General features: G+C 42.8%; 1 protein-coding gene across 8 annotated transcripts; it reads right to left on the bottom strand.

The window, feature by feature from the left end:
* Positions 1-16,970: 16,970 nt before the first annotated feature.
* Positions 16,971-48,010, bottom strand: elavl2 (ELAV like neuron-specific RNA binding protein 2; the record flags this gene model as incomplete). 8 transcript variants are annotated; one of them, XM_080023467.1, is made up of 7 exons in its annotated part: positions 16,971-17,301; positions 21,366-21,404; positions 23,361-23,586; positions 29,836-29,989; positions 35,815-35,918; positions 44,334-44,577; positions 47,924-48,010. In XM_080023467.1, the coding sequence occupies 7 exons, from the start codon at positions 47,993-47,995 to the stop codon at positions 16,971-16,973; spliced, it is 1,170 nt and encodes a 389-aa protein (XP_079879593.1). The 8 variants fall into 8 exon arrangements, with proteins under 8 accessions (XP_079879593.1, XP_079879589.1, XP_079879587.1 ...); XM_080023463.1 differs by having other exon boundaries at positions 16,971-17,298; positions 44,334-44,574; positions 47,924-47,995; XM_080023461.1 differs by having other exon boundaries at positions 44,334-44,574; positions 47,924-47,995.
* Between the last annotated feature and the right edge of the window lie 24,079 nt (positions 48,011-72,089).

Raw genomic sequence — 72,089 nt, forward strand, 5'->3', positions numbered from 1 at the left:
TCACAGGAGAAGAACTACACCTCCACCTCCACCCCCGTCTCCTTCCCTTGCTTCACCCTTCATGGGCCAATTGATGTGATTTGATTTGGGATTTCAAATATTATTACAGCTCCTCCAGATCAATCCACGGAAAATACCTTTGAAATCACATCATTCACACATAAAGTTCTACCTGATTATGGAAAAAAATGAAAATAAACAAACCTAAAAATGACAAATAAGGCTAAAATTGGTTAAAAAATTTAGCATAAAACCTTAATGAACCCCTGTTCATTTTTATGTTAATCAGAAATAATTTGAGTAGTTGCATGTATATAAAAAAAAAATTGGAGAAAAGTTAACTGGAGTTAACTTTAAAATATATTTTAATGATTTGAGTTAATTCAGAGTACGTTTAGTGTTCTTATTTTTAGCTTTATTATAGATTATAATTTATTTTTTGGTTGCTGTATGTTATATTTTTCCCTTCATGTTACTTAGCTTATATTCGATACATAAACAATATTTTCTATATTATTACATTTTTTATTGTTGCCTATTTTCGATGTGAGCGATATCTATAGTACCACAAATACACTAATAGTGGCGCACCTCAATTTCCCTCCAGGGATGAATAGCGTATCGTTTACCCATCCATTCATCCATCTATCTATTCAGCCAACCATCCATCACCTTCGATGTTAGTTGGGTGTAACTTCCCATCCACCCATCCATCTTTTTATTTCTAGCCATCCCTATATCTATCTGTCGATCAAGAGTGAGATCTATAGTAGTATAGTAATTAGTACTGCAATTACCTTAATAGTCACGCACCTCAATTTCCGTCCGGGATGAATAATTTGTCTAAGCTTTCCATCTACATATTTATCTCTCCATCCAACAACATAATTCACAGGATCTGATCTATAAATCCCTTGTGCTGGAAACAATTTCTGAATCTGCACAGTAACCAAACAACTTCACCAGAATGGTAAAACGCACTCACCGTATTTCTGGTAGAGCTTTCCCGTCTCCTTTTAATGTCAGGCAATAACAATGTTTTGTTTTGTTCCTCTGACAGCTTTAGAAACAATGTACTGAGGTGTAAAAAAAAAACAAAAAAACAAAGCAATGGTTGAAGTTTCTTTCCTCTCTGTGGGGAAAACAGGTGATTTAGTCAAGTCGCCTCCTTGTTAGAATTCATCTCTTTTTCCGCTCCCTTCAGAGGGACTTCCAAGCTCTGCATTTGGAATATTTTCATTATATTGATGTTTTTGTGATGACCGCATACATTCATATTATTGTATTTAATATACCTTCTCTGGGTCCTCTATTAAAGTTGCAATCCATAAAAATCATCTGCGTTGGGTGGACACCCAGAATTCCATTCAACACCGCGTTCTATCTGAGAAAAGGTGGCGGACCCTGCCACCTTCCACAAACATGGCAGCACTTTAAGTTCCCCCTCTGATTATAATACAGTAACACAGTACTGTATTGTAATACAGGTATTGCATATATAATCCAATCAGAATTGTACCTTAAAGTGGTAATCCGCAAGATTCTTTTGTTTAAGGAAAACATCCCATAGTTGATGGGTTTTTAGCTGAAAACAGCCATTCAATGGATTTAATGTTACTCTGGATGTGCTCCTCTATAAACTACCCATTGGAAGATAACCTGCCCGTTTCCTACATTTCAAAGGCCTCGATTGTTTTTGTTTTTTTTTTATAAACAAAATAATCTCACAGATTACCGCTTTAAATCTAATTTCATAATCCATCAATCGCCACCAAAAGAGCTCTCCATGTTTATTTGCATTTTTTTAAGTAGTGAAGTTAACATAGATGTTTGTATGTTCTGCATATTTGGTTATTTACTTTTTTTTTGGCCATTTTCTTTGGACATTTGACTAAAATATCAATATAATAAAAATATTCCAAATAAAAAAATACACTCAGAACTGCCAAATGTTCAAATATTATTTGAACATTTGGCAGTTGTTAGTGTATTTTTTATACTGATTGTTCAGCGATGCACCAACCTTCACCACAACAAATTCCTCATATGAAAACGTATTCGGCCCAATAAACAGATTGCGATACCGAACCGTTAATAACAAACTGCTTGATTTTGGGGATTTTTTTCTTTCCTCCTCACACGGAACAAAAAATATAATATTGGGGACAAACATGTTTCCTGGAAAAAAAAAAAAAAAAAAAAAGCCTCCCGTCGAGTTGAAAAGAAGCTCTTCACCCAGACAGCACAACCCCAATGTGTCACATTCTGGGCGGTTTCCCTGCCATCCCAAAACGCTCACGCTGAGCGGAAACTAGGCTGCGATGTGCTCAACATGTCACCACGGCGACGGCAAACGCGGGAAAGCTGAAGACACGTTCAGAGGACGGTCGTTTTGGGGTTTTTTTAAGCCAGGACCTGATAATTAGATGAAATTATTACGGCTCTGGGCGTGGAACGTTTAGGGCTCGAGATATAAACGTCCTTTTCCACAACAGGAAGCTGTATCAGTATAACAGCATTAAAATATATATGTACACCCTTTGCAGCTTCCCGTTTTAAGACTCTTACGTTAGCAACATTCTGATCTTCCCATTTTTGATGATTGAACTGTGCGTTCCAACTCTAACCCTTGAATCGGCTTTCAGCTCCAGGAAGTTGCGCCGCTTCCGACTGGAAACCCCGTATTCCCGCGAGTGCTTTTGAAATAACGGTAACATCACATTTTATTTCAAACTAATTTCCCTAATCGTACAGCCAGAGCGTAATGTGGGCTACAGCAGGTTGCCAGTGGGAAGCAACGCAACTTCCTGTTTCTAGTCCCTCACGTTAGCATGGATGTAGCCAAAATAGTTGACAAAAGTTGCACTAGTCAGTGAAACCCTGACCAACGGTATAAAAGGCATGGGTTGTGGCCATTTTCTTCTCTTCGGCATAACATCAGTCAGCTCTTTTGGCTACATCGGCGCAAGCGTCAGACTAGAAACAGGAAGTTGCGTCTTAAGAGTCTTTTAAACGTTTGCCCCATTGGATTGCATTGAAGAGAAGCTGCAGCAGAGTGGTAAGGCCCTCAGCCGTGGAGCGCTCAGCGCGGCCGATGCCGTGAACGGTTACAAATGACGGCAACTAACATTTAAATAAGAACAACAAAAGGAAAAAAAAAACCCGGGGCCGGGGAAAAAAAATTGCGAGCCCAACAATGCGCTTATTGTGACGAAGTTATTATTTTGGGAGGAAAATGATGTCGGCGCGCGACGGTAATTGTAAAGTCATTCAGCGCGAAGGCTTCTCCTCCTTATCTCCTGCCTCCACCGCCTTTTTCTTTTTTAATTTGGTCATTACCCGGTGAATCCCAAACCGCCGGAACGGAAGACCCTCGACGCCGCCTCCAACACTAGCGCCCGCGTGTCTTTATTCGGGGGGTTTGGATCCCACGTCTCCATTGTGTCTCCGTCTCTTACACTTTTTCAGCGTTTAACGGGGAAACAAAAAGGCGAGGGAGCTCCGCCCGAGGCGGCCCCACAACCCAGCAGCCGTCGGAGAGAACATTTGTAATTTGAAAAAAAAAAAAAAAAAAAAAAAGTCAGATTGACCAATATTTAATCTTTGCTTTTACAGACTTTGCCGTACGAAAAACACAAAAGCCGAGTTTGCACAATGTCTTTCGGTTCGTAAGTATTATTTGACGACCCCGGGTATTTTCTACTTCATCGAGCCCCTTTATTATTTTATATCTTATATTCATATTATATTTATTAAAATATACTTTTGTCCCCCCCCCCATTGTCCTCTACAAGTTTCTTTTTTTTTTTTTTTACTACCACTAACTACTACTAACATTGTTTTCATGCCAGCTTCTGTGACACTGCAACTTCCCTCTGCAGACAAATCTATATCCACCCACCCCTCTATCCACCTATCTAGCATCCCACTATGTATCCACCTATCCATCATCCCTCTTTTTTCATTCATCTGTCAGTTGTTCCACCTATCCACCCCTCTATCCATCCCTCCACCCACCCCTCTATCCAGCCACCTATCTGGCATCCCACTATGTATCCACCTATCCATCAATCCTTCTTTCCATTCATCTGTCAGTCATTCCACCTATCCACCCCTCTATCCATCCATCCACCTAGCTAGCTATCTACACAGAGGGATTTCTTTCCACCTGCCGATCCATCCCTCTTTGCACCCATACATCCCTCTCATCCACCTATCGATCTCCCATCATATCCATCCGTCATCTTAACAAAGAGGAGGAGGAGTTGTCAAACTGAATGGGTTGCTCCAGTACAGGAAGTCACAGCGGTGAGGTCTGACCCAGTATCTCTCTCCACCCCCTCCCTCCCTCCCTCCATCTTTCCACGCTACGCTTCCCCCAGCAGGCCGGCTGCAGGGTCTGGGGGATGTTGTATTAATTAAGTCGCCTCGCTGCGCTGAATGGCCCCGCTCCAGGTCTCGCCGTCCGGCGATGCGCCAAGATGGCAGCGCTTGGTAAACAACTCCAGATTCACCGCCGTACCGCCGTCGCCAGCCCTCACGGCCGACTCCAACGGGGAAGACAAAGGAAGCAGGAGAGACCCTGATCTCCTCCCTCCCGCCTTCGCTGTACATTTCTTCGCCGACTGACCTTTTGTGTCGTAATTAAGCGGCGTGATCAGCGAACGGCGGTGATGTTTGTTTTCGTGTAAATATTAGCGAGCAACGTTTTGGCGTGGTTGAAATGGCCCGGGCCTTCGGCAAAATAGCGATTGCAGGAAATTACATTTTTCTGTTTAATCATGTTTATTACTGAATTTCCTCAAATAGTGGCCATGGCCTTTTTTTTTTTTTAACCTCAGCTGCAGAGGGTACCAGGCCTTTATTGGAAGCAGGCTTATATCCGAGGCAGGCTTTTACATTTGATTCCCTCTGTTTAATAAGTATATTTATATATTAGTATACATTTTATAACAAATTCAGTCGGGGTGCCGTGCCATGCAAACACATCTGGTGAACAAAGAACAAACAAAGCTAGTAGCCGACCTAAAAGTCTCACGTGTAGCTGACAGGGGAATTACAGTTTTCCAAGTTTGCCTCGAACACACTACTTCCTGCTTGGAGCACTGGGGAGAGCACGCTCAGATCGGGGCATTTGCCACAAGAAGCGATCGCTGATCTGCAAGGCAGCAATAGGAAATGGAGTAAGTTAAATACATCTACCATAAAAACTTTTTATTGGCTTTGTTTGGAACAACGCCACAGCTCTGATCAGTTTTCCGCCGGTCTGTATTTGAGGCTTTTTTTTGTTCATGAACACCACAACCACTGCTTAAGACGGGGAATGAGAAAGTGTCGTTTCACTCAATTTGAGAACGGAGGAAAATTTATAAATCTAGAATAAAAAAAACATTTTATTTGCTATCTTTGGGGAAAAAGAGGTTTCTGATCTGAGCTGCGGAGCGCGATGCTCGGCCTAATGGCATGGTCCACTTTAGGGGTGTCTGAAATCGTATTAAAGGATCCTTCCACGCATGAATATGGGATATTGTAATGTTTACGATTACAGGTAATGAAATATAAATGTTTCGACTTCCTTTCCCCCGGATCGCATCAATAAACTTAACCCCTTAGAGCCCAAATAAAGAAAGTGAGCTCAGAGCTCTGCGAATACATAAATCTAATGGGATAAACAAGGCCCAGCAATTGAGACCCACGGAGTTCTGTGTGGGCTCTACAGCAGTGTTTCTCAAGTGGGGGAACTCGTACCCCTAGAGGTACTGCACGAGGTATAAAAAAAGAAAAAATATTGGTTATATATAATGTTTATAAAAGCATTCAGTACGACGCACATACAGTACAATGTAAATTTCTTTTCATCTTCGAGAGGGTACATTACTAAAAAAAGGCGGCCGCCAAAATGTATTTGAATTAAAAAAAACACATTCATTTCACAAAATACATTTATACTTTGAAATATGAGGAAAATATTTCTTCTCATCTTAATATTTGTGACCAACCACAGCAAAACCCCCTATCTCGCGCATTTCTAAAATCGCCAGGAGCAGCCAAATAAGCTAAAACCTTTCTAGAAGGAACATAAGATTTTTCCAGATTTGTGTTCCTTTGTGTTTTTTTTAAATCTCTCAACGTATTTTCAAAACCAGTTTGATTTATAAATAGTAGAAAAATGTTAAACCGTGGAGTTAAACATTCCCGTTAGATTACATGGGGAAACAGTTCACTTAAAGAGATTGTGAACAGCGCGCTGATACCGGCGTTATACCAGATTTGGAGAACATTTCAAACAGCGGATTTCAACCTGAATGTGACGATGAAACAGAATATTTCAAGAACCACCGGAGGAGACTGACGACACGACGTTGAAGTTAATGACTTCCGTTGAGGTTGGTGATGCAGATTATGAACAAGTAGTAATGCACAAGATTCTCAAGTTTATCTTTAAATGCAGCCAGGGGCGAAAATAAAATGTAAAGAGGCCCCAAACAGCTCTCAGGGTGTAGCTGGGGTAGGGTTGGGGTTAGCCCACATAACTCCAACAACTTAAGATATTTGGCATCCACACATTTATGTATTAAATGACACACCAAGGCTGATAAAGAGACTCATATTATTGATACTCTACATTTTGTTGTGTTATCCGCACTTTTAAACTCCTAAATAATTCCACCTTTATAAAACATGTATATTATTACTGTTAAATAAAAGCCTTTTTAAAAACAAAAGATATTGTGTGTCATTGACGCTGCTCAACATCCCCTCAAAAAACAAGAACAATGCAGAGATTGCCCCATTCAGCAGGGTGTCAAGCCCCCATTCAGCAGGGTGGCAAGTAGTTATGTGGAAGTAGCAGAGTGGCTTTGTTGGTCCTCCAAACCATTTGCAAGTGTGGGGGGAAAACTTTGAAGGCGATTATCTCAGAATCAAAGTTTGCCACACCCTTGTCATGAACAACTCATAGCTTTAAAAATATTTGGTTGATTTGCACAAGTGTCACCTCGTTTTTAAGCTCCGATTCTTCACTTCCAAATGATGCAAAAAAATAAAGTCAAAAGCCACCAAAAGTACCTAAAGTCTGCGGTGGGTCACATTTTTCTTTTTTCTATATTTTGGCTTTTTTTGCGTTTTCATTTTAATTCAGAAAGCCAGCTGTTGGTCTTTAGTAGAGATGTGCCTCTGCAGCGTGAGCTCACACTGAATTCCCGCTGAGTTAATCGGGTTAATCTGTGTAGATAAATAAAAAATTTAAATCTGGGGGCCTACGTAAAACACGATTACAACCCTGTCCGCAATGCAACGTCTTTCTGCGAACGGCATCTCTCCATCCTCCTCTCTACAAAGGCTATTTTCATCCCACCGCCGGAGACAAGATCCAGCGGAGAGTCAAATCAAACATTATACGCCGGCTAAATATTTTGAAGAGATTCCCATTTTACGCGGCTGCAGAGGAAACGAGAGGCGGGGGGGGTCGCGTTCCTGGAGCGCTCGGAGCTCGGGCCTCGGATTGAGAGATGAAAGGCGGCGGCTGAGCCCAGCGTCGCGAAACGCACAAACACAAAGACGCACCGAGTCCCCGGGCGCCGGAACGCACAGAGCCCATCCCGCAGCTCCAATCCATAACCGGTTCCTATAAATAGACTGACACGGCTCGGCAGATCGGCCGCGCCTGGCGTCCGTGAAGAGCGAGGGACGGGGGAGGACGGGATTCTCCTCCTCCCAATTCCACTGCGCAGGAGCGATGCCGGGGAACGGAAGGCTCCGTCGCCCGCGGCCTTGGCCTCCCTGCAGGGCCCTGGGCGTTTCTTTTTGGACGCCGACTATTCCGTGCGTTTCAGGGTCGCGTACCACTTTGTCCAGAATGAACGTCGGAGGAGGAAAGTACTCGGACCTTTCGCTCGGGTAAAAGTACAAAACGACCCTGAGGCGAGGTGACTCCGCCAGAGTTCCCGCCGGTAAGCCCTCGACGACACCATTTAAAAGTCGGCTATTTCTCGGGAAGAATTTCACTTGATGTGCTTTCGACGCCGCGGTTAACCTTCGGGACCCAGAGTCTCCACTCCGCACGACTCGCTGACGGTACTTTGAAATTATTCGGGGGTCCGAATCCACAGAGTGGATAGTGACGAGGACTCAGCCGAGGTCCCCGGCCAAACAAGATGGTCATCAGGAGAGCGTTTCAATGCATTACTGCGCGGTCGGTTCGCGTCCAGCACGCCGCCAAGGGTGAACCTTGAGCGAGGCTACGGCTACACCCACTGCATCAACCACCCGACTACTGCATCTAATTTGTTTCTAGCTCAAAGTGGCTTCTTTGCCAAAGCAAAGAAGCCACTTTGGGCTACTTTCCTGGATCCTCCCCGTTTGTCAGGTTATCGATATCAAGCCACTTCTAACCTGAGCCGAGAGCCTGTTTGTTTGACCGAGTCAACCCATGCAGCGCTGAAAACGCACGTGTTCACTCAAGCGGATGTTATGAAACCTACTGAAAAATTTATTCATAAACAAAACTGTTCTTGATGCCGTCAGCACAAAAATATTAATTTGACACCGATGGTAATTAGTGGTTTAGTTGATCAAAACATGGTTGAGTTGTCCTTTAAAAGAGGGAGATGAATAAGTGTATAAAAAATATATATCAATAAATCCATATGTAAAATAAAATATGAATTTACAACAACAAAAAGCACATTTCCTGCCATTAAATTCAGCTGCTTTTAGGGACCCAAGTTCCAATGCATTCAACGCCGTGGGGTCGCAGTTCCGGTTCTCAGAACCCAAGCTGCAGCAACGAGAAGGGATTTTCAATTCGACACCGAAAACGCCCAAATCCCGTCGGCACCTCCCATCACCGCCCGCAGAACCCTGGAACACACGGCTGGACACAGCTGGAGCCGGGGAAGCTCCACCTGCCGCGGCAGCACAACGTCACGCTTCCTTTGCCTTCCTCTTCCTGAATGGAAGAACGGAAGGAGAACAAGAGAAGAACAAGAGAACAGAAGAGGAGGTGAAAAAGGAGAGAAGAACAAAGGAAAGGAAAAAAAGAACAGAGCGGTCGACGTGGTTCTCCAACACTGACCAGACTTGTCGATAGCAATCACAGCCCTTTGTCCTTGAGACGAGGGCTGGAGTCCTCACACTCCTCCCTCCCTCCCTCCCAAAACCCATCTGCAGTGATTGCCGTGATCTCCGCTGTGACGTGCAGGCTGCAGGCTTTCCTCTCTGTTCCTTCTCTTTAGACTGTTGGCGAGAGCCGAGAAAAGACGACAGGGGATGGTGGGAGAGAGAGGGTGAGGGAGGGAGAGAGCGATGGGGAGGGAGGGCGAGAGAGGGAAGCTATGTTTTTGTCGATTGCCAATCCCGGTGCCAGCGCCGCCACGCTGGGTGGCTTGTGTTGCGTGGGGGGTGTCGAATGGGGGAAGGGGGGGGGGTTCGATAGAGAGATTCCGCCGCCGCCGCTCTGCGAAATGAGCGATGACACGCTCCCCCCCCCCAACGCGGCCTGATGTGGATTAGTCGAGGCTGTTATTCTAATCTGCGCCGCCTCATTAGGGAGCGGCTGCCAAGGCCTCGGAGGGAGCGGGGCTCGTCGCCGCGACGCCTTTCAGACTCCACTGGAAACACATGAGTTATGGAGGCCGGCTGTTGCGTTGCAAGATCAAAAACCGCCAGGCCGCACTAATTCGACAAGGCTTGCTCTGGACGTCAGAACCATAAGCGGCGGCGGAAGATTTCACTTTTTGGGCGATTCGGTTCTTTACGACTCCCGACTCACAGCCGTTCCACTTTTTACCCCCCCCACCCCCCACACATTACATCCAAATGTCTGATTTTGGTGAAACGCAAAGAGTCAGTCTCATTCAGTTTGAATTACCTCCGAGGCCTGGACCTCGATCGCTGCTCCGACTTTTATTCAATCCTCAGTGATTTTACTTATTTGAACGACTGATTGTTTTGTGTGTGTATATATACACACATACATATATACATACACACAAACAAAAAATAAAATAAATCTATGCGTCCTGGTGGCTCCACCAGGTAAGCGCACGTCCAAACGCCCGCGGCCTCTCCCCACCGCCATTTCCTGTCTCTCTCTACTGTCCTATAATAAAAATGAGAAGGGAAGGGAGAAGGGGTCCGTACGTCCACGTGGCTTCGAGTACGCGCCGCGTTAATTGAATCCCGGGACGGCGGCGGCGGAGTTCGCAAATGTTCTCCCTTTCCATCGGCGCCGCAATCGACGAGGGCCGGCCGATCGGCACTTACCCTCCTAAAGTAGACCGGTGTGAAACGTCTGAACCCGGCTGGAGCACACTTGTTGAAAGAGCCTTGTTCAGCCGCCGCTTAATGGAAGAGCCCCAACAAAGAGGAAGTGGGGGGGCGGGGGGGGCGCTTATGAATTCATCTGTGAAGCGTCGCTGACACTTTGCCGTTAAAAAGGCGACGTAAAAAAAAAAAAAAAAAAGGGCCCCACTCCACGCCGATCGACTCAAAGCCCCCTTTTTAATTTCCACACGTTCAAGAGCGTTTCAGCGGATGAAAAGGCTCCACCGCGCCGCCGAGGATCGGGACGCCGGCCGACAACGGGCGTTCGCCCCCAGACGATCTTTTGTTCTGCCGCGGCATCCTGTGGAGCGCTCGGCGCGTCACCAGACGCCCGTAGAGCTGAGGGACTTGTTCGCAGCAAAACAAATCTTTCAAATGGCTCAGGACCCGCTCCGGTAAAAGTCAATCTGGGACTCCAAGTCCACAGCCACAGCGGTGGAGACTCGGATGCACAGTGAATGTGAGCCATTTACCCAGTTCACCAAAATAAGTCATTTAAGACAGAATTGAACGGTTCTTGTCCTGCAACCAGGAGCGGGCCCCAACTCATCCGACTCTTCCTGGCGGCTCACAAAGTCCTCGCACGCTCCCCTTTCGCCGAGTGACTCGTCAAGAGCCGAACCGGGGTAAGAGTGGAACGTTGTCGTCTCGCCCTCGCTTCCGGCGAGAAAGGTGATCCGGTCGCGCCGGACACAGAGCTGCTGTCGTGCCGCGGCCGACGAGTCGGCGCAGCCTCGCAATTTTGATCTTGCAACACGACAGCGAGTTCCCCGTTACCGAAGCGTTGAAAGTCGACGTTCTCGTCACATCCATTGCCCCCATACAGCAGAATCCATAATGCTGCGTGACGTGTCTTCAAAATGGAATATACTTGCGTACAAAAGTATTGGTAATTCCCCACTACTGCTTGAGTACGAGTACATCACGTTATTATTCATAATTTGATGAACCCGCGAGGTGAACAGGCTTCACAGGAGGACTTCAAAAAGCGAATTCCTGTTGACTTTGAGTAAATAACCTGCAGAGGTCGAGGGCACTCGCAAAATAACAAATCCTCCCCCCAAATAATGTGGAATTGCACATGCGTAGTGTTTTAAAGCACCTTCTCGGAGAATCAAAAAACCGTTAAAAAAAAACAAAAAAAAAACCACGACGCCAGGGGCGCGTTCTCCCCGACTGGCCACGCCATCGACCTTTCACCCCTGCCATCTAAATGCGGTTCCTCCCCCGTGCGCGCGCTGCCGACACCTGCTCACGCTTCTGGCTCTTGAACGGGGGCGTTTGTCCGGACCTGCAGCGGAACCCCCGGCGGCGGCAGCAGCAGCATTCCGACGGCTCGAACGCGACGGAGGCAAAACATCCGGGAGGACCGCGTCAAAAAAAATAATAAATCATTTTTAAAACGAGCGGCCGAGGGAGTGTGAAGGCGATGTTTGGCCGAGCTCAAACTAAAAACATGCAGACATGACTTAAAGGGACGTTGACGCCCGTTGAACCTCATCGCCCGCATTTTATAGTCCGAGTGTAATCCCAATAACACGCTTTTTTTTTTAGTTTTTTTTTTAAGATCGTCCCCCATTTGGGGGATTGAATTTGGGAAATTCCGCGAGGAACCTTCCTCGAAAACCTTCTGTTCCGTGTTTGTTAATTATTCAAGTAACGGCGTCTCATTTCCTTTTCTGTCAGAGACGCTTCATTTGCTCTATTTTGATTTTGAAATCACGTTTGAAAAGGTGATCGCATCATCGCTTCAAAACACGCTTTAAAACGACAAGTACAAAACACAGCAAATGAAGTAACTTCGGACATAGACCAGAAGATCATTTGAGGGTATATTTCACAGATTTGTCTGAGTTTCCCAAAACCCGAAAATAGAGACTAACTTACTTGACTTCCGTCAAAGTCATTCAATATTGTTGTATTTCATATCAGTCGACCCCGTTTGAAAAGGATGAGGGGCCGTCGCTTTAGCAAATACAAAACAAGCAGAAGTAGTTTCGGGAGACAGATGTATTTACGGCAGGTTTCTCACCTGACGTTTACAAAATCCTAAAACAGACATTAAGAACTCAAAAAAAAAATAATGTGAGTTACCATGAAAACAGCCAGAGGTAAACGGAAAACGGATCTAAAAACTCAATACGAGTTTGCTGGACAGTGGGAATATGTTTAATGGTCGAGACGCCACGGGCCCTGTCGAGAATTTCCTGTCGGACAAAATAAACCACTTTTTTTGTATTTTCCGCTCCCTCGACTCACGCCGACGCCCTTTGGAACGGCCCTTTCATGAAGCGACACGCTGGCAGAGTGAGGCGGCTTCGCGGCGGGGAAACGCACTTTTCATCCGCGGAGGCCATTTCATCTTGGCCGAGGCCGCCCGTCCATTTCAAGTGGCGCATGAGATCAGGGAAATCAATACTCCATACGCCGCGTGTCCCCCGGGCACCGTCCCCTTTTGGCCCCGTCGCTGCTCTTTGTGGCGGCCGACAGCCCCCAGAAGGCGGTCGACAGACGGGGGCCGCCTTCGAGACCGGGCTTAAAGTTCTGAAGTGGAGATCCCACCACGAGGTGAGACGACGACGCACCAAGGGAAGAATCCCAAAAAGCGACGAAAACCCTATGACTCCATGATTCAATGCCGGCCCTAAGCTTCCGGCGTAGAGGGGTCTTCCCCAAGTGAAGCGTCACCCAACGTCCCCCACCGAGACCCAAAGCACGACCACAGGACTTGCAGTTCAATCAAATCCATTTATAATACTGAATTCAACACCGACCCCCATTCAACCCTTAACGTCTGACGTGGAGATCCTCCCCAAGCGGAATGAATGCTAGACCATGATTTCCCCCCATGAGGGCGCAGATCACTTCACGATTGAATGTTCGACCCAATTCAACCTTACTTCTGGTCGCCCAACATCATCCCCCCAAGGGCTAAAGGGCGACCACACAAATTGCCGTCGGAAGGACTGACTTTATAATCCAACCCAAAAACCTCTGACCCTTCCCCCCTCGGCCAATGCGGCGTTGAGGTCAGATAGACTCCCGACGATACCGTCGCCGGAGGAAAGGACCCCAAAGAACCGAGCCGCAACCGAAAGCAGCTGCCACCGAACGGAACCACGTCGCAAACCAGACCCTCCCCGGAAGCGGCTCCGGCAAGGAGAGGGAATCCCAACGAGCCAGACAGACACCTCTGAACTGAACGATCCGTAATGGAGGTTCGGCCCAGTTCAAGCTCCCGGTCCAAGAGGAATCCCGGAGAACCAAAGCCAAGACGGCCGAAACCCATCACCGTTCCCCAAATCCATCTTAAACTTCGGAAGTCAAAACCCTTCCTGAGTGTCGAGGGAATCAGCTCCCACCGGGGAGAGGGATCCCCACGGGCTAAACCGAAGGGCGTCAAAGTCACTTTCGTTCCACCCTTTCCAGTTGACACGTTCCTGCAGATTTCGGGGCATTCCCCGCGAAGACGCGAGCAGCCACGGGGGCAACGTGGCGTTAAATCCTCCGCTGCGAGGTGTTCTGCCTCTCGCTTGCCACGGGAGTGTCTCCGAAGGGCGGGGGGGGAGGGGGACCCAAGACAGAAAAATTGGATGTAACTTTGGTTTTTGTGTGATTTCAGACTGTGCTTTAGCGATCAAATGTCTCCATCTATCAGAAGTTCGCCGCTGTAATTGAGTCTTTTGAATTCTTAAAATAGACCCTGAGAGAGAAACTGTCTTTTAGTGCTTTTTAGTTTGAGAAGGCCGCTTTTTGAACAGGCCACTTTGAAGTGGATTCAAGTTAAATCCACGGAGAGAAGAACACTAAATAGAACTCTGCGGAGGCTTTTCTACGGATGATGGAATCAAAAGTTTAATACTTCCAAAACGGATGGAGGCCAAAAAGGGAAAAAAAAATGCAAATCTAAGCTAATTCCAAAGCCAACGGTGGGAAAAACGGGATCCATTCACAGAATTTGCATTGCCCTTCAACTTATTTATTGATGTACTTAACATGGGAAAAAAAAAATCCAAAGTATTCCAAAAACACAAAGTAAAGAACATGTACATCTTTTTTTTTTTTTTTTTTCTTTTTTTTCCCCTCCAATACTCTAACTAAAAGGTAGATTTTCTATTTCAAAAAACGCTGTGAACCAAAGTCAGACTGTACATCTTTCAAATAAATCAACTAACCATTCTGACACCAATAACCAAAAAAAAAAAAGGAGGTAAAAATAAAACCCAAGGGAGCGTTTTTTCAAGCCGGGGGCCGTCCAACATAGCTGTAAAGTCTCCAATCAAAACTAAACCATCATTATTTGTTATTGTGTTAAGTGGAGGTCAGGCGTGAAAAAACGCGCCCCACCCCCCCTCCCCCCTCAAGAAAACCCCCCCCCAAAAAAACAAAACATACCTCACAGCAGCAAGTATCACAGCTCAATGTTTAAACTTTTACAAGAAGAAAACAATTGAAATAATAACAGATAACAGGAAAACGAAAGCAGCTGCAAAGATAAATATAATGCATAGGACACTGCTCGTTTCGGGGGAAGCGTGACTAAATGATCTGGGTTTTTTTTTTTTGTTTTTTTTTAAATCATAGAGCGGGATGCGGTGGGAATAATCTGGGTGCACCTAAAAAGGCTCGCGGAGCCTCCGTTTAGTTTGTTTGTTTTTTTTTTGGAGAAAAGCAATATAAGCAAGATCGTCGTCAACTTTCTGCTACGGTCATGGAGCTACTACGTCCGTCCGTCGTTTCCTCCCCGGAGTGAATAAAGCAATATACACGTTCTTTTTACGATTTTTAAAGACAGGTTATATGCATTACGTATATATGAGTTTGAACGGAAACAACAAAAAACAGTAAAACAACATAATCAAATATTTTCCAAAAACTGTGGTTTTATATCCATATTTTTTTTTAAACCACATAAATATATATATCTATAATGTTTATATATAAAAAATAAAAACGAAACGAAAAACCCAATAGTTTAAATATTCATACGAAGCAAGACTATCTACAGACCAAACAACCAACATATTTGATGCACTGTAATAAAGCGAAGTCCACTGGGACCAACAGAGTAGTTTCTCCAAAAACAAATGGAAACCCAAAAAGGCAACATCAGAAAAATTAAATACTTCACATACTTCCTTAAAGGGGGGGGGGGGGGGGGGGGGAGATGCACTTTTGCAATTAAGTCCCAAAAAGAAAATTTAACGAAAAAAACGAAGTACTCCAACATAAAAAGGACTTATTTACATAGCTCCACGCTCGGGAGTATTCTTATTCCGTTTAAACTAGTTCTTCGCCAGCTCGTCCACCGTTTCCTAATTCTCTCTCATACAAAGCAGGTAAAAACCCATTACTGGTCGATTATTCGAGACTAAAATTTCAGTCGAATGATGCCTTGAGCTCCTTCTGAAGGGAATTTACTTTTGAGGAAGAACTGATTTTATTTTTTTATTTTTTTAAACCCGCCCCCCGCCCCAAAATACTGTTTTACCTTTGAGATATGTAGCACGTTTTTTTGTATTTTTATTTTTTAAATTTAGCATGCACTTTTTGTGAATGAACCGTTTGTACTTTAGTTAGGTTTTTTTTGCCCATTTCCAAATTGAACACGGGAAATGCCGGTTGGTCTGACAACCAGGGAGGAGGAGGATGGGGGGGATGGATTCTCCACAAATGAAACCAGAATTCTAAATACAAAGATCTCAAAATGTATCTTTCTATTTGTTTTTTTTCTTTCCATTTTTTTTTTTTTTTTTTTTTTAACATCATAAATCTCTCCCAGAAATTTCAGCCCCTGCAAACTTTCCGGTAAAGTTCAAAAGCTCACAAGGTGTCTCGATATGAAGATATTTCTAAAGTATCCAAGTCAAAATATTTTTGCTCCAGGTCCAGTAAAAAGTTTCTCCAAATTTTATCTTTTTATAAAAATAGATGCTTTCTAAACCCACATCAAAGAGGTTCTTAGCTCTTTGGCAAGGTACTGCTTTAAGAATTTTTTTTTTGTCCTTTTCAACGGTTAATTTTTACAATAAGCAACATCATAGCAGCCAACCAAGTAACCAACTGATAGTACAACAAACAGAACCACTTACGAAACAATATCTCAAAACCATCCAAAGGAAATACTTTTGCTAACCACGCAAGGCTTAAAAAAAAAAAAAAAAAAAACGCACCTAAGGCCAAATCAGGACACAGAAAATTACAAAATGAAGAGGTCACCACACAAAGCCTCACAAGACTCATCGTTCCAAAGCAACGAAATGACGGAGGAAAAATAACGCGCAAGTAACATTTGAGAAGAAGGTCCATCCGTAGAGACAGCGAGCGAATGCAACGTCGCAGGCGGAAAGACCTGCCCTATTTTTTCTGTTTTTCAACATAAAGTATATCAAGTAGTTTCCAAAGCTTAAGCAACGAAAGGAAAAAATACAAAACAAAAAAAACCGAGGAAAGAAAATGCACATTGGACACTAAATATCATTTCCCCTTCGTAACACCCACTTACAAAGATTTTTTATTAATTTTTTTTAATAATGTAGAAAGTTTACGGTACGTCGGTTTACGTTTCCAATTTCCCCGTCTTCTTCACCCCATTCTTTGCAGTTTTCTAGGAACGATCGGGGGCGGGGGGGGGGGCGGCGCAGCTAGGCTTTGTGTGTTTTGTTGGTTTTGAACGACACCTGCAGGACGCGGTCGCCGAGCCGGTACCCGTTCAGGCTGGCGATGGCCACGGCCGCCTCGTCGTAGTTAGTCATGGTGACGAAACCAAATCCTTTGCACTTGCTGGTGTTGAAGTCACGGATGACCTTGACATTCGTGACGGCGCCAAACGGCCCGAACATCTGCCACAGGATGCTCTCGTCGGCGTCCGGCGCCAGGTTGTAGACGAAGATGCACCAGCCGGTGCCGGCGTGCCCCGGGATGTTGATGCCAGCCAGGCTGCTCACCCCGTCGATGGCCATGGGCGAGAACCTGCTGCACATACACAAAGACAACAAGGGTTCAAGGACGGGGACGAGGTTCCGCCCGCACCGGAGAGACAAGAACCGGGTGTAGTTCAAACCCCCCCCGCAGCCGAGGTTTGGCTCCAGTGCCGGGCTTGTCATGCGTTGACGGCATGCAGCGGATGGAAACCCAAATATTTCACGGCTACTTTCTGGTGGGACAGCAACGGAACGCTTTGCCTCGGCCAACCGGGAACGCCGCGCGCCGACGGAGAACGGCTTGTTTTGGGTCCGGAATGCAGACCGGACTGAAATCAGCGCCGAAATTCTAAAAATATATCCTGTCACCGCTGTTGGGAGCGAGAAAGCGGTTCAGCCCTCCAGCCCGGCAGGGCCTTCACGTGGAGGAGCTTCAGCCCGCGGACAGAGCTTTCAGCACGTCGACCACCGGGAGGGTCTGCACGTGGTGGATGGAAGCTCCCAGTATTCCGTCGTTTCGGCATCGGCAAGCCGCGCCGGGGCCAAGACGTCCGACGCCCGCCTCAACGGAGAACATTCCGGCAAAATCTTGCAAGTTCCGAAAGTTCTAAAATAATCGCCCAATATCAGGGGCGTAACTCTACAAACATCTACAGCAACGTGGCCGTTGTTGGGACAACGTCGCAGCATCGACGCGACGTCCGGCGTCCGTCTCCGCTCGGTCACCACACAACACGGCGTTAACCAGGCTGGCGTCACTACCACCGGCCTCCACTGTTTCATTTTTCTTTGCTGAGCTACGACCTTTCGGCCGCCGGGTTCCCACGCTCCTCCAGCTTGGACGGCCCCAAGTCGTTAGGTTTGACAGAACGGCGGTGGCTGCCAACTGGGGTGAAACCTGCAAATGTTTTTTTGTTGTTCTTGATCGAAATCCTGCATTTCAAAGGCTGAGCAGGAATCCACGCGGAAGGCGATGGTGAGCGGCAGAGAACGGGTCATTTCAGATTCGGGGGGGGCTTTGTCACTTCCTGCGGTTTTCTTTCTGCCTGGTTCGTCGATAGAAGCATTTGGAGGCCCGGCGGGAGGCCAGGAGCGCTGGGACGGCGCCGCACCCTCACGTGATCACTCAGTTGTTTGAGATCTTTCAAATCACTCGTGCAGTAGGACGTCACCGCCATCTTTTTCCCTCCTACCCCCCCCCCCCGGCAGTGTTCTTCACCAAGCGCACGGGTCACAGCGGGTGGCAAATACCCGACCGACCCGAGCAGGTGAATTTAGGTCAGACGCCGAGGATGGAAGTGGTTTCCGAAGGGAACGGCACACGGAAAGGAGGTCTAGACCAGACGGTTTGTTTTTGTTCGCCGTTTCACAATCTGACCAATTATATGCAACCTGGGTCCCCTCAGAGACGCTTAAATGCAGCAGCGTTACATTATGCATCAGATTATAAGCCGCTCGCATGTTAATGAATGAAAGCTCATTGGGGATGGGTTAGTTCCTTCACAAAAGTTTATTACACACATTTTATTTAGAAGCGGAATACTCGTCCAAACTGAGCAGCGTTAATGGTTTGAGCAAAGCCGCGAGGCCAAACTGAGAGCGCCGAAATAATAGACGTGCACAGTTTTACTGCATCTTGTATATGACACGTAGAACGTTTTTTGCGCTGTACCTGTCATGAAAAGTTTTACCCAAAGCTTAAAACAGCTGTAATTTCCTACAATATCCAAACTTGCAAGAAGTCACATATGTAAACCAACATCAAACGTACAAGCCTGTGCCAGGAATATAAGAAATGCATGGAATCCCGAGAAAATAAAACAAAAAAAAAAAAACACAATCCAAAGTGCATTGGAAGGCCATGAATTATTATAGCCAATGTCACTTGAGATTAGCTGCTCCAGTTGGCCTCACAGGGAACATCCACCATGACAGGTGTGCTCCCAGCATCAAGGAACCGGAGAAAGATTTGGCAACCGAGACGTCCTCCGACGAGTACGAGTTAAAGGAGGGAAGAGAAATCACAGGTCTACTGTTGCTCGCGACGGCCCTTTGAGTATTTTTATTTTTTTTCCAGGATTGAACTTCAGTGATGCTCGAGGAACGCACTCTATGAAACGGCGCTCGGAGATTCTTCTTTGGAAAAAATCTGACGCAACCGGGTTCGAAGCAGGACAAGGCTGTCCATATTAGATCAAGGTAAAAGGAGGTAAAGATTACAAAAATACACGGATGCAATTTAGTGCAAGAGTGTGTAAAAGCTTGTAAGACTCCACGGCATTTGTTATGGAAGACAATATTATTTTTATTTGGGACGTGACAACATCTCACAGGGAAAAATCAATAAAACATAGGGCTGCCCCCGACTAAAGATTTTCCTAGTCGACTATTAGTCAGGTTCAAGAAATTAGTCTACTAATCCTTGCACGTTAAATCTATGTTTTTGGGGCATGAGAAAATGGTTTGAGTTCCAAGGCTGAAAAATAATGTTATAACTAATATGGTTAACGCTACGCTGGATTACAGATAAATACAAAACCTAATAACCAGCCTTGAGAATAAAAAATTACATTTTCAAGCGCTGCGCACACAAAGCAAGCCTGTTACCTACACTGGTTAAACTTATTCAGCCCTTTCATTTTATTCACATACACATTCAAATGACTGACATCACCGGCACCGAAATGTGGAGTATGGGGTATCGTTTTCCGGGTGTCTGCGTCCCTTGTTAGGGGCCCCTCGTCGGAGCATTTCCCGGGGCCACGCTCTGACTCTGACTCGCTGCGTCTTCCCCATCACCGACCCCTGGGGCGCAGGGGGCACCTCCGGCCCGCATCCGCCCGGTCCGTCGGGGCATTTAAAATACAATTATTGAAGAACGTAATTAGCGGTTTGAAATGGCTCTCATAATACTAGCAATATTTTTTTGGACATTTAGACGAGTCAACTAGTCGAGAGTTGCTTTCACACGTGAACTCTGGATAATCAGGTCCGGACATTGTCCGGAGTCGCCCTTTCACACATGTACAACACAAGCGGAGGTTGTCAGTGTCAGACGCGTTTACAGCTACTGAAAATGCTTGGCTTGATTTAGATGACGGGCGGAGCCTGGGTGGAGCGTGCAGGAGTCAGGACGTGAGGCAATGACGCTGCGGAGTTTTGGCACATCCAAGATGACGGACGAGACTACCTACTTATCTTTTTTTGGCCTTATTACTCTATGAATTTGGACCATATCCGCAATATAAACAAAAATGTGGAAAGGAATATACAGGAAACGAAAGGAGTACAAAGCTGCTACTTATCAGTTACACCAACACAACTTATAACCAGCCCTTAAAATATACATTTATAGGCGCTGCCCGACACGCGCACATGAAGCGAGCCGCCTGTTAATTACCGGTAAACCACCACAAGCTGTAACTATTCTTCTGAATATGTCAGAACAACCAGCAATGACTTTTGTGAAGCTTGCTTTCAAATCAAAAGCTCTGTAGCATTTAATACACGGGTCCACCCCCGTAGGCTGTAAGGTTCATTTAGAGTAGTCACAGCTCCTGAATGGAGTTTTTCTTCCTGCGACCAATGGAAAACACAGTCGACTATTTGGGGGCGGCCCGAATAAAATGAAATGCATCCAAGTCTATTAGGTCCAGGTAAAGAAAGAAAGCAACTCAGGAATGAGGGAATCCCAGTGGAAGTACATCGCACAAGCCACTGCGGAGGTAAAACGTGACTCGTCTGTGGCCTCTCTGCTGCCAGAATGAATCAACCTCAGGCCCGGCCAAGCCTCCCATCCCTGAGCCCCCCGCCCTCAAAACATCCACCACCAACAGGCCAGAAACGCCAGAACCCTCCCGGCAACATGCACAACGTATCTGGGCGTACAGGTTGGCTCGTGTTTTCTCTACAACTAATATTTTTGCATTGATGACCATCAGACTTGTGGTCCATATGCACCTTCTAAATGTCATTCACTTTCGTTCAGAGGAAGGAACTGAAGCTTAGGGGAAGAGGCCACATTTTCTGAAGCAATTTAAATAATCATTCAATATTCTCTGGAGATTAATTAAAAAGACTAGGCTAGAAACCCAGAATAAAATGATATTAAGTTACCTTTTGACACCATATGCCATGTTCAGCAGATTGTCCAACCTTAAAGAGAAAACAAATCATGAATTTAGGCATTTTGCTTGTACGTAAACAAAAAACTGATGATGCTTTGAGACGGTGGGATTTTTGTGTGATTATTTTTCGTGTCATTTTAACACTCATTCCATTGACATTTTTAGGCCAAGTTTCATAACGTGAGCATTACATCCATATGGTCCTGAATCAGTAGATTTCATTCAGGACGCATACAGAGAAATGCAGCTACTAAATGATTCAATTCTCCAACATGTGCAAACTTAAAACATAAATCACACCCACTGTCCACCATTAAAATAAAGAACGACTATAGTTTGGCACGAGTCATGATGTTGCCGAAATGAATCAGGTGACCTGGTCCATCCTCTGGTGACTCACTCACTATATATAGTCACTTTGACCCCAGGATCGCACCACATGCACAAGGCAGAAAGGAAACTGCTCGGCCATTACAAAAAAAAAAACACCTCTGCTAAACACCACTTGGTCACATCAGGTTGCTTTGTAAGATAGAGCGATTTGTTTAGGAATCAAAGTAGAAGATTAGTTTAGGCTAACCCTGCAAAGTCTGAAGAGAATCAATCAAGACAACGGTGCGTTTTCCATGGAAATTACAGCATTAGCCAAAATAGCAGTTACCACTAGGGGTGGGCGATATGGCAAAAATATATCACGATCCACATTCTTATCACAATTATTTTTCAGGTTATTTTCTAAGACAACTCAACAGTACAACCAAACTAATTTCCCCATTTAGAAAAATACAGCCCTATAAGGTAACAAAACCTAAAAGAATAACAGGATTTTTATGCCAAAGTACCTTTTTGGTGGGGTTAAAAAAAAAAAAAAAAAAAAGGCTCTGGCTCGAGCTGCGAGCTCTGCCTTAAATAGCACGCCCCCGTGCCCACATGTGAATTATGGGAGTATTGCTGTTGTGCTGAGTTCTGCCTGCCCGCCGAGAACAGCATGCACCTGGCGGGAGCAGGCACAGCTAAAGCACAAACTACGAGCACGCGCTCCCGAGCGTGCAGCATCAGTTCTCCGCGGGCAGGCAGAACTCGGCACAACACTGGCACATATTTTCTCCGTTGCCTGGCCGCGTTCCCTGTTTCTCCAAACAAAACAAATAAATAGTGTGCTTTATATTATATAAAAAAACATTATTTCCGTATACTAATTGAACAAAACACAAAGCCCCATCTAAATAACCAGCCAGCGGCACAATGGCATGGCACCTCCACCCCGGTTTGTGTATTCACCTTGGTGATTTTCTGCCACTGACCTGCCGAATCAGCAGCCTCTGTGTTACAGTACCTCTTGATTTGCAAATCACAGACTAGCAAATAATGTGATTTAAGAGTCACTGGAGAGAACAACATTGGATGCGTGTACAGTATGAGCCATAGAACTACAACTGACAGAATGTGCACCGTAGCACCAAACTAACAATCTCTCTGTAAAGGCAGATCCTGGAGACATTTTAATTGTTCAGGATCTGATATCGTACACCCCTTAGTTACCAGATCACATTTGTAGTGTAGGTAAATAGACACTTATTTAAACATCTAAAAATGTGAGCCATCATCAGGAAGATGGTCTGGGGCACTGGCCTGAATGGGCTAAAAGGCGATTTGATGCCGGTCAGTGTCTTTGTAATATCCTCATTAAGAACAATATTTTCCTGACAGAACACCTATCAAAAACGTACTTGAAAAGTACTTTCTGACAGATGCCGCAATAAAAAGGACAATGTCTTCATTGGTTGGCTTGGGACAAATTAACGATTGGTTTCAATTCAATCGCAGGTTTTCTGGATCTGACATCTCGCGGCAATTAGCTGAACTGCATTTTAGAGCGCTGCAGCAGTGGTTTCCACTTGGTATTAACTAGAAAAATCCTAGGATAATACTATTGAACAGCCCCAGACTGCTTAATGAGTATTTTGGTGGAGCCCCCTCTCACCTGAAGCGCTGTGCCTGCTGTGCAAGGGGTCCCGGGTATCTCCGGTTGGGCGACTGGTAGAGCTGGGAGAGCAGGGCTTGGCTGGTCTTCTGACTGGGGTTGTTGGCGAACTTCACCGTGATGGGTTCGGTGGCGCCCGGCGGCTTCTGGCAGTTCAGGCCCTTGATGGCCTCCTCGGCTTCGATCCGCCGGTCGAACCGGATAAAGCCCACACCTCTGGAGATGCCTGAGGGCAGAAACATGGAAAGCGTGTTACGGCCAGAGCCACCTTGCCGCCACAGACATCGCTCGTGTTTACAAATTGGGGATCTGGACCACGCCCAATATTAAAGTGCATGGGCGCATTCGGCTTTTAGAAAGGCAGCTCGGATCACTTTGCAGTTGCAGCAGCTTTATTAGAATCTGTTTTTTCAGAGAAACAGCCTACTAACATTCCAAATTTTAACAATTTCCTAGCTATACAGAGCCATAGCAGCAACCACACTGCCACTCAGCCATTGTGTTTTAACCCAAATCCTCCTGTGCATAATTGCATTTGGCATATTCGCCTATTTTTGTTCTCCCTTTAATCAGACTGTAAAGCTTGTTTTATGCTCATTGTCTGAACAGCAATGCACCAATTCTAACGACAACTTCCAGATATTCCTATTCTAATAAATGGCATAAACGCAGCGTAAAAAGGGAGTGTGGTTCCTACAAAAGACAGTACTTTCACTACAGAGAGCAATAACTGTTTATTTGAAAAAACTAAACGAGAAATGATCTGCCAAACGCGCAGCAGAGCTACCAGTGGATTCCTCTGTCACTGGTGGTCTTTTTATTAAAAAATAAAAACCAAAACATGAGATTTCAAAATTGCCCATGGCAGCGGTTGCCAAACGGAAGTATTTGCCTGTATTTTTGTCTGAGAGAATTTGGGATGGCAAGGGGAAGGAGGGGAGTAGCTTGTCTGAAACGACTCGTGAGAAATCCTCCATTAGTATTTCATAAGATTTCCATTAGCGTGTGGCAGTTGGGAAATTGAGATTATAACTGTTGTCAATGTGTTTTATTTCTTGCCCTGAGAACCGGCGCCCGCCGCGGAACCTCGGCGAGTGGAGGAGGAAGGTAAACACAGACGGAGGGAAGGGAGAAAAGGAATTACCTTGTGTCCTGCTTCTTTGCAGCCATTTGGTATTCTATTCATCTATGCATATTCCATTCATCTATGCATATTTATGAACACCTCCAGTGGAAAATTATTTTTTTGGCAGACCACATACTGCCACCTTTGATGTATTCCTGCTCGAGATATCTGCAGCATCTTTTCAGAGAGACGGTGAATGAAGAAATGGAATGATGGAAGGATGGGGGGGTCAACTGGTGGGTCTCTGTCCAAAATGGGGTCACGGGGGCCATTTCAAGCGGTCAGCATAGTAATTATTACTACATAATTGCCTGATAGGTTGGAGTTAAAAAAATAAATAAATCAATCACAATTGTTGCTTAAAATTGTTACGATTCTGAAATGACGTACTTCTATCCAAATTTGCGAGGGAGGTTTGAGCTAATGTTGAAAATGCTGAATATTTATATATATATATATATATATATATATATCTCGTTAGATAATACAATTACTCACTGACAAATCACAGTGCACAGAGTATAAGGAAAAAGCCACCATTCTATGTTTACTTTTTTTGAAGAATGCTGACGAAAAGCTTGTTTGATAAGGACACATCAAATTGCATGATGGCACCATTCAAGGCTATGACAACATTGAGGGTGATGAGCTGAACCAAAGTACCTTTTTGCTGCGTTTTAGTTCAGTGAATTAAAGTTTACATCTTCAATTTTGCAAAGTCGGATTTTGACATGTATCCCTCAAATTAAATAAAGTTTTAAGATGTTTTTCTTTAAAGATAAACTATTAATTGAACATGCAGAAAACGTGCTTTGTGATAAATATAGTTAAAGATTTGAAATGACCTACAGTATATCAGGATGGAAGATTTTGCCCATATCGCACAGCCCTAAGTCTAAACTATATTTTAATGTTTCAATATTCTTTGCTTTTCTTCCCAAGGAGGCATAACAAACAATGAGGGCAATTCAATTGTAAAACTGCAATTATTCGTCGGACTGGTTTTGACAAAGACTTCACTAGATAATGGGGAAAATGTCCTAGTATACATCCAAGTGATTTGGTGGTTTATTTCTTATCTTTTCTGATGTCATCATCACATAATGCCAGTGTTTTATTACTCCCCTGATAATACAGCAAATTAGGTTGCTGCTGTTTCAATAGCTTTTGATTAACACTGATAACACGGTATTAATCCCTGTGGGGAATTTCCACGTGTCACCGCAGTAGAAAACAGCGAGAGTCAAAGGAGGGATTGGACTAAAATGAAAACATAAATAACAATGAATTAGGGATGTTAACAATTAATCAACTATCGATTTATTGCTAATAAGTATTTAATCGAGAAGATTCTGTCTTGTCGATAAGAACTGAACAATGTGCGGTCTTGTTGCAGTCGTATCAACCGGAGTTTCTGGGGCGCAGGGCGTTTTGAGAATAAGAAAAAAAACAAACAAAAAAAAAAAAACACCCAGCCAGGAAGTAGTAGTGGTTCTCACTGGAACGACAGGAGGCAGTTAAGCGAAAAAAGAAAAAGCCCAGTGGAGCAGGAAGTAGTAGTAGTTCTCACTGGAACGACAGGAGGCAGTTAAGGGAAAAAGGAAAAAGCCCAGTGGAGCAGGAAGTAGTAGTAGAAGTAGAAGTAGAATGAGGCTTCTGGAAGAACGACAAACAAACAAGGCTGCGCATAGCAAAGAGCTTCTCGATGCCCCGGACACTGTTTATTGTTGCTCAACAACTAATGCTGCGTTCAGATGGAACATGACAGACGTGAACAGGATGACGGCACGGGGGAGGAAAAAAACCCAGATGGAGAGAGGTATGACGGAAAAACAATACAAACGATATGTTGCCATGGTGATGAATCCAATATAATAAACTAAATTATATGTGTTTCTTGTCGTTCAAAGTATTTAAGTAATGTTTATAAATTGTATTCGCTTCTCGATGTCCCTATCAGCACCAGACTCGATCTGCTACCCAACATCCGGCTCATTCCGGTCGGAGGACGGCAAAAAGTTAAAATATTTAACTCGTGCAAAGATGGGTCGTGAATATTCCTGTATGCGCGACCCAGCTCAGCATGTCTTGCCGAGAACGTCACCATTTTGGAATGAAACTAGAAGCACTCCTCACGCCAAGTCACAAAATCTCAGGTGTGCAACATTGTGTAGGTCACCATACGCCACCCACTGACGACGTCATTAGCTTTTATGTCATCAGTTAATCGACAATTGTAAAGGTTAACAACTATTGTTTATGGAACTTCCTTTAAATTTGCATTCCTACAATGAATAAATCAATACAATTTAATTAAAATAATGTGTGTACACTATCAGTAAAATTAACATGGAGTAGCACTAGGTTATCTAGTGAGTTCAATGCGGGCAGATGGTAGTTACGCTAAAGTACAGTAGAATAGTACAAGTACATCTCATAAAATTAGAATATCATGAAAAAATTCAATATTTTGTCACATTTCAGAAAGTGAAACCCATATATTATATAGATTCATTACAGTGAAATATTTCAAGCCTTTATTTCTTGAAATTAAATGATTGTGGCTATAGATAATGAACCCAAAATTTAGTGTCTCAGAAAATTAGAATATTACATAAGCTCAATAAAAAAAAAAAAGGATATTTTGAACAGAAATGTCAGGCGTCTGAAAAGTATGTTCATTTCTATGCACTCAATATTTGGTTGGGCCTCCTTTTTCATGAATTACTGCATCAATGCGGCGTGGCATGGAGGCCATCAGCCTGTGGCACTGCTCAGGTGTAATGGAAGCCCCGGTTGCTTTGATAGCAGCCTTCAGGTCATCTGCGTTGTTGGGTCTGGTGTCTCATCTTCCTCTTGACAATACCCCATAGATTCTCTATGGGGTTCAGATCAGGCGAGTTTGCTGGCCATTCAAGCACAGTATCACCATGGTCATTGAACCAGCTTTTGGTACCTTGGGCAGTGTGGGCAGATGCCAAGTCCTGCTGGAAAATGAAATGAGCATCTCCATAAAGCTTGTCAGCAGAAGGAAGCATGAATTTCTCTAAACTTTCCCGGTAGGTGGCTGTGTTGACTGTGGACTTCAGAAAACACAGTGGACCAACACCAGCAGATGACATGGCAGCCCAAATCATCACTGACTGGAAACTTCACACTGGACTTCAAGCAAAGTGGATTCTGTGCCTCCCCACTTTTCCTCCTGACTCTGGGACCTTGATTTCCAAATGACATGCAAATTTTACTTTTATCTGAAAAGAGGACTTTGGACTGAGCAACAGTCCAGTTCTTTTTCTCCACAGCCCAGGTAAGATGCTTCTGACGTTGTCTCTGGTTCAGGAGGGGCTTGACACGAGGAATGCCACATTTGTAGCCCGTGCCTAGGATTCGTCTGTGCGTAGTGGCTCTTGCTGCGCTGACTCCGGCCTCAGTCCACTCCTTGTGAAGCTCCCCCAAATTCTTGAATGGATTTTGCTTGACAATTCTCTCAAGGCTGCGGTTATCCCTTTTGCTGGTGCACCTTTTCCGACCACACTTTTTCCTTCCACCCAACTTTCTATGAATATGCTTGGATACAGCGCTCTGTGAACAAGCAGCTTGTTTAGCAATGACCTTTTGTGGCTTACCCTCCTTGTGGAGAATGTCAATGACTCTTCTGGACATCTGTCAAGTCAGCAGTCTTTCCCCATGACGGTGTAGCCGACTGACCCAGACTGAGAGACCATTTAAAGGCCCATAAACCTTTGCAGGTGTTTTGAGTTCATTAGCTCATGAAGGTGTGACACCATGACTTTCCAATATTGTACTTTTTCACAATATTCAAATTTTCTGAGACTTAATTTTGGGTTGTCATTATCTATAGCCACAATCATCAAAATTTCAAGAAATAAAGGCTTGAAATATTTAGCTCTACAGGTAACGAATCTATATAATATATGGGTTTCACTTTCTGAAATGAGTGACAAAATATTGAACTTTTTCATGATATTCTAATTTTATGAGATGTACCTGTATATACTATATAGTGACACTGGACCATTCAGCAACATTTAAACCACCTGCCTAATATTGTGTCGGTCACCCTGTGCTCCCAAAACAGCTTTGACCTATTGAGGCATGGACTCCACAAGACCTGTGTCCTGTGGTACCTGCCGCCGCCATCAGGGAATACTGTTGCCATGAAGGGGTGTACCTGGTTCTGAAACAATGTTATGTAGGTGGAACGTGTCAAGGTAACAGCCACATGAATGCCAGGACCCAAGGTTTCCCAGCAGAACATTGCCCAGAGCATCACATTGCCTGCGCCAGTTTGCCTTCTTCCCATCATGCATCCTGGTTCAATCTCTTCCCCAGGTAAACGACGCACACGGCCGTCCACAGGATGTAGAAGAAAACGCGTTCAGACCAGGTCACCACCTTCTGTTGCTCCATGGTCCAGTTCTGACACTCATGTGCCCATTGTAGGTGCTTACAGGGGTCAGAATGGGCTGATGGCTTTTCCTTCTTCCAACACGTCAACTTCAAGAACTGACTGTTCACCTGCTGCCTAATATATCCCAACCCTTGAAAGGTGCCACCAGAACAAGATGAGCAATGTTATTCACTTCACCTGTCAGTGGTTTTAATGTTGTGGCTGATCGGTGTATATAGAAGCAGTGTAGCAATAATGCGCAATTGGCAGAAGCATTACATTGATACAGCAAGAGGAATAGAAATATTCATTGTTATAATCGAATTGGTATTATTAGTCCAACCACGAACAATACAATTTTGTTCAAGTTGATATACATTGACCAGTTCCATATTCTAGTATAGTAGTTGGTGCACACAATTATTTATACCCTATATATCCATAACAATAATTTATCTTGTGCATAGTATCGCATTTTCTATATATTGGCTATTTGTTTGTTTGTTTTTTTAACTTCACTTATAAAATCTCTCAAGTTTTTTTTTTTTTTTTTTTTTTAATGCCAACAGTCGAGTGAAACGCACCCAAATGCGTGAGGTATGCAATGGGCAAAAGCATTCCAGAGTGGCATTACAGTGATAGAAGCAGCAGCAATAAAAATATGGATAGAAAGTACTAATGGTAATAGAAAAGGTATTATCAGTAGAACCACCTATACCCTTGTGTTCAAGTTCATGTACATCGACCATGTCCATATGCAAAGTTTAGTGTATACAAGTAGTATATATTATAATGTCCACAGTCCAGGCGGTAATCCAGAGTGTTTTTTGCCCCTTATTTGACTTTTGTTTTTGAAACTGTGATATACAGACAGCTCGTTTAGTGAAATTATTTGAAATGTTTGACTCCTAAAATGGCGTTAGGGTCATGTATCTCACCGGTGACTTGGTCGACCAGGATGCGTGAGGTAATGATGCGTCCGTACTGGGAGAAGAGCTGCTCCAGCTCCTTCTGGGTCATGGTCTTTGGCAAACCGCTTACATACAAGTTAGCGTCTCTGATCGAGGCTGAGCTCGGACGCGCGTAGGATACCTGAAAGAAAGAGTGAGAGATTGTCCAGATATTTACACTCACTCAATTTCAGCAGAACTCTCACAAGATGGAACCAGAAAATCTGAAATAGCTGGGAGTCTGTTTGTGTGGCCTATTTTGGTGGAAGGCAGAAATGTGCCTTGTAATGAGTTCAAGTCCAATTAAAAAGCTGTGAACTCTGGGATTAACAAGTCAAATTTGTCCTCCCCCTCTCCTAAAATGAAAAAAGATTGGTTGGCGACCATGTTTTATCATTACGAACAAAAGATAAAATAAATCATTTCAATAAAGATAGAAGCAGCACTGAATGAAACAAGTCAATTCTCATCTGATGCCTTCACGATAAAAGTCAAATACTCTCAAGGCAATTTACCTTCAACTTCAGGTCTAATCTTACACAAGGCAAATTTGTACTGTGGCCATATACATATATACAAACAAAAACACACTTATCTAAAAACACATGCGTACATAATCACATACATACATATGTGAACATACACACAAACAAACACAAACACACAAACATAAGGACAAACACATACATAAACATTTTCATATGCACCTGTATAGATACAAATACATACACAACGCAGAGAAATGCAAGTTTCCTAGTTTCTTGAAATGTCCTCAAATCAATGTTGTACAAACAAGGCCACACTGTGTGTGTGCGCTCTGGAGTTTTTGCCGGAGGCGTCCATTTTCTAGGACAGATTTTGTACATACTGCACTGTGCACACAAACAGGCTGGCTGCTGGTTGGTATTGACAACATTTATCCAAATATGTTGAGTTAGTGGAAGGGGAGGCTCTGGAAGCCCAAATAAACATCTGCAGCTTAGTCATAACTCGAGGTTTGAGTGATGGAGAATGGAGGCGGACCCCAACAGTGGTTCAGCGGGTTGTTTGTTTGGATCGATACGTCATTACATCCCTGAGTAGTCAGGACTCCATTTTACCGCCTTATGGCGTTCTACAGAGAGCCAAAGCGACAATATACACAATATTTTACATTTGTAAAGTGATGGGCCATATAAATGGTGACAACATCCAGAAGAAAAACTTCGGAAACAAGCGATATGTTTTAGGGAACAAAACGAAAATAAAAATGTCATTGTTCCAGAACAGAAACATTACTTAATTACTTAAATCTGTTTCTGGTTAATAACAAAACATTTATCATTTCCACCTAATATTTTATAAAAAAAAAACAAAAAAAAGTCTTCACATTGCCAAATATTTCATTTTTGAGTAACTATTTTACTGCCGTGCTTCTAAAATGTCTGCTTACTTTTTAGCTTAGTACGCTTTGTAGTATATTATACAAATTATTTGAAGGTGAAACATTTCATTTGGCTATTTCAATTTAGAAATAAACAAATCCAAGCATGTGCCATTTACCTATACTGAGGCATCTCATAGAAATGTGTCAGCTAGTTGCATGAATGTAAAATAAATAAATAGTTCACCGGTTTTTCTTTTGTTGTAACCAGTTCAGAAATGTTTCGTTGGGGGAGGAGGAATGCGAGAACAGAAGCGCTAAAAACACCAGTCACTGCTGAAAATATAACCATGCAAATGTGTCACGATAGTTTCAAGACATATCAATATCAAAGTTTCTTTGAGGTTGAAAAAAAAAAGGTATAAAATAAAATTGCCTTCATGATATAGTTACGTTCAAGAACATCACAGTTAAACAGGGAAAGTGAAATTACTCAAAGTAATTATTTCTAATTATGTCTAATGTAATGGGTTCTAATAAACAAACACATTCAGAATAAACCTCATGGTAATGATTCATATCGAAAGTAAGCACATACTTTTGGGCGAAGGCTATTTAACGACTTTTGAGCCGAAACAAACAAAGACATTTTAGGACCCCGTTTCATTAATAGGATTTACCATAATGGTGCTGAAAACGTTTACTTCACTACATTTCGGGGCAACCATGTCTACAAAAAAAATTTGTATTTATATCAATAGTATATCATATTGTATTACTTTTTGGCATATTATATACACAGCTATATCTTGGTACTGGACATGACTACTAGTATTATGACTAAAATTAAATCGTACTATTTGATTTTAATAATTTAAGTGCATTTAAAAACCAGCACTTACCAAAACTTTTCACTTGGGTAGAAATGTCAATGTGGTACTTCCAGAATTCATTAAGGTCCAGGGGTATTGTTACCTTTACTTAAGTAAAAGGTGTGAGTTGGCACTCCTTTAGCCACTGCCAAAAGATAATTGCATTTTATCTGAATGAATCTTGAGTTTAAATGTTCATCCTTCAAAGTCTTCCAAAGTACTATAAATGTCCGTAGAGAGTACAAAGTAATCCTTCCCAATCCCTGCGGCTGCAGGTTCTGTCCATTATCAAGCCGCAGCAGAACGGTCGCATTTAATTACGCTGTTGCATCTGGTGCGTCTCTATAGCCTCCTCAGATGGATTGTACCATTATCAGTCACTCACTTGAATTAAAATCTCCAATTTGGCCCTCGATGTCGGGTCGATGAGGCCCCCATTCGGTCGGCAAACGTCTCCAGAAACTATCGCCCCGCTGACAGAAGGGCAGAGGAGATCGCCAAAGTGCAAGCGTTCCCAACTTTCCCCATTTATCTGCCTCCCTCCATCTACAATCCATCCACCTCATTTGACGCTAAAAGAGGTTTACTTGCCCTTCTGACAGAGCAGCTGAAGACCTTGAGGAAATGCAAAGGCATCAAACACTTATAATTGTTAACCATGTACAGAAATATCTAACTAGAATTATATTATACCCAATAATACTTGCATCCTTACTGCCACTAAGTCCCTCCCATAGCCAATATTGGTAATGTATCGGTTGCATGGAGCACATTCTGTATTTTTCGTTTGTTTTTAGACGGTTAAACATTGTTTTGTTTTTTTAGGCCACATATCCGTTTGAAATACAACTCCGCTTGTCGACTAACCATGACAAATGCCCTTGTTCGTGAAAATGTACTTTGCCAAATAAACAGATTGTGAAAGAAAATCATATAAATACATAAAAAAAATCATCGTGTTGCAGTCTCGAAACAGTGAGCAGGAAGGTGTAAAAGTGCTATTTGTTTGACTCGCGCTAATAAAAATAGTACCAATAAACAATTACAAGAAACAAAGCAATGAAGCTGGCAAACCAGAGACATTCCAGCTGAGATATTTAAATCAATGAATGGCCTTTGAATACATTTCTGTCCAGAGACATTTCCCCTCCAGCTCTCAGTGCTATATAGATTATACATCACCCTAATGCCCCATAAGGGCTCTGTGGAAAAATACAACTTCACCGGTGTTTCTCCTTCCACGGCCTTTAACCCCCTCAATTCCCAGTGTGTATAAAATGTCAACGCAATCAAGAGTCATATTGTCGGCCGTCTCCTAAATAATATTGTAACTTAATAATTCCACCCAGGAGTGAATACTGAGTGGGCTCCTGGGTGTGTTTATCAGGTTACAAAAATTTGCGTTCATTCAAGTTTGACTGTTTAATGGCCCTTGCGGCCTGATCTTTGGAAAACAGACCAAGAGGAATTTCAAGTCATAAAGACTCAGTTTAAAGAATAGGATTTACCAAAATGACACTGAAGACATTGTTGGGTTTGAAAACACCAGCAAAGTGTGAAAGGAGATTTTATTTTTTAAGAACAGCCAGACTACTAATTTCGCACAAATTAGTCAAGACTTTCTAAATATATGGATAAACCGGAAAAAAAAAGTTCATGTTTAAATAAGACTGTTTAATGACCTTTAAGGCCTGATATTTGTAAAAACTGAATTGAACGACATCTCCAGACTTAAAAAGTACCTGCAGACACCTTTAAGTAACATTACCAGCGACATACTGTATTTTGAGAAAGCTTTGAATAGTTGTAACACTAAACATACATATTTTCTGAACAATGGCACCCTCTAAGTAGTTATTTTCCACCAGCCACAGGCTGCACCATATGAACTAAATGGGTTTCTCCAGCGGTTTCTACACCCAGAGCCCTGCACTGCCTGATGAATGCTAATGGCCACTGCTGCCTCCAACATGCTACCATAGAAACCGTTCTGCTCTGGTTGAGGCCGGGGCAATGCGGCTCTGTGCCCAGATTAACAATAGGGCTGCCTCGTCTCTACTGCCTTAAAATCAGGTCTGGACTGGTCCTAATGCTGGAGTCTGTATGCCCTCTGGAACTGGTTCTAATGCTGGAGTCTAACCCCTCTGGAACTGGTCCTAATGCTGGAGTCTGACCACCGAAGACTAGACTGGTCCTGATACTGGAGTCTCTAACCCCTCCGGAACTGGTCCTGATGCTGGAGTCTCTAACCCCTCCGGAACTGGTCCTGATGCTGGAGTCTAACCCCTCCGGAACTGGTCCTGATGCTGGAGTCTAACCCCTCCGGAACTGGTCCTGATGCTGGAGTCTCTAACCCCTCCGGAACTGGTCCTGATGCTGGAGTCTCTAACCCCTCCGGAACTGGTCCTGATGCTGGAGTCTCTAACCCCTCCGGAACTGGTCCTGATGCTGGAGTCTCTAACCCCTCCGGAACTGGTCCTGATGCTGGAGTCTCTAACCCCTCCGGAACTGGTCCTGATGCTGGAGTCTCTAACCCCTCCGGAACTGGTCCTGATGCTGGAGTCTCTAACCCCTCCGGAACTGGTCCTGATGCTGGAGTCTCTAACCCCTCCGGAACTGGTCCTGATGCTGGAGTCTGACCACCGACGACTGGACTGGTCCTGATACTGGAGTCTCTAACCCCTCCGGAACAGTTTCTGATGCTTGAGTCTAACCCCTCCGGAACAGTTTCTGATGCTTGAGTCTAACCCCTCCGGAACAGTTTCTGATGCTGGAGTCTAACCCCTCCGGAACTGGTCCTGATGCTGGAGTCTAACCCCTCCGGAACTGGTCCTGATGCTGGAGTCTAACCCCTCCGGAACTGGTCCTGATGCTGGAGTCTAACCCCTCCGGAACTGGTCCTGATGCTGGAGTCTAACCCCTCCGGAACTGGTCCTGATGCTGGAGTCTAACCCCTCCGGAACTGGTCCTGATGCTGGAGTCTAACCCCTCCGGAACTGGTCCTGATGCTGGAGTCTAACCCCTCCGGAACTGGTCCTGATGCTGGAGTCTAACCCCTCTGGAACTGGTCCTGATGCTGGAGTCTCTAACCCCTCTGGAACTGGTCCTGATGCTGGAGTCTCTAACCCCTCCGGAACTGGTCCTGATGCTGGAGTCTCTAACCCCTCCGGAACTGGTCCTGATGCTGGAGTCTAACCCCTCCGGAACTGGTCCTGATGCTGGAGTCTAACCCCTCCGGAACTGGTCCTGATGCTGGAGTCTCTAACCCCTCCGGAACTGGTCCTGATGCTGGAGTCTCTAACCCCTCCGGAACTGGTCCTGATGCTGGAGTCTGACCACCGAAGACTGGACTGGTCCTGATACTGGGGTCTCTAACCCCTCCGGAACTGGTCCTAATGGTGGCGCCTCTAACCACCCAAAACTGGACCTCATCCTGGAGTCTGGGCTCCTCTAACCAGATTAACAATAGGTCTGCCTCGTCCGCTGCCTCAAAGCTAGATTTTATTTTTTCACCTCAAGAGTCTCCTTTGCCCGACTTGGGCTTCAATTCAAATTTAGCTTCTCGTTGATTGGTCATAATATCTACATTACAAATGATAAGTATCTTATGAAAGCACCCAAACATCCCAAAATTTTGTCAAATTATCGCAATTGAGGTATTTGGTCAGTAGTCATTAGGTGAATTATTAACTTAACCACAAGAAAACAGGGTAAGCATTTAGGAAGTCCTACCTTGATTGTTTTGGTCTGAAGTCTCAGGCCGTTTAAGGTGTTTATGGCTTTTTCTGCGTCCTTGGGGTCCACGTAATTCACAAATCCATAACCTAGACTTTGTCCTGCAACAACAAGCACAATCAATAAGTCAAAATGCAATTCTGTGAGAGTACAACACAGACACTAATTGTACAGCACCACCCAAAAAAAAAAAAAAAGTGTTCAAGGTGGACAATCAGTACAGTGTATCTACAAGTAACTTAAGACAAAATCACAATACTAATACTATATCATAATCATAATACCCCCAACAAAAAGTAAAGAAGCTGGACAAGCAGCATGTGTGTTTTATACAGAAGAGCTCAGTGTTTCCTTCTTTGAAATTAAAGAATTAAACTTACAATAATTACACAGCATCAACCCCCATCCCCTCCATAACATTTAGAAAGCTGGACAAGCAGTAAGTGTAGTGTACACAAAGACAAACGTGTGTTAAATTATCAACGTAGAGCAATTCCTCTGGTTTCATACCACCGCATGAGTTCCCCCACGCAGTTTTCCTTCCAACAAATAAATAATGAAGTACAATGGGACTGACGCACAGCCTTTATGTGCACAGAGCCAAATTCCGTTTCCTCCACCCACACCAGACAAATTTCTCCACCGGTCAAGTTCAGCAGCAACAAGAAACTGGAGAAGATTATAAAAATAAAAAATACCACAGAGCAAATCTCACGTAGGAAGTGAAACCCTCTGCTAAGAAGACAATATTTGGGTGTTCTTATCGTTTCATTTCTTTGTTGTGGCTGAAAAACATCAGCACGGTGTCGAGGTAAAAAAACTCAAAAGAATCTCCCGTCTTTAATGTCCTTCAGCGATCGCCAATGGACGTGACAGATTATTTAATTTTTTTATCCCAAGGAAAAATCCTGTCAAGCATTGAAACTGTTTAAGTGCAGTTTACCGTGATCATAGTCCAGTTACCATGTGTTTTTCTTTAATATAAACTATTAATTGAATATACAATAAACGTGCTATATCGCAATATATATGTCGTTACTGAGATATGAAATGACCTATATCAGGATACATGATTTTGGCCATATCGCACGGTTCAATGCTCATTGTGTAAAAGTGTTAATGTATTAATGGGCTGTTCTACGCGGGCGTACCTCCATCGCCCCTTCCCAATAGAATTATCTATCTGCTCACAATACAATTCTATATCAATGACATTCTATCGATTTTGTAGATAATGAGAATTTGCCATTTCCAACTGTTCGGTTTACCATCTGACATGCATCACAAAGGAATGGAAATATTTCAGTACTGGCGAGGATGTCAATTTGATGCCTATACAATAATTCACAATGCCGATGAGATGGCTCATGGTACGATTCTATATCCACATACTATCATTTTATACATAATGTGGCTGCCAAATTTTCAGTTTCACTATCTGACATGCATTTCAAATGAATGGAAATATTTCGGTATTGGGCAAGGTCTGACTATTCGATTCATACAAAAGGGTCATGATTTGAGTCAATCCAAATCAATGCAATTGTACACGATTCTATAAATTGTTCATCGTATAGAAATTTTATACATAATCCGAATTTGCCACTTCCAGCTTCTCAGTTATACCATTTGATGTGCATTACAAATTCATTTAAATAAGAGGCAGGATCTCACAATTTCATTCAATCCAATATGGATCCAAATGACAATCATTTCAGAAATTGAAACAATAGAACTGGATCGTATCTGAGTACTGATTTTGTTTTTTCTAATAACCAATCCAAGTTTCAAAAATAAAGTGATCGGGATCTACAAATTCTCTAGCCCCGAACTTTTGGGCTGGTGTTCTTTGATACTCTACAGCTTCTGCAGCCCAAGTAAAAAATAAACTGAATGTTGTGAGAAAAAAAAAAAAAATCAATTATCAACAGGTTCCTCTAAAATCCACCCCATTCCCCCCCAAAAAGCAACACAATGGCTTCTCCCAATATTGGTACAGGAGGCAAGTTAAGAACGGATGAATTAAAAATGCATTTGTTTGCATTGCTGTACCAAACAGTGTCCAATTTGCATATTTTAGAGTGTCCCTCTGTCACACTGAATATGTAAATATTTATTGTGAAATGAGTATGCAAATTAATATGTGAAATGAGATTTCTTTGGAATTACCGGGCTAACGGGCAGTAAAATTGAGATGGGCACGTTGGGTTTTTGGGACTTATGACGTGGATGCCGCCAGCTTTCTTCAAGCTTAGCGACATGACTCCCTCTCATGGGCTTCACGGTAAAAAGTTCATAAACTTAATTTCACTCCAAATATGAGTACTGGAGAAACGCACGCTGCATTTTAAAGCCAGAAACCAGGCCTCGAGGATGTAGGTTGCTTCACTGCCACTGAGGTAGCATTTTTCTAGAGCTTTTTAAAGCTGCTTTAGTACAACATTTCTCTTTTTTCTATTTGGAAAAATAAACATGAGAATCACCTGTCCTCTAGATATTAACTATATTATAATTTGTTCGTATTTTGGGGTTTTGCATTTAATGTTAATTTGTATATTTATTGTCAGCCATTTTCTTTTTGTATCATGTGGCCTTTTTTTTTTTTTTTATGTATTGTCTTTGTACATTTGGCTATTTTTATTTTTTATTTGGCTATTATAGTATTATTTAGCTATTGTATATTTGCTTATTTTCTTTGTACATTTTTTTAATATATATATTTAAAAAAACAAGGTATAAGTTTTGTTTCTATTTGGCTATTCTCTTTGCATCTGACTTTATATTTATATACAGCAACGCTCACCACAACAAATTCCTTGTATACAACAATGTACTTTATTATACATATAGATCTGTATTATATATATCCTATTCTGCTCAATGCAGCATCATCTAAGCTCTGGGGTGATGACTTAACATCCTAACTTCTGAGGTTTAAACATGTTGCCACAGGGACAGGACGAAGATGAAGCGACAGCGTTTGAGCTGAAAAGGAGGTTCAAGTCGCAGCAGCAGTGCTACAGAAACACTGAACAATTCACTTTACACGCCCTGGAAGAAAGAAGCTTTGAATTCCCAGGATTTGAGTTATTAATATTCATAACTGAAGGTGGGGAATTGGGAAATTTGCTTAGTTTTTCTATAAATGTGACCAGGGTTATTCTACCACTGGCTCCCTCAACTGGCAGCCCAAGGCCCAAAAGTGGCCATTGTGTTACAGAAGGCTGGCCCTTCCAATACATTTTGCAGTAGTTTCAGAATAATTCATAATGTAATTTCAGAAACCGTGTGCATTTAAGAAAAACATCTAGAAATGTTAATTTTGGGCTATTTTTAACAGCTTGGGCATGGCCAACTCCCATGCTTCACTCATGCTTCTACGGCCAGGACAAAAAACACATTGTTCGTGGATCTAGGATTCGACAAACGGCCGGAATCCCATTTCCAGCACCTTGGCAAAGACTTTCCTGGGGAGGCCGAGTAACACGATTCCGACAATTGGAACACATTCCGATTTTTTAAAATAGGGAGCATCACCATGGTCTGCCAGTCCCAAGGCACTGTCCCTATGTCCATGCGACGTCGCATAATTCATGTCTACCGGGACACCCCAACAACATCCACGGCATTCAGCATTTCTGGACAGATCTCATCCACACTCGGCGCCTTGCCACTGAGGCGCTATCAAACAACCCCTGACCTCTCCCAAGGAGACAGATTTGGCCCCCAGACTCTTACAGCCCTAATATGGCTGCAGGTCTGCTGAAAAGGCTACAAAGTCGATCATAGACCTTTGGCCCAAGGTGCTCTGGTGCCAAGTGCACTTATGGAAATTTTTATGTTTGAACACTACGTTTATTATCGAAAATTCATGACTAGCAAACAAGTCCAATAACAATGCACCACTCTGATTCAGATCAGGGAGGGCATTCCTCCCAATCGCACCCCTCCAGGTTCCCTCATTGTTGCCAACATGAGCGTTGAAGTCTCCCAATAGGACTATAGATTTCAGTGAGTGGGCCTTCTCCAGGGCCCCTTCCACATCATCCAAGAAGGCCAAATACTCTGAACTGGTAGGCTCATATACATTGCACAGTCAGAGTTTTCCTCTCTGCAACTCTCATTGAGGCAACCCTCTCATCCACTGGGACAAACTCCAACAGCCGGGGACTAGTATCAGCTCCCCCTGCCCCCAGAGAGGGGACCTTCCACGTACCGGAAGCCAGTTTCTGTTTTCTAAGTCCAGAATGTCTGGAACCGCTCTGCCAGTTCCCCTTGCCCATCAGGCATTACACCCCACCCCTACTCTGCACCTTGCGGGTGGTGAGCCCACACGATGGTCCCACAGTCTTTTTGGGCTGGGCCTTGCCATGTCACATCGGGCTGCCCGGCCGCCAGGCGCGAGCCTGCAAACACCACTCCCAGGCCTGGCCCAAGAAGTGGGTCCCCGCTGACCCTGTTCCGGGCAGGGTAAACTTTGTCTCCATGTTGACATTGTCATAGGGGTGTTGGGATTATGTTTGTCTGGATTCTGTTTGTTTGACTCTGGACCTGTTCGCCTTAGGAGACCCTACCCTGGGGATCACTGAAATGCCCAAGCCCTTCGTCCACAACGAGGCCACAATCTAGGAAGGGATAGACTTCAAGTTGTCTTCATCAATTTACAAAAAGAAAAAAAGTTAACACATACAATTCTCAGTATCTCAGTATCGATATCGTTAAATGCACACTGGTCCTGTACGGTGATGCAGTTGTGGGTACTTTTAAGTTCTAAATTTAGAACTACGATGAGGAAGCTTTAGAAAGAACCGTGGTTCCAGAGAGGTTAGCGATGTGATAAACACATCTGGGATAAAAATACTCTGCGGCATTTTCCATTTTTAGACCCTAGGGGGAAAAGGCTGAAGCACAAATCAGTCTGCTATGAATACTAGTTGTAGTGTTATGCAATATTAAAAACATGATGAATTTTTCAAATCCAGGTGGTCGTGTCCACTTTCTATCAATGGATTTTAAGAATAGAAAAGAACAAAGGCAATTTTATAAAATGTATGATTAAATATAACATTTTAAACTGGCAAATTAAATTGATATATATTTATACAATACATATTTTCAGTAAAACTTTAAATAGTCAAATTATATTAAAGTGGATCTATTATGCTAGTTTTACACAAGTTAATATACGTCTCGCAGTCCCCAAAACATGATTGACGTTTATTGCTGAAAACACTCAGATTATGCATTATAGCCATTCTAAAATACCTCTATACTATCCTGTTGCAAAACGGGCTGTTTTTGGTGGCCTCCCTAGGCCTCCTGAGGCCCAGAGCTCTGTGAGCCAATGGAATTTGAGTACAAGTTCGGGTTCTGTAAGCCAATGGTGTGTGGAGTTTGGCTTCCGGGTTTTGTTGTATTTACTCCCTAACTTCCTCTGATTTCACATCAGTACACCAAACTGTTTCTGAACAAATTTGAGGCGAGAAATAAGCGATCCAGTTGCTGAATCCTCACTCATATTAGATCTACAAGGCGTCATTTAAAAATTAGTTGCGACTTTGGTTGCCGTGTGAGAACACCGCACCAGAACTCTGATGCGGGGACTTTGTTTCACGTAAATATGGAAAATTTAATTGATAAATACATCTACCATAAAAAAAACATTTTTATTGATTTTGTTTCAAGAAACAGCAGATCACGCACCACAGACTATAGTCCATCTACCACATACTTTTTTTTTTCCTTTTAGAAAGACACCAAATATTTCTTTGAATACTTACATTTCCATAGACTGCAGTTTCTTCATGGACAGTTGGTATTAATTCCTCTTTCTTTAAAAAGATTTGTTTGTTGAGTTACTCAGGTGGAGGGCGGTTCTAATTAGAATGAAGGCCTCTGTGACGCTGATCAAGGCTGCAAATCTGAACAGCTTTTTTAGGACGTGTTTTCTGAAAGAAACGGTTCAAATACTCACTGGGTCCACTTTATATAGTCAACTAATAAAAATGAATACACAAAATAAAAGTATCAATTAAACATGAAATCATTCAATACCGTAAGGCAGGTATTTTTCCGGGAAATCCGTCTGAAAAAGTGGGGTCTTCTTATATTCGGGGTCTAAACTTTGAAACGTCAGTGTTTCCCCATACATTGATTTATTTGTGACGGCCCGCAACAATATCAACACAACATTGATTTGTTTTTTTTCACGATCTAAAATTGGTAAAATCATATCATTAAGGAGCCCATTTAACACACAACGGACCGGTAGCCCCTCTCCCTGCACCCTCCAAGTCATGCGCGGGATGTTTATAAGGTTGGGTATCGAAACCCGGTATCACACGTGTTCCTATATGATCGTATCTACCGGACCGAACCACAACCAAGAGTTCGGTGTTTTTTATTTCGGCGCTATGCCTGAGGCGGCAATTTGAATATTTGCCTTCCGATGCTCCAAAATTGGCGCGCCCCGCTGAAATCCTCTGTATTCCTCTCCAGTGCGACTCGCCTTCAAACCTCTGGCCGAGAGCCAAACTGCAGCGGCGCACGTCGCATTCTGTTCATTCCGGTCATGCATTAAAGCCCTCAGAAATAATGATATCCGTGGTCAAAAACAAATACACGTTTTGGGTCCTGCGCGTGTCCTGAGGGAGCATTTGCCAATTCTGTGGGAAACGCTGGTCAATATACGGTAGAATAAAAAAAAACTTGTGCATTAGAAGGGGTTTCAATTTGTCTCCACACACTTACAGTACCACACAACTAACAAACAGCACCGAAACACCGTCCTCGTCCGATCCACCACTCCGCTATCCATTGCTGTCGTAGTTCACTGGGAACCAGACATTCTTCCCACACGGTTGATTTAAAAAACCAAAAAAAAACCAACAGGGTTCTAGCTCCTGTCTGCGGACTCAGTTGCACTCGCCATAGTATGACCGACTCAGTCAGGCGGCAGTCAGCTTGCAATAAGCTTAGAATGTTGATCACTGCTTCCGGGTGGAACTTGCGCTGGAAATTTGGTCGCGCAGCTCAAGGTTTCCGGGTTCAACTCGCGCTTGTGAGATTTTGTCCCGCATTATGTTCACTTTTTGCACACGCCGTAGGACTGCATTCTCCGCTATCATTATTTTCAAATAAAATGATTTTCTTAATAAAATACAAAATATAACCAAATCTGAGTCCTGAAAAACAGGTTGTCTTACATTCAGGGCGGTCTTATAATCCGGTCAATAAGGTACTTACATTTTTAAAAAGAATAGATGAAATTATTAAACATTAACGCATTCAATCATTTAGAACAATAATTGAAAATAGGTTTGTATATAAATTAAGCAGTGAGTTCATCAGTAGGAGCACTCTGAGTTCAATGAGTAAACACTTTCATTTCAGGGTGGTTATTTGACCTTCCAGTAAAAGAAAAATCAGTGGAAGGTTGTGCACAAAACTCAAAATGTTATTATTCCAGCACTAGTTGGACCCAGAGAACAATGCTGAATTCTAAGCGGCAGATGGAGAAAGAGAAGTCCAGGCACCCTGGACGAAAAAATCAAAACCAAAAAAAAAGAGAAAGCAAGGGCATGTCAGCACTGGCCTCCGGCAGCTGCTCGGCTCCGCTTCAAGTCAGGAATGAAAAAGTGGTATTAATTCCTACACCTCAGAACTTCACTCCACTCAGGACGCCATCAGATCAAGGTCTTCAACAATACACCCAAACCAACAACCAGCTCTTGAAGAAGATCACCTCATGTCACTGTGATTCTTTGTTTCGCTATCAAGCCGCTAAGACGCACAGCGGCGCTTTAAGCTGCAACCCAGAACCAAACCTTGAATGGCCACTCAAAGTCGTACACTTTTTAATATTAAAATAATCCAAGTGTCTCCCATCTCGGCAGATGAGCCATCTAGTGCCAAAACTGCCACTTTTCAAAAGTTGTAGAAATAAACAAGACAACAACAAGCAAAATAAACCAACAGGAAATAACGATAAATTAATTCAAGTTCATGAAGGTAAGTAATTAATTCAAGTTCATATTGGTATTTCAGTATTAAAAAAAAGCTTAAAACACAAAAATGTGGCTCTATATATATTTTTTTTTTTATTGATTCGTAACGTATCTGACAAGAAAAATCTGTATCATGGTATTGTGTTGCTGGGGCCCAAATGAACAATGCACCCAAGTGTTGGATCAGCTCAATAACTTGGTACTCTTAGTCGGCCATCGTAAGCAAAGTGCATCAATACAAAATAGCAAATAATATATATTTTTTATTAAATATCTAATATCGATTCTACCAGTATTTGAAAAGAAAAATCGGTATTGTGTTGCTGGGGCCCAATGAAACAATCCAACCAGGTGTATCAGCAGTTTGAGAACTTGCTACTTCAAGACGGCCATCTAAAGCAAAGCGCATCGAAAAACAAAATAGCTCATTCAAAAGGATAATGAAGATTTTCGGTATCGTATCTGAAAGCCACAACGGTTGGGTGGTACGGTGTCCATCCCCCCAGTCACCTGTTATTTTGTCTCGGACCAGCTTGCAGGACTCTATCTCCCCGATGCTGCCAAACAGGCTCTTCAGCTCCTCCTGGGTCATGTTCTGGGGCAGGTAGTTGACGATCAGGTTGGTTTTGCTATCCTCCATGCTGCCCGACTCCACGGGCGACGAGCAGTTGTTGGAGATGGTGGACGGCCCGTTGCTCGTGTTGTTGCACGTTGGCCCGTTGGACAGCTGCGTTTCCATGGCAGCGATTACCTGCTAAAGAGAAAATATAAACTCAAGTCAGACCCTACATGTCAATAAAAAAAAAAAAAAAAAAAAAAAAACAGGGGGAAAAAATAAAGCAGCGGGATCAGTTAAAGGATTTTCTTGTCCAACAAGGAGACGGTAGCAAAAATAAAATAATTTTAAAAACATTTTCTGGCTTTGTCAATTATTTTAAACCTCAACGCAAGTTGTCATTGCATGGTAATAGAGGCCATTATAATTATTGTGATAATTGATATTGTAATACGAGACTAGATATTGTGATACAATAGATTAAATGTTGATTTTGTAAATAATTTCAAACCTCACTGGAAGTTGTCATTGCATGGTAATGGTAGGCCATAAAAATAAACAGCTAACTTGAGTCATCTATTACAACGGCTGGACAATATATATCATTAGCATATCTATAGCATCAGATTGATGACGCCAGACTAGATATCATCTGGGATTGTGATCTTATTATTGGGATTTGCGAATCATTTTAAACCTCTATGCAAATTGTCATGGCAATTGTCATGGCACAGTAATGGGCCATAACATTTTTTAATCAACAGTACGTTAGGGTTCAATTGATACGGGTTTTAAGGAGCTGATATTTGTTTGACTAAGGCTGCAGACGCCGATATTTTGTGCTGATATTCAATATCGTTAAATTCTAAATTCTAAATTCTTTACACCAATAACAAAGCAATTCTAAAAAATGGAACAATAATTCCAGGACACATTGCTGCCTTTAAATTAAGGAAAACATTTTTTTTTCCCCCCTTTCATTTTCATAAACAGAATGTGCAAAGAAAATAAAATTGCATTTGCACAAGGCTCCGCGAAGCTAAGATCGCTCCTGAAAAGCGCCCGCCTTCTCACGGCTGGGTGGCAAATGCCGGCACCGTTCTGCGGCCCGGTAGTTGGGAACCTCTTAATTGGGGAAAATAGCTTCCATAAACGTAAAATAAATAAAATAAAGGTTGCTCCTCAGAAAATGGTTTGAGCCCCAGCGCTGAGAAACTGCTATAACTAGCATTGTGAACGCTGCACTACATTACATATAAATACCAAATCTAATAACCTGCCTTTACTATCGGCGCCTTCCCAGTCCCTGGCCAGGATTCCCCGTCCGGGGAACATATTCTTGTTCAAATGAATTTCAAATTAAAAGCCCTCTAGCGTTTCATACACAGCACCAGCCATATAAGTTAATAAGGTTAATTTTGACAAGGCGCAGCTCCCAAACTGAGTTTGTTTTTCCCTGCGACCAACCGACCAATGAAAGACTCTTCTCGTCGACAAATGTTTAGTCGACTATTTGGGGCAGCCCGAGTTACGGCTGGACCATATTTTGTTGTATCTATATTGTAATAATATGGTGCAATATGGCAATAGTTAAATGTCTTTAAGGATGCCTTACAGTGTTTCCCAACGTGTGGACCATGCTTACCTAGTGGGCCGTGGAGGTACTGCAGGTGGGCCGTATGAGGTCACTTCTAATAAATAAGTTTAATTTTTTTTAATTCAGTTTGAAATCACCATAAAATATTTATGATTAAAGATGTACATTTAAAAAGTAATCACAACTAATAAAACAAAGCCATGAGATTTAAATTACATGTTATTAATTTATGTGACCTATTTTAATAGTTAGGCCTACTCCTACATTTGCTTTACAAATTGTGTACGTATTTACGTGTATGTGCATGATTATTAATTTGCCTTTCACTGCCGTAGTTCCACGTTCGCATAGAATTGTTCTGTTTTTGAAATAAAATATATTTGGGGAAATACTTCACCGTGATCAAAGTTGTGATAAAAGGTTTGAAGATTTTCAGATTTCAAATTCAGCAGCAGCATTTCTTTAGTTTGGGAATGGCTGCCTTAGAGTAAAGTAATGCTTTTCTTTATACGAGCACCAGTTGTCATCCCCAAAAATATTGATAAATTTATCATTGCGGTATTTGTCAAAAATTGTCAGTGTAGACAAGCCCTAATATAGATGACCCGTGCATACATGCTTTTAATTAGACTATTCTTTTTGTTGTATAGAAGGTTGCAGTATATACATTTGACCAATATTAAACACATTTAAGAGTCGGTAAACATTTATCCAGAGCCGTTGATTGTATCTGGTTGATAATGTCAAGTTTTATTTTTCCAATTTGCTACCTGACACATGAAAACAGCTCTATCGTGTGTTGCTCATCAGTTAAAAATAAATGAGCAAGCGTTTCAGCGTTTAATAGACATCAGAAACAAGAATGCCATCTTGTTTTTAAGTAGACCGGTGAAGAGTGCTCTCCTCTCAGAGAAAAGCTTTTGCCGTCACTGTCCAAAATAAATAAGTAAAGAGAACAAGATAAAGTATTAAAGCTGACATGTTTATAGAAACCAAATACTTTCAAGGTAAGATGTGGCAAGGCAAAATAAACATTTTGTTTTAGCAAAGAATAACCTGGGAAAAAAAAAACAAATGTTATATCAACAGCCATCGCTAAACAATTGCGTCAGAACACAACACAGAACGGAGAAGGAGTCACGTTGCGCGGAAAGGTGTTTGTAAGTTTAAAAAATGGCATCAATATTTTACCCCCAGAGACACTGTTTAGGCAGCCTCCACTCAAGCATTTCCAACTCTTGGATGAAGCAATAGTGGACTTAACATCAGTTGACTAATCTCCTGAAGTTGTTACGTACAGTCTTACATTTCATGACTTTCTCCCCAAATTAACCAGGACTAGCAACCACAACTGCTAATTGCTTGTAATGACAACTCGAATGGAAGCGATTCACGTCCATCCAAGCGTTGGAAAGGCTTGAACCTATAACAACGTCTGAGGAAAATAAAGTTGCTTTCTCACTTCTAGAAACATTTCCGCCCAGCTTAACCCCTACTCCTCCATTCTGCCGTAGTGTTGTGGCCCAAACACTACATGTTTAGAGGCAACCATCATCATGAAAAGTTTTTTTTTTTTTTTTAAACAAATCCAGCAGAATTCTCATGTGCAGAATTCCAGAATCAGTTTAAATGACACCCTCGTCAGTATGACTTAACATTCAAAGTGTGTGTCAAATCGAGAGGATATGAAACCCAAATTGGAAATGTTATGTTACATGATAAACATAAGCCCAAAAAATCAGTGGCAGTACAGTTATTATAGACCATACCAATATAGTCACTTAACATATAAACAGCTGTCCTAACACGACCAAAAAGTTCCGTCAAATTCCAAATTGAGCAGTTTATCGAATTGGATTTGGACCATCTTAACACATCATTGGTATGGCCTGAGTATTGGGACAGCAAAGTAGGAACCGAGTGAATTTGGAAGGAAGTGCCACCGACCCCAGTCCAAGGCTCAGCCGCCCACGAACCACTTCTAAGCAGAGAAGCCACATCGCACAGTCTGACTGCCATGTTAGTTTGGAGTTGCCGTCTGCAAATGTGGACACAAAAAGTACTTCATGTTAGATCAACAAGAACAGCAAAATAAGCAGCAGTCAGGAGTCACATGTCAATGCTGGAGGGGGAGAAAGAAGAGGAAGGCCAGCTTGATTTTTTTGGGGGGAGGGGAGGCTGGTTGTTAATGCAGAGTGGCGTAAACCAGGGAATAAGCAAATGTTTCACTTTGTCACAGTTCATCTTAAAGCGGGGGGGGGGGGGGGGGGCAAACAGCAGAACTGAGGGATGCAGAAATGTTCAATCAAGGGAAAAATCTGGCCACAACAAGGACATCAAGCATGAGCAATGCAATTAGCAAAACGGGTGGTGGTGGGGTGGGCTTAAATTGGAAAAGCACAAATCAATCAGGTCGCTCAGCTCGCTCACATCTAAGCAAGTAGTCACCGCTTGAACGACGCCGCAGTTTGCCGTTCAACGCTTAAAGCACTTAAAGCAGAAACAAAACAGACTTGAAACGCTTGCGAGCGTTGACCTCCAGCCACGCCACACATTCATTCTCACATTTCCGATCGAAAGCAAACACATTTTCATTAAAAAAGTTTTTGCTTTTTTTTCCTGCGTAAAGAAAAGATTGACTGCGGGGTGATCCCGGGCCTGAGAAGAATCCATAGGGAAGGGCTACGAGAGACGGCTCAAAGAAGTTCTGGCAAACCATTGGACCGTCGGGGACACGGCCCAGGCTGTTCTCAGCAAGGGTGGGGAAAGCACCGATGTCTACTAATGACATTGCCGGGAGGCGGAAGCAACACTTTGAGAAACTGCTGAACACCACGTATATACGCCCTCTGAGGAAGGGCATATCGGGGTTATGGGGATTAGCAGACCGGCGTGGTGTTACCCATTTTTAAAAATAGGCTCATGGATCCTTGAGGGGGGGGTCATAGGAATTTGACAGACCCAGTCTACATGCGTTTTATGAACTTTGAAAAACCGTATGACCCTGTGCCTGGTATGGTTTCTATGGGGCGTATGGGGTACCGGGACTGCAGTTGTGCACCCTTCAGTCCTTATACTGCAGTAGAGTTTTGTTTGTCAAGGTACCTCCAGGTTAAATGTGAAATGTAAGACTTTAAGACCATCAAGAACCACTTGGAATTAAATGTAATGCCAACTTCCTGGCCATCCCGGCAAGAGTATAAAGGAAAATCAGTAGGCCTATGGCTTTTAAGCCCAAGAAAATAATTTTCCAAGTACTTGAATTGAATAATACATTTTATTATGATACTCACATTCATATTAAATACACAATATCTTTGTGAGGTGTGTGTACTCTAATAACATAGAATTTAGAGGCATCTAGTAATGACTACCTGAATACCCCTCCCTACGGGGCTGCAACATGGCGGCCTCCATGCAAGAGGCTGGCCTAAAACGCACGAAAGGCCCTTTCGAGAGCCAGCGTTTGGTTTGTCTGTTCTGGGGTAATATTGCACATGGCAGGGCAACATGGCGGTCTCCATGGAAGCGTAAACAAAATTCCATACTTCTAAGGCCTTATTTCAAATTATGGATGTGGTGAGCGAGGACATGCAGGCGGTTGGCGCAGGGGAGGAAGATGCGCAGAACAGAAGGTGGCAGATGATCCGCTGTGGTGACCCCTAACGGGAGCAGCCAAAAGCAAAGGATGATTTCGAAAACACAAAATTAAATTCATTTAATACTTTCAAGAGCCGCGGTAGCCAGGTTCGTGTCCCTCGGCATTCGTCAAATCTATTCCCCGTGGGTGTTGAGCATGTCAAGGTGTAGCCAAGGACCAGGGTGTATCGTGGGGGGGCGCAGATGATCTCACTCGGAAAAAGGTGGCTTGTCCCCTCTGGGTGGGGAGAGAGCAGCTGACCCAGGTGGAGGTGTTATCTCAGGGTAATATTCATGAGTAAGGGCAAGATCGACAGGAGGACGGGGCAGCGCCTGCAGTGATGCAGGCACTGTACCGCGTCTGTGTAACAGAAGTAGTTCATCCGTACGGGTCGTCCCCTAGGGTTCGGCCCCCACGTCAACCGCGGACCAATTGGAAAATGTTTTACTGCCGCGGTTACCTTTTCAAAGTAATAAAAAAATAAGTAATAATGCATAAATCTCAATGCAGAGTCGCAGCGAAAAGATGGACAAGACATGTGCTGTGTTTTTCCTCTGGAGCACAATGATCGGTTTACGGTACATCGCGCACTGCTGCTGCTACTTTACGAGCTATCGTGACGCTATGCGTCTGCTCGTCCGCCATATTGGAGCGGTCAAGATCCGTTGGTAAACAACTAATGTCTACAAAAGTGATTATAATTTGGCTTAATTTTCAACCGATTTTCATGAAATTTTGTTTGTTCTAAACAGAAGAAATTTAACATGATACTGGAATAAAATTCAGTTACTGGGGGCTGATTTAATATTTTCTCATTCACTACAATGTTTCAAGGAAAAAAGGTATGATGCCTGCCTCATATTGCACTTAAATGTAACAATTGAGTATTGAATATTTTATGTATTTTAAGATTTTATTTTAACATTGGACATCTTGAATTGTTTATTTAAGACCATGGGCAAAAGTTGATCGCTCTAAATGTTTGACAATAAATGAAAAGCAATGGTTAAGTCTTTCTTTTGCTGATCTGATCCGTGACTCAAAACCGTGATATGATCCGAACCGTAAGTTTTGTGATCCATCACCCCTACGGTGAAGAGAGGCGAGCCGAGAGGCGAGGCTCTTAATTTAGCGGCCTATCCGTGTTCAGACCCTGACGGATGTTCATGGGCTTTGGGTAGTGACCAAAAGAATAAGGTCCTGAATACAGGTGCCAAGAGCCAAGGACTTGTAACAAGCACCATGGCAAACTGGGACGCCACAGTTTGGATTATTAAGTAGTAAACCATGGCTGTTTTATCCATTGGGTTATTTATCTGCGGCCCAAAAAATAAACCTTTGAATGTACCACATTAGTAAAATGCAAACAAACCATCTTAGGTGTCAAACACCAGATACAATTCTCAAAAGCAAATCAGGCAAAAATCAAGATTTGCTTATTTGGAAGAGCAAATTGCTTGACGCACACTTAGCATACGCCTAGCTTTGAATTGTTCAATATTAAGGCTAATGAAAGGTGAATACTCTTATGAATGGCTGCAACCCACTTCTTCAAGTACAAAAGCGAAAGCCAGTGAACGTTGCTATTGGCAACAGGCTGACATTGGAAGTTGGAGGACTATTTGAAATCTCACTTTTGATTGAGGGACAAAGCTGGGACCTTTCATGGTTATTTAGGAACTCAATTTAGCTGGCATTTGGTCAGTTTTATGGTGCAAAACAAAAAACAACGTTTTCATCTCCAGGCCTGCAGATCATTCCTGTGTTTATGAAACAATATTAAACAGTCAAAATGAGAACAAAACTGTGAAGTAGTTTAAGTGTGTTTCATTTCCAGGTTAACTATTAAGGGTGGGAATCGCAGAGTAACTCACGATACATCGCAAGACAATTCAGGTACGATACATCACGTTATCTGCGTAACTGAAATAAAAAATACCCCTCGACAGGCAAAAAGCGGGAATTACGTATTATTCACTGCATTGTGGTGTCAGCGTCACAGAATTTGACAACTAAGATGAAACGTACAACAAAAATATGTTCAATGTTTAAATATACAATATGAAATCACGACTTAATTGTTAAAGGGGACCTATTATGGCCCTTTTCAACAAGTTTAACATCGGTCTCTGAGGTCGCCAAGACATGTTTTTCAAGGTTTTTGCTGAAAATACTACTCAGAATATGCATTTGAGCCATTGTAACATGCATCAAAACCAAAAGCTGGGCTTCCACTGCAGGAACTAGGAACCTTTGGAGGAACTGGTGCGTTTCCACTGCAGGGACCAGGGTCTAAATGAAGTTCCGGGGACAAATAATAAAAGACTACTTTTAAAAGTTTTGTTTGGAGAAACACACGGCCTGCTACAGCCTCTACCGCTTAGTTTTGGTTTTAGAAAGAAACTGAATTTTTTTTTTAAGTAATTAAATACATTTCCATCGTGTGCAGTTTTTCCATCGATGGCTGTATTAATTCCTCTAATTTTAAAATTGTTTGTTCAGTTACTCAGATGGGGGGGCGGTTCTAATTCTACTGCAGTCCAACGGGAGACAGGTGTTGGCTGTAAATGTGAATGGTTGTTTGAGGACATATTTTCTGAAAGCTCACAAAAAACAGTTTGGGTTAGTTTTGGTTTTTTTTGACAGTTTGTATGTTACTTGGCTCAGAGACCCAAATGTACGTGGACAAGCACTGAACGATTTTTACATAACGGGTCACCTTTAAATTAAAGCAATATGAGGCACGCATGATATCTTCTTCCCTTAAACATGGAAAAAATTTGATTAGATCCGAAACCAGTAATTGAATTTAATAAGTAACGGTATCATGTTCAATTTCTCATGTATATATAACCAACCAAATTCCATGAAAAGGAGCTCAGAATTAAGAGTAGAAAGGTCTGCATCTCTCAACATGCCGAAACCGCAGACGCGTAGCGGCGGCGTGGGCCGTATCCACAGCTCATTCACCACATGTGGTAAAGTTGCAGCAACACGGACCCTCGACCAATCGTTGCGCCTCAGAGGAAAAACACAGCAGCATCTGTCTTATCAGTCGTCTTTCCACCGCAGCTCTGCATCGAGACGGCGGTACAGCTAGTTTGCTATGACGCTTCGATTTTTGCATGAATCTGCGGTTGACATGCGTACTGAACAGTAGGGGGGGGGGGGCGATCGGTATGTTCACGGATCATCTACGTTCCGTTACACCATTAGCTCAGAGGCGCCACTATGTTTTAATAAAAATATCAATATCTGGTGCAGTGTATCGTAGGAGGAAGTATCACAATATATTCCAGTGTGGATACTTCGTCCCACCCCTTTCAACTACACAGGGCGTATGGCAGGACGCACCCCCCCCCCCCCCCCCCCCATAAGAACCATTCCCTCGACGCTAGTACGTCACAAGTCTCCTTCGGCTATTGAATTTGAAACACGGGACCGATTGACGTAGCTGTACTACATCGGTCCTCATACATTCAAGTTATCTGAAAAGCCCTTCACAGACAAGTGAGAACTGAAGCGGACTGGATGCGAAAATCCATTAAAAAAATAGCAGAGCCCTAAAGCAAACAGGTTTAGCGTCGATCTCCGCAGGCTACATGGACATTTCATAACAGGCCGACACCTACGGCAGTCGGCCGCGTTTAGTTAAAAAAATAAAAATAAAAAATAAAAATAAAAATAAAAAAAATCACAAAGGTGTTGCACACGAACGAACGTGAGCAAAACGTAATTTCCAAACATGCATGAGGACCAAGAGAGTGGACCCCTTCCACTTCTAAAATGTCTTACGACACCCAATCCTGCCGGAAAACAAGCTTTACAAAATACCGAACACAACCAGGACTGAGAAACCTCCAGAAAGAGCCGACGGTCATGTCGTTTACGTCATTTAAGCCGTAGATGGTTTTGTCCAAACAGACTTATGATAAATACATTTTGGCTGTCGCGACAAACCGACTGTACACGAGTCACGTCCAGCTGAACCTTCCTTATGAATAAAAGCATTAGTAGATTAAAAGCATATATATTTTTTTAATAGCAGAGAAAGCCAAAGTGAAGGGGTAATCATGTTCTTTAAGGACGGGCCGCGTAGAAGGTCATTTGCGAGCGCATTGAGAACGCAAAAAGGTTCCTTGAGAGGTGATGTGAAGGCATAAGGCAAGCGGAAAAGCCCAGAAAATAACAACTTTAACAAGTGTATCTCACAGAGAAACAAATGATAATCTAACACCTCACAAGCCAAAATACCTACTGTTGGCATTCATTCCCAACATTGCAAACGTATATCTACAAATGATACCATTTCAAATGCTTACAAAACAGCTATTCATCCCCGCATTTAAATGACCTTTTCCAAACAAATCTACCACCACCGCTAAACAGGTGCATCCTCTAAGTTTACTAGCGCAATAAATAGCTTTCCATCTGTTTATTTGGGTCAACATTTAACCACAAAGGCTTCGGATTAATGGTTTCAATCTTTTATATATGAAAAGCTTTTTTTTCCCTGGTTGTGCCGAGTATAGTCAACTCGAAATATGCTCCAAGCTCTCCAGTCGTGCTTTAGGTTCACAGCTCCACCAAGCTCTCCCGCTGCTCGAGCCATCTGTTATCTGCCTGCAGTCTAAAACAGGTACCAGTCCACACAAATAAAAACAGGTCCTATTATTATTCCTCGATTCTTCGTGGTTTAGTCAACATGGCAGAGACCGGAAATTATAAAAATAAATAAATAAATAAATCTGGATTTGATATCGCCACAAAAGAAACAACCCTTTATATAAAGACCAGCGGAAGCAAGCGAGACACTGTTTGTGATAATGAAAACAATGGCCGCAGATAACTCAATATTTTACCTTCCATTTTAGCAAGTTCAATGTACAAACATTGGCTATTGTCCCGCCGGAGATCACGCCACGAGGCAGAAATATTTTATTAGATAAACACTTGGATGAAGGAGGTTGGCGAGACGCCTCTTCCCAATTTTCCTTTTTTTTGGAGCGTGCAGCCAGCCAGCAGCCTGCTTCTAGAGCTGGCATTTGGAGAGAAGAGCATCTTGTTCCCCTGGAGGCCCTTTTCCTCTGCCGAGCGGTTTTCAGTCAGGGGGAGAAAAAAAAAAAACAAAAAAAAAAAAACCCACCCAGCCCCAGTTAAAGATCGCGAGCGGCATCTTTTTTATGTTTCGTTTCCGCCTCCTCATCATCATCATAGCCGGGATAAACCCATCCACCTCCAGAGTTTTCCCGCCCCCCCGCGGCACAGGCTACCTTTTAAGACTCATTAAAGTGTGGCATGTTTAGTTACTGGTGTTGCTCACATGTCGCCGCCTTCTCGCAGGAAGCAGGAAGAACAGTCTTGGCACGCAACGTTACTATGAAAAGCTGCGCCCTGAGTTTGGCGGCAAAGATGTCAAATTTAATGAGCCGGAGCGCTTTTGAGTCATAACATACCTCACTGAAATTTTTATGGAGAGTTTAGGTTATTTCAGAATCAGGCTTCATTGGCCAAGTATCAACTGTATCAGCGACTCTGTACATACAGAACAAACCGTACGTGTAGAAAGGAGTAAAAAAAATAGAAAAAAACATTCACAGGATCTGAATGATATTTAATACTAATAATAGTATTTAAGAATATCTCTAGCAACCGTACTGCCACTCACCCCCAGCTATTGCCTTTCAAATTAACTCACCCCGCGCATAGAATTGCGTTTTGTATATTTGACATTTATTTAGCCATTTATTTTTTCAGACGGTTACGTTTACGCTGTTTTTTTTCTGTACAGCAATGCACCAATCTTTACCATGACAGATTCCTCCTATATGGAAATGTACTTGGCCAAATAAACAGACTCGGACAGATTTCTGAACCACAGTTGGGACATTATACGTCAAGTGAAAATATTTTTCCATAGCGAGCAGTTCCGATGGCAGCAAGTTATGGCTCGACCATGAAGTGCCAATGCCCAGTAATTAAGATTGGAATCAGGCGTGGACTTTGGATTTGGGGGGGGTTCTCATCTAAAATAACCAACATGCAAAACATTAAGCACTTAGTCAGCTGAAGAAGAAATCAATCCGACATCAAAAAGTCAGTGGGAGACAAAATACACTGAATGGCAGCTTCACCAGGACTCTTCTCACACATACAGTGCTGACCATGAGTAATTGGACAGCAACAGATTCCGCCGTTTTGGCTCTTTATTCTAAACAAATTCCCACAGAGCTATTCCAATTCAAAGAGGTTGTTTCATGCCCTTTGGAGAAGCGAACATGGGGTGAGATAATGAAAGTCATACACTTCAGAAAGTCCCTTCATACTAAAAATACCCACGCAAACAATAAATAATAGAGCCTCACTTGAACGTAATAGTGATCAGTCCCAATGGGTTTAGCTACCTGAAAAAATGGGATCTATGCACGAAAAGGATTGTTTTATCAAAGTTATGGAACCGATATTTATGCAAATACTCGCAAATTGAAGCAATCGATCTGTACTTTAAACTGTTATTTAACGGTTTGATTGTTGATTAAAACGTTCAGAGTACAGGGCCAAAATACCAAAAACTGTCCGTCAAGTAATATATGGTCAGCTCTGTACATTTGGTGCAATTAGTTTAGAGACAAGTCTGTCCTACATTGGGTGAATTGCATGCTGTGTTGAAAGTGAAAAGTCAAATAAAACAGTCTTTGAATTTGTTTTCCCTTGACTTTCATTAAAAGTATTTTTTTGAATATCACCATGTAAACTCCTATTTTTTATGGTCGATTAATCGGTTGGTGGTATGAACTGATAATCGGTTATTTGGATCTGCTGACCAAGATGAGAAAAAAAACACCTGCCAGGTGCCAAACGCCTGAATTGACTGCCCGCTGCTCTGATTTAGTCCCAAAATTCACACCCGAAGCTGAGAGAGTCGTCCCGAGAAATAACTGGAACCAACAGTTTAAAATTAAGGTCTACCCGCGCAAAAGTAGTTCGGCCCCTTCCCTATCACCGTCACATTATTTAACTATTTATAAAATGATTTGACTACCAACAGGCCTACCTCGAGTATTTAAGGTACGAGGAGGTTTTGTCTGTGATGACTCAATATCTCCTTTGTCAATAACTACCTTTTGTATTACGTTGAGTTTGCCCTTCTTTAACTCAAGAGGCATTTTTCTTTAATTAAATCTTGGATCAAAACAAAGCAGACGCGTCCTGGGAAAAAACAATGCATTTTGTGCAGTCAGTTAAACAAAACTATTTGATTGGATTTCAAAAAGTCAACCGCTTGAAAGTTAGAACTTGATTTTGTTTTATCCCGACCCCAAGACGGCCAGGAAGCATAAAGATCAAAAGTGTGATCTCCGCTGATGTGACAGACATTTAAAGTGAAGCTGCCAAGGATTAAATTGACAAAGAGTGTGCTGCCAAGTTGTAGATTAAAAAGCTAGGGAAGAGTACCCTAAAACTCAAAGCCCAAAATTAATATTTCTGACCGAGCTTGGACACGGTCATTTCAGTCGCCGTAGCAAGGTGTAAACAAGGTCGAAAATCTGTTTGCCGTCATACATCAAATTACTATGCGCTAAATGTAACTGTACATTGTTAGGTTTATTGTTAATTTCCATTTTTTTTTTCTATCTTGTAGTTAATTTCTGGGTTTATTTTATGTTGCCAACTTTTTCAGCAGATTTTTAGGTTTATCGTAAATTGTAATAATTATTGAAAATCTAACTAGACCACTCATTTTTGATCGATTTTCGATCGAACTGAGTGGTCTAGTGGGTCGCTAGTCTGTCTAGTCTGGTCTAAATCGTGACACCCCTACTACAAACGCTCAGTCTAAATTACGCCTTTAAGTGGCAGTGAAGTGGTGCAGCTGCAGCAATGCTAAGTTAGGTAGCAGTGCTAACCAAAGGTAAACAAACTGGTATATAGTCGGCATTTTTGTACCTGCTCATCACACAAAGCAACAATGGGCATGCACAAATAGGTGCGACGTCTTCGTTTCCTCAAACGCTCCGTTTCACATCGATACAGAGAAACCAGTTTTTAAAAATCTGCCTTTTAGAAGTCGTTCAAAAAAAAAGAAATCTCAGTTTTAGTGACCTAAAAAGGCATGTGGATGCGAGGCCAAAATGTAGAGGAAAATGATTGTTTTGAAAAATATTCGTATTAGTGTGGACAGGGCCTAAGAAAAGACAAAAATAGAACTATGAAAGACCTTTTTCCCCCCAGCTCATTCTGAGGATACATGAAAAGGGTCACGACGTCGATGTTGAAGTATATCAAGCGGCCGACTATCAGGCATTACAGTACCTTGCTACGGATGCAGCGATGAAGAGAAGTATTTTAAATCTTTTCTGCAACCAAAAGTCATATGCAAATGTCAACAATGACTAATCACTGCAGTGAGCGCACTCAAATTAGGAGAGGATGCAGGGAATTCTGCAGCCAGTAAATAAGGGTGGAGCAGACATTACATCCACTACTACTGCTGCTGCTGCATTTCATTTTCATATACGTTCATCCGTTTGGGAAGCGACCAATCATCCCACAAATTAACACTAAATGAAGTACGGAAATGCAGTCAAGTCTAACATTCAATCACCAACATGGAGGTTTGAGTACGGAAACCTCTAGAAGCCGCTAAAACCAGCCAGTGGCTTCAAATGTGAAGAGACAAAGTGCAACACCACCCACTCCCATCAGACAGGTACCTTTTACTGCAGCAGATCTAAACACCAGACAGTACAGATGTATATTTAGCGAGTACGGCTTGTGAGCATACTATGAGCTGCTGTATTGCAATAACAGGGACAAGTACATTGCAGCACTGGCCCGAGGTAATAACCTGCACATGCAGATACACACACTCACGGGGTCTGATAGCCCGCGGCCAACACCAAACATAGGAGCGAGTCGTGCACACTCTGAGATCGCAGCAATACTCTGGGGCTATTTCACAGCATGTTCCGTTCCAGAGCAGTGAATGAATATATTGATGGGAAAATAAATAAATGCAGTGTCTTCAGAAATGGAATTTTAAAAGTACTTCTACCACCCTAAAAAAAATAAAAATAAAACATTGCAATTACACAAGGAAAAAAAATCACCAAGACTATCCCTGTATCCAAAATGGTATAGTGTATACTACGTGTACTTCAGTATACAAGTATTAAGTACCCTGGCTTTTCGGACATACATTGTCATATAGCCACTCCACATCAAAATCATTCCATAACTAAGCAACCATTTTAATTCATAAAAGTGTTCATTCAAACATGGGGATTTTAAGGCAATGTGAGGTAAATGTTGCAAAAAATTTGTGAATTTGGTGTGCTCCAATGAATTGAGTAGGCTATATCAATGTTTATATTATGTGATGTTATGAGTTGTGTTTATTTTTACACTATATACAGTAAGGCTTATGCTATGACAGCCGCATGAGATGAACAGCAAAGACAATTAAATGGTGAACGGAAACGTAATTCAGACACTTAATGTAAACTGAAATGCCATGATCATAACAGCCCTGACATCTGGCTCACATTTACAACAGATGGTCAGGAATAACCATAAGAAGGGCACAAAGAAGTGATCGTAAATGCGTCAGTGTTACCAAATTAGCTTCTCCCTTTAACATTTTATTGCCCAAGTTCACAAGGAATTATTATGTTATAATATTTAATTTCTTGGGCAACATTACACAAGTATTTGATATTGTAAGTTATATTTTACTGTGATTTGATTCACCTCATCCGATCATTTCCCCTTGACGAAGCCAGACAGAGGACAATTAAATTGTTTCGTAACAGATATCAGCCCCAGTTTGTATAAAAAATGTCATCCATCTTCTGGTCTACTATGTGGCACACCCTACGGTTTTGGGACTAAACAGTATTGCTTGCATGGGATTCCCGACACGGCGCGTCTCAGATATGATAGAACGCGCGGGGGGGGTGGAAAATTTGCGGGAGGCCTCCCACCCACTGTACGGTAACCCAATTCCGGGAGCAGCACATATCGAGCTGCACGGAATGGAACAGAACGACGTGGCCTTTGGAAGTCCACTGCCATATTTTCAGTGTCCTGCGTTTTAGTCACTCCGGCGGCAGCCTTCATTAAGAAAGGGAGGATTAAAACAGAAAAAAAAAAAAAAAAAAAAAAAAAGGAGAAGTCCGGGCTCAATAATACATCGAGACAATCGCTCTTATCCCTGCCCCTCATGAAGAACATGAAATAAGACGACAAAAATAGGGGGAAGGAGAGGAGCCACAGGCAGCTGAGGACGAGAAGACGGAGGGATTATTACAAGAGGGCACAGGAGATATATTGACATTGAATACACTGAGGAGAGCGTTTGCCAAATTCTTAGTATACTATCTGACGTGCATTATAAATTCATTTATATATATATTTCAGTAATGGGCAGAGCTCACATTTAGATATCGATACAAAAAGGGTTACGCCTAGATTCAAATCGATTCAAGCGGATATCGATGACGGCTCACGATATGATTCGACATATTTAAGACTGACGTACAATATCGACTGTACTTTTAGTTTATTTTTTGTCCGTCAGTGTGCATTACAATAATAGGACCAAACAGATCGCAGTAGGGGTGAAAGATTTGGGAAAATAATGTAATTGCGATTTTGTATGCAATTCTTTGGAGTTCCCTATCTTCTGTATTATTCACTAAACAAGAGTTAAATCATTCCATCGTGTGACCAACACAAGATTGGACACAGTCAACATATAAACTGCTCTTGCCTGTCGGCCAGGCCCGCGTGTTATGAGGAAATGAGATCAATTAATGCATGAATTTTAATGAATAACATATGTTAGAAAACGCTTCAATCAAAGTAGAATATTGACTGTTTTAACATCAAGCCTTGTAATTGTTTGAATCTGAAAATGAACATTCAAAAAATATCTTGTGTTTCAGCAGAAAGTTCTTTAATTTTATATATATATGTATATATATATATATATATATATATATATCCACATACATGGAGCCCACAGCTTTATGCTCATTAAATAAAAAAGGTTTCAAAAAGTAGAAGCAGTGTTCTGGGGGAGGCTCCGTCCAGACTCTACAGGTGTTCCGGGCTCCACCAGCAGCACACGCCCCGCGCAGCGCCCTGGAGCACCGGGGTCTCACCGGGGGGGGTAGCAGGCAGCGTGAAGGTTCAGTTAAAACAATCTCTATTGGAGATTACAGGTGATTTGTAACTCCAATTTTTGGGTGGTGAAAGTTACAGGAGGATATGATTATATTAAGACAATAATCATCAATAAACCACATCATAGTTATTGTCATGGACGGTCTTCTATGCTACGTTCAAGGGCTTCTGGAGAAACCAAACTTTTCAGTTCCGTGCAGTTCCCGAGCTGTGTTTGTGTATCATATTTATGATTCATCTTATTTAGAACTATAATTTGTAAAGACCAAAAGAAAACACCGTGACTCATATTTTTGGGGGACAGTGCCCTAATATTTAAATATTGTCGGTAAAAGGTTATTGATCGGTTAACGAGGGTCGACTATCGAATCGCAAATGCAATCATGCGCATCCCTAACGTCGTCAACAAGTCGGAATATCGCCATTATCACGACATGAATTTTTCCCCTCCATTCGTCCATGCTAAATAGTGCATTTTAACTTGGTCTGAAAATGTAAATGATCGGTTAATGAGGGTCCTCGATTTGTCAGAAAACAATTCTAAATTTGCATCCCTAGCTGTAGGTTACTCGGCGTGCGCTAGGATTTTCATTTAAAGAAGTTGCTGTTAAGTCAAAACCTCTGAATGAGGTAACACAAAGGCGGTTGAGCCTATGACCCACTGATGAAAGCCTTTGCAGTCCATGCCTGCCGTCCCAGGTGCTTTCTGTGTGTAGTTTGCGTGTTCGCCCCGTGTTTGTGTCCGTTTCCTCCGCTTAATTAGATGTATTGTCCCCCCCTCCATTTTTTTTGTAGGTCTGTTTCTAAAATCTTACAAAGAAAAATAGTGGAGGTGGCAAGGGTTAGGATCAAATTGTGTAATTATCTCGGAGAAAGGAGCCGTCTCTACTCCCCGGAGGAGGAGCCGGTGGATTTCAACCCAACCCCGATAACAGGTGTGTCTCAGTGCGCTCTGCACCGCTCCAATATCTGAACCCAACCCAAGGAGGAAAGATGGAGAGCGCCCGTCTCAGAATGACCTGGAAACTTCTCCCGACGGGGAGAAAAGCACCGGACGTGGCCAAAGTGGTGACACGGACTAACAGTCCCTATGCGCGCACGCCTTGAATAACGCTTTACAGGTCATCAAATTAGCAAAATTAAAGGACAAACTCCACCCCCAAAAAAAACAACTGCCGGTGGATTCAGCCAATCATTAGTTGTCAATATATTCGTCCAATCGCCAAAGCATATTACAAGCTCCTTCACTCACTGCATTTACTGTACTACACCGCACTAAAGACCCTCAACTGCCTTTTACGTCAATTTACCTTTTCTTTACACAGGGTAGTTGTTCTGAGAGAAAACTCTTTACAGCCAACACCCTGATTTCACATCCGTACAGTGGTATTCAGAGCAAATGGTTGAAAATCATCTTAACTGCAGACCCAAATCCCAAGGTGAATTTAATATTTACCCATTTATTTATTCAATGAATTTTGCTTGTTTGCTTTTATTATCATTACTACTGCATTGCCTTCTAGTAAAGGTGCCATAGACTACTCCCGCGCCGCTGTCAGAACACAGCATGGTCACTGGTGAGTTTCAATATTTACATTTTTCATTTTATTCATTTCAGTTGCGTGATCATAGACATGTACGTCAACGCCGCATTGGCTGCTTAGCCCCGTCGCTGCAGTACATCAACATCACCGCTATATCGCAACGGGCAAGACTGGCATGTAAACGAATACAACTAAACTGTAAACCCATTTCAACGAGTCGTTTAAATATTTTAGGGTTTAGCAACTGCCTGGAGTAGACCGCACTCCACCATTTCCGCTCATGGTGCTAACGGCAAATTGGTTGAGGCACTGCTGTAAATGGATTATTTTCCCGGGAGTTCGTACTCTGTGGCACTCCGAATTACATAGTGTTATGGAGGCTGATAGGGAACAAATCTAAATGCCCAAGGTGTCATTATTCTATAGCATTACACTGGGCAATCAACATTAAGCTCAAGATAAGTAAAAGATAAAAAGTTGTCTATTGCTCCTTTAATATAAAACATTTTGAGCTGCATGTTGTGTGTGAAAGGTACTATGAAAATAAGAGTTGTCATTATATTATTTGAATGTTTCTGTTACTGTAAAGCACAAATTAATGTTTTAGTTTCATCACTGAGTGCTAATATTAATATAAAGCACTTGGAGTTGGCTGTTGCGTGTAAAAGATGCTCCTGTATATAAATGAAGTTATTATTACAGCTACATAGACGCCGCAGTAAAGACAGGATAGTGCTATAGGTTGAATTCAACATAACAGTAATTTATTGATCCCGCATTGGTAGAGTCAAAGAGTGAGCACATATGCATATATAAGCTTCATATTCCAAATTCCCTCATCGACCAATACATTTCCTGGTTCAATTAGAATTGGTATTTAAACAGTCCTCTTCATCATGCTGTTCACATTTTGACATCATGAGACCAAGACGACACCTAACAACTGATCAACAGTACCTCGCCATAGCGATGATTCAAACAGGATGTTCTCAGAGGGAAGTGGCCACTGTATCTCTGTTGCAACCTGCTGATGACCCTCTGTGACAGTCTAAGCTCAGAGACTGGAAGAGTCACAGAAAGGCATAGAAGTGGACGTCCTTTGGCCACATCCCACACTGATGAGCGCTTCATTGTGAACAGTGCCCTGCGGAACCGGATGATGATGCCACTCAACTCCAGGCACATTTAAGGGAGGTGAAAGGCACCAAGTGTCACGTCAGAACATTTGAAACCATTGAACGTCGATTCACGTTGAGCAGAAATGATGGCCGCCAACGATGTTGGAGACGTCAAGCAGAGCCCTATGCATCAGCCACTGCTGTCACCAGACGAGCCTTTGGTGGTGGTGGTGTTACAGTGTGGGCAGGTGTGTCTAGTCAATACAGAACTGCCCTACACTTTGTGAATGGTACAGTGACAAGCCCATACTACCTGAATAACATTCATCCAGTCATTGTGCCCCTGCATGAACAACACAGGCCTCATTTCATCTTCATGGACGACAATGCTCCAGCTCATGGAGGTGGCATCATTAGGGAACGACTGCTGGAGACTGGGGCACCTCAAATGGAGTGGCCTGCACTTTCTCCAGACCTGAATCCCATAGAAAACCTATGGGATCAGCTGAGTTGCCGTGTAGAGGCTCGTAACTCTGTTCCCCAGAACCTCAATGACCTGAGGGCCGCCCTTCAAGAAGAGTGGGGGGCCAGGCCTCAGAATAACAATAAGTCGACTTGTGAACAGCATGAGACGTGGTTGTCAAGCTGTAATTGATGCTCAAGGGCACATGACAAGTTATTGGAACATTGATATCTTTTGTTGCGGTGTACACACCGCTGTTGGCTTTTTTTTCCTCAATAAATATATAATAAATATCACTGTAGCGTGAACTTTTTACATTTTCCATAAATTTCACCCGAAAGCCAAATATCCATAACTTTTTGTGAGTAGTGTATGTACATTAAAATATTTTAAAACTATAAAATCTGAAAAGAATTAGCAATAATACGTAACACTCAGTAATTGTGAAAGGTAGTGAAACCACCATATCTCCCCAAATGTGAAAGTCAGGGAATTCTGTATATATTGAATATACATTATTGTCAAATAGACAACCTAAAACGTCCAATAGCGTCGTTAGCTTCCTAAAATACCGTCTCTCCATCTGGGTGACAGGTTTTTAAGTCACTGCGGCTGCTGCCTTGACAATAATGACAAAATCCATTTCTGGACCTTCCTACTAGAGCCGACAGCGTGCACCACAATAAAACACAGAAAAATGCACGAGGATAACTTGTGCGTGTAAAAGATGCTCCTGTATATAAATGAGGTTATTATTACAGCTACATAGACCGCGCAATAAACACAGGATAGTGCTATAGGTTGAATTCAACGTAACATAGTAATTTAGGCATTCTAAACAAGGGGAACCATAAATGTAGTTTTACACGTGTGAATCACCCGCGGCCAGACACCAACCGTTCCTCCAAATAAAACTAAAAACGGCGTTTTAATTGGAGGAACGGGGCACGAGCGATCCGTTCCTCCGTGCCCCGGCCGAATTGTCGCACTGAACAGCCAGATCCGATTCTGAGTGTGCGGCCCACAAAATGATTAATAACAATAAGATGCAAAATAAACAATGGAGAACGACAGCCCCTTCATCTCCAACCACCCTAAACGCCTGTTCTTACACCATTTAATGCCTTTGTTCGGGTGCGAAACCGTGGGAAAAGTGCCACGGCACCTCCTTGATGTTTGGCTCGGGGTTTCAGTTAGCCGGTAATTACCTTTTTTGGCCTAATAAAATGTCTTTCAAAAAAGTGATAAATTATAAACTTGCGGTAACAATGCTCATAAAAAAAAACTTAAGCCGCTCAACCTCAGCTGTGGTGAGATGATGCCTGGATCCCACCTCACCGCAGCTGCCGCGTGCCCCGCCCTCACTTTCATTGGGGTTTGTTACTCGCGGGTGCTGCCCCGGTACAGTCACGCCGGTAGCGGGGAGAGGAGGGCGCCGCGATTACCGAGTCCACGGCTCCGGGAAGCGGCGAGGCCCGCGTGAGAGGGGCGCCCGTAACCCACTGCCGGCGTACGTCATATTCTGTGTTCACAGGCTGCTACTGAAACGTGAACGGCGAGGTTCAAATTCCGTCGGGGGAAAATAAAATCCTTTTAAGACAGCGGCGTAAAAAGGGCGATTGCGCCGAGAAGCTGTCGGCGGCGCAAACGCCACAAGTTGCATAACAGACCGCCACCTCGCCCGCTACGCAGAGCTGAAGTGACGAGCAACTAAAAAGTTTCTCCTTGAACATAGGGTGAGGACAGCCAATGATGATAACTAAACAATGACTATTCTGTTTATATTTCATATCCTACACCATACGCACTCCTGTAACGTTCACCGGAAAAAAACGAAATATAAAATTGTATATGTAAGTTATCATTTGCGGTGATGACTGTACTGCGGTAAGCGTCACAGCCCAATTCCCGCCTGATCACAACAAACTCCCAAAACGCTGACGACTACACCAAAATGCCCAAAACAAACACACACCGCCTGCTCACTATTCATTCCAAGTACAAAGACAAGGGAGGAGCACCAGGGCTTGGAACTAGTTTAGGAAAACACTTTATTTTAAAAACAAATTGTAAAATAATTGTTGGGAAAATTTGGGGCTTTAAATCCCTTTGGCGCCGAAACGTGGAGATCTGGGGAACAACTCTACAGCTAGCGGCAATGCTAACACTATGGTTATTTTTTATTATGTTAAAAATGTAATAAAACTAGTGTTAGAAATGCCCATAGGTAAGAGTTATTCCATATATAATGTGAAATGCTCAGTTTTAAGCCTTGGGGGGAGGGAGGGAGGTTTAACCTTCATTTATTGGTTTAAAAGGATTTCATAATTCATTATTCAGGTAAATATTGATCCAATTAAATATTTACGAGGGTGATTAATTGGTGCCTGAGTGCAAACAACATGGAGGAAATGAGAAGCATAAGTGAAACGTGAACATTTTATATATATATACACACACAAATATATATACACATATATATAAACATAGACACGTATTTCTTTACTTTCCTTTCTAAGGACAAATTCACTGCCAACGCTCCCCACTCCTATAGAAGGTTGAGCTGTGACTATGATACAGTTTGTTTGACACGACAAGTTGTACTTGGCACTCTGGACAAAATCGTCTAAACTTAAATAACAAAAAATGTCTCAAACTTTATTTCACACAATGCAAAGTTACCCCCCCCTTTAAATCATGCAGGAAGACTGACGGGTCTATAGAAAGGCCGAAACATTTGTAGATGCACAACTATATTTGGGTGGGGCCTAAATAACATGGCTGATGCCACATCCATTGAATCCCACCCTGCAAACAACCGCTCCGATGGATGAGCGAGCTGATTTGGGCTCCTTAACGGCTGATTTGGGCTCCAGATTTAAATTTTTTTCATTCATTTTTTTTTTTTTGCAAAAATCAGCTTTTTATTTTTAATTTCGTGACCACAAAGCCCGTTTCGGCTCCCCTCAGTGTTTTTTGAGGGTAACATGGTCCGACATGAATGTGATCTGTGAGGTGGTAACTCACTGGCTTCTGCAGCGCGGCGGGGGGCGGTGGGGCTGGAGATCGGCGCCGAGCGCAGCTGGCTCCTTCCAATCATTTACAGACAAAGCGTTCTGCGCTTCAATGAAACTTGACATATTTTACAATACGTCCCCTTGAGGGGGCAGGACGGACGCCGGCAGCTTGTGAGAAGTGCGGCCGCGCACCGGTACGCGCGCCATAAGAGTAGTTTACGTCGTGCATATTATTTGGATTGTGATATAAGATCATGAAGTTAACATGACGCCTTGACAGGAGTGGAGTTGGGGCGGGGGGGGTCAGATTAGGGAGGACGGTACAGAGCGGACACGGCCGCAGCGGGCGGAGGAGACGAGACGCTCGCGGTGGCGTTGAAAGGTTTGTCTCTTACGGCTTCCCAAGCATTTCTTTTATCTATGAAATATTTTGTTTTCATTTATTCCACTACAAATGCTCGGACAGAAACCTTAAGATCGACAATCAAATTGAATCGTTGGAGAATTGTGACAGCCCTATCAATGTCTGGCCTGCAGATTATTTTGTCTCGTTAAAAGCTGATTTGGGCTAGTGAAACGCTAATTTGGGCTAGTGAAATGCTAATTTGGGCTAGTGAAACGCTAATTTGGGCTAGTGAAACGCTAATTTGGGCTAGTTAGCAGTTTGTTAGCTGATTTGGGTTAGCCAGCAGATTTCGAGTTCCTTTAAAGCAGATTGAGTAAATTTAAAGCCGATTTCGAGTAAATTTAAAGCAGATTTGGGGTAGTTAGCAGGTTGGTTAGCTGATCTGGCTAACAAAAAGCTGAGTTTGGCTCGTGGAATGCACATTTTAAGTTCGTGGAATGCACATTTTAAGTTCGTGGAAAGCACATTTTAAGTTCGTGGAAAGCACATTTTAAGTTCGTGGAATGCACATTTTAAGTTCGTGGAAAGCACATTTTAAGTTCGTGGAAAGCACATTTTAAGTTCGTGGAAAGCACATTTTAAGTTCGTGGAAAGCACATTTTAAGTTCGTGGAAAGCACATTTTAAGTTCGTGGAAAGCACATTTTAAGTTCGTGGAATGCACATTTTAAGTTCGTGGAAAGCACATTTTAAGTTCGTGGAAAGCACATTTTAAGTTCGTGGAATGCACATTTTAAGTTCGTGGAAAGCACATTTTAAGTTCGTGGAATGCACATTTTAAGTTCGTGGAAAGCACATTTTAAGTTCGTGGAAAGCACATTTTAAGTTCGTGGAAAGCACATTTTAAGTTCGTGGAAAGCACATTTTAAGTTCGTGGAAAGCACATTTTAAGTTCGTGGAAAGCACATTTTAAGTTCGTTAGCAGGTTGGTTAGCTGATTTGGGCTAGTTCAAAGCTGCGTTGAGTTCGTTTAAAGCACATTTTAAGTTCGTTTAAAGCACATTTAAAGTTGGTTAGCAGGTTGGTTAGCCGATTTGGGCTAGTTCAAAGCTGAGTTCGTTTAAAGCAGATTTTAAGTTCGTTTAAAGCAGATTTGGGATAGTTAGCAGGTTGGTTAGCTGATCCGCGCTAGCAAAACGCTCATGTGGGCTGGTTGAAAGCAGAGTTAAGTTCGTTGAAAGCAGATTTGCGCTAGTTAGCAGGTGGGCTAGCTGGTTTGGGCTAGTAGCTCAGGCGTGCGGCTAGTTAATCAGGAGTCCACCTGTGACTAAGGCCGCTCATTCCGCAGCTCTATCCGGCGCCGGGGAACATCTTTAGACAGAAACCCAGCCGCGAACAAACGACTTGCGCTTCCCACCGTGGTTCGCGTCAAAGCGGCGCCTGGCACGCGAAACGGACCCGTTCGGCAACGCGTCGGGACAGCGACCCGGACGGCGTCACTCGACCGGCTTAAATAGCGTTTTAACGCCCCCTCCGTGCCCCCCCCGTCCCCGGCCGTTCGATAGCACGTCAGGCTGAGCGGAGGCGCAGTAACAAGCAAAGGAACGTTGTTCAAGTTGGAGGAGCCGCGCTTTTTAAAAAGCGTTTGGTCACGTTTCCACATAACACGTGGTCTTTTCGCGACAAGACGAGGCGGCGTAGTGGCGCCGGGCGGGGGGGGGGGGGGAAACAACAACAACACCACCAATAAAAACAATAAAAACAATAATAATAATAATAATGATGATGATGATAATGACAAAAAAATGAAAGGACTCGAGTTTAAATTCCGACGCAAACAAGCCGCGCCAGGTGTGGCCGCGGTCGGCGTTGAAAGCCCCGCCCGCCTCCGTCCTACCTTGCCGGGTACGGGACGGCGGCGCGTTATCGGTTCTCGGTCGGTTCTCGGTGCCGGGGAGTCGTCGCGGGGCGCCAGTGCTGCCGCTCGGTCACGCGCCGGAGAGTAGGGGGCTGGTGGCGTGAACGCGCCCTGCTAAGTAAACTAGTCAGAGCGGCTCGGCCAATCGGCGGCGAGCAGGTGTGCCGGCGTCACTTACTGTGATTTTGTCGTCATAAGAAATGATTTAGATGTTGACGTTTTATATATGAAACTGTTAATGGCTGCATTAAAAAGTACATGCATACAAAGTACATGCTTTAGGAAAAAAAAAAAAAAAGTTTATGTACTTAAATCCATTTACTATTTAATTGAAAATGTACATTTTCAATGTATTAACTTTTCATAATATTAAAAATGTTTATGTATATATTTAAAAAAAAGCTATTGATCGTTTTCGGTAAATTCACAATCGGGTTGGGTTGCTAGACATGGTCTTTAAAGTGTGTGTGTGTGTGTATATATATATATATATATATATATATATATATATATATATATATATATATATATATATATATATATATATATATATATATATATATTCATTTTAATGTATTCACTCTTTAATTTAAAAAAATGATTTTCCCAAAACATTAAATACGTTTAAATGTCTATATTTAAAATATATATATATGAATCGTTTTTTGTAAATTAACATTTGGGTTGCCCAACATGCTTTTCTTTCTTTTCTTTTTTCCTTTGTTGAAACCACTACACCTCCGGGCATTGCCATCGCAGAAAGGTTCAAATGCATGGCGGTATTCCTCCCGTTGTACATTTTGCCAAAAGTTGTCCAAATGTCCAGAGGAAAAGTAAAATAAATCAGTGGTACGCCGTACAGTCGAGTCTAAACTACCCAACACACACGGGTTATTTGGAAGAGGTTAAAAAAAAAAAAAAAAAACAACGTGAATACCTTCAAGAAATTATTAAATACACTGCAAATTCACAATCCTGTTTTCAGACATGCGCTTTTTACGTAGGCCCTCCTTGAAACCACTACACATCAGGGCATTGTCATTCCTGAAAGGTTAGGACGCACGCTCCCTGTAGCTCATCGGTCAGTGTCGCTTTTTGTGCATTTTGACAAAAGTTGCTATTGTCCAAGAAAGACAAAAAAAATAAAAAATAAAACCTCTATGGGAGGCGACGCAGTGGAGTCCGTTGGTGGTAAAAGCAAACTACCTGGCATGCACCTGCTCCCAAAAACCCCACGAGTTGTTATCGCAGAGACCCGGCGCAGTGATCCAAACACCGCGTGTCCGCAACCCCGGACAGCGCAGGGGTCCGTCCACACGACCCCTTAAGAGGAGAAACCCGCAGCAAGTTTCCCCATCGTGAGGAGGAGGAGACGCAACTGAACCGCAACCCCATTCAAACCATGCAGGGTTTACCGTCTTCAGCCAACCGTGCCTTTAAAAAAAAGATAATAATAATAATAATAATAATAATAATAATAAAAAGGAAATAGCAGGGATAATGATGATGTCCGGATCATCCAAACAGTCAGACAGCTCATCTGCGCGACATGCAGCACCTGTCCACTCCACGCAGCCTGCAGATGCAGCCAAGCAGCCCGCCAAGCACAAACATAGCATATCCTAATATATATATATATATATATGTATATAAATATACATATATGTGTGTGTGTGTGTGTGTGTGTGTGTATATAGGTCCAGTCATATTGCACATGTTGACCCGTATTGTACAGTAAGTGCAGATATAGAATTGGCTGCAGACATCCAGGAGTTGGAAGGACCCCCCTCCCACCGGAGAACAATCAATGGGATATTATCGCCTTTCTTTGCCGCATGGTCCATTCAACCCCAATGGATGGACTGAAAATGAAAAACGTAAAAAAATAATAAAAAATAAAAAAAAACAATAATTTAAATAAAAAGTAAAAATATATAAAAAAAGGAGCAAATGCGTAAAACGTCTCTTACCGTCTCTATAAATGAAAGTTAGGGACGTCCTTTAGGCAAAACGCCCTCTGAACCACACACCTGAAAAGAAGGATCCGATCTCTCTCTCTCTCCCTGTCTGTCTTTCTCTCTGTCTGTCTCTCTCTCTCTCTACTCCAAACTTGGAAACAGAAAATATATGGAAAAAGCCAACAACACAAACCAGATAAAATGAGAGAAATTAAATATTTATTAAATAAAATAAAAATAAAAACACAGAGAAACGGCTTCCCCTCGGCGCAACGGCATCGAATTTAAAAAAAATAATAATGAAAAAAAAAAAAAGGGGGAGAGGAGAACAGAGGAAACACAAAAGGAATCAAATGATTAAATAATAATTAAAAAAAAAAAACGGTGCTCTCGCTCTTTTTTCTTTTTCTTTTTTTCTTTCTCTCTGGTTCACAGGTCTTCGCGCGACATCACGGGAGCGGGCAGGAGGCGGCGCGAGTTTGACCGGAACATAGTCCTGCGCTCGCTTATATAGAGCCGCAGCACCGCCGCGCACCGGCCCCGCCGCCTCCGCCTCCGCTCGCTCGACCCATGGCGTGCCGGCGCGGAGGGATACGCGGATGCGGGACCTGGACGCGACGGCGGCTCGTGCGCGACGCGGCGACGCTTCGGCGAGCGCGACGTTGTGTTTCCCGGGAAATGTGTTTTATTTAAAAAAATAAAATAAACGTGTACAGTGCGACGTTTGAAGTTGTACGTTTTCCACGCGAATAATTACAACCTTTGTTAAAGCGAATAATAATAAAATAATAATGATTATTATTATTATTATTGGTTGTAATGAATTCGCTGGAGTCCGTGTGACTCCAGCGTGGTGACGAGAGATTCGACTCTTTTTTTGGGATTCGGTTTTCGGCGAGTCATTCGGTTAAAAAAAAAAAAAA

The sequence above is a fragment of the Zeus faber genome (assembly GCF_960531495.2).
Source record: "Zeus faber genome assembly, chromosome: 22".
Classification (NCBI taxonomy): Eukaryota; Metazoa; Chordata; class Actinopteri; order Zeiformes; family Zeidae; genus Zeus; species Zeus faber.